This window comes from Macrotis lagotis, chromosome 4 (genome assembly GCF_037893015.1).
Source record: "Macrotis lagotis isolate mMagLag1 chromosome 4, bilby.v1.9.chrom.fasta, whole genome shotgun sequence".
NCBI classification, from domain to species: Eukaryota; Metazoa; Chordata; class Mammalia; order Peramelemorphia; family Peramelidae; genus Macrotis; species Macrotis lagotis.
In genome coordinates, this window is record NC_133661.1 from 207,773,900 (window position 1) to 207,845,988 (window position 72,089).

Consider the following 72,089-nt stretch of genomic DNA (forward strand, 5'->3'; position numbering starts at 1 on the left):
CTATTTCCAGTGCCAATTCTGGCTCTCTGAAATTACCTTGAAATTACTTTTTATAGATTTTGCATTTACTAATATGTGTAAAAATTCCCCTCAGAACTTTTACACAGGGGAACCTTTACCCATGTTAGGGGAAACAATACATACACACATACATACATACCTATATTTTAATGTGTATGGTTTCCCCAAGCCCATTGAAGGCAGGAGCTATTCTCTATCTGTAACTGAATTTCTAGCACAGTTTTCAGTACATGATAGAAGATAAATGTTTATTGATTGCTTTATTGACTTAGTAGATCTGAATTTTCATCCTCATTTTACCACTAGATGTTGATTGTAGGAAACTCCTTGGGGTTTCAGTTATCTAACTGGTAAAATAAATTAGCTGGACAGAATGTTATCCAAGGTCCCTTTCAATTCTGAAATTTTATTTTAAAGATGTGGACAAAACATCCAGTCATTATTCTTTTTGTTAGTTATTTACATTTTGGGAAAGGATTACATATTCAAAGGTGTGATCTTATCATGATTTTCTTACAGGGAGATATGTTTCAATTGTTATTAATTTGAGAAAGTAGGTCAGTAGACTCGGGTTCAAATTCCTGTGTGACACTGGACAATTCATTTAACTTTGAACCTCATTTATAAGAGAAGTCTCGTGGTATTCCTACTGTCTGCCTCTCATAGTTGTTGTGAAAGAAGTACTTTGTAACTTTAAAGATTCTAGAAATGTGAGTTGTCTTTATGATATGATTTTTATAATGGTTAAAATGAATGGACTAATGTCCTAAACAAATGCATTTTAAAAGTCAGTTATTAGCTCTCCATTGGTCTGATGGTTAGAACCACTTGGAAAAAATACCAGGCTCCAGCCTGTCTGTGCCTTGTCGTAAACAAACTCTGATTTTTTGCCAGCCATAGCATCCCTTGTCTCCTCTGCCAAATGAAGTACTGGCATCTCAGACTTGGTTTAGAATCATAGAATATCAGAACTGAAAGGTACCTCAGATTCAACATTAATAAACTTGCCCAAGTCTCTATTTTTGTCCTGTGAACTAAGGTGAATGGTATTGGAGGAATAATCTTAAATGACCGTAAATACCACTGGCAAATTATTTGGGTGGATGCATCTAACGCAATTTTCTGATATTAATGGCAGTTTTTGTTGTGTCCATATCTTTATAGCTGCCTCCAAAGCTCTTTACCTTGGAAAGTCATTTTGGCTTTGAAAAACTCACAAGCTCAGACCACAGAAGCACTCTGCTCCTACAGAGTGAGTGATTGGAGAGTAGGGGCTTGCCACAACTTCCAAGCCAGCCATCTCTTCAGTTCCCGTCAGACTTTATTCCTCTGAACTTTTCAATACCCTCTGCATTTAGGTATCTTTTATCCCTTTTCAGTTTCTTTTTTATGCACACGTTACATTAGAATGTAAGCTCCTAGGGGTAGGTAAGTGGTGCAGTGGATAAACCCTCCATGGACCTGAGACCTCAGACACATACTATTTACCTAGCTGTGTGATCTTGGGCAAGTCACTTAACCCCATTGCCTTGCAAAAACCAAAAAAAAAAAAAAAGAATGTAAGCTCCTTGAGAGCAGTGATTTCTGGAGAGCATGAGCATGGTCTGAAGATGGCCAGGAAAGGGTTACTTACTTAGTTTTCCACACATCCACATAGACAATTGGCAGTCTAAGCAAACAGTTCTCTTTAGTAACAGATTTCCTAGCCCTCATTAATTTTCTATGGTACTATTATACTTCCTCCCGTGAAGTTTGGAATCAAATGTGTGATATGGGAGTAGCTGGTAAAGTAACTCCCAGCATGGTGTACCCACATCAAAGAAGGCACTGTACTCTGTAAGCAAAGCAGAATTGCTGTAGCTCAAAAGAAACACGAGATGAGCAAATTTCAAAACATCACTACTCCAGATGGTCACGTGGACTATTTGTGCCCAACCTGTGATAGAGACTTCTATACCATGGTGGTATCATTTTGATCCTCTTCAAGAGCAAAGGATAATAACCAACCAGCTTTGATCTTATTTATATTCTTCATGAAGTTTTGTTTTCACTGATTCTATATTATAAATCAACTAACTTAAGGGTTCTTGACCTTTTCTGTTACCCATATCCCAGGGTATGTTAGAGCCAACAGACCACCATTATTAAATTTTCAGTGTGTATTTATAACTCAAAAAATCAACAAAGTCTAAAAGACAGGGCTTAATTTACCATTTTGTTGATCATCTAGAATTTAAAAAGTAATTTAAAAAGTAATAATGTAAACAAAATTCTCAGACATTTGTTGCTAAACATTTACCAGTACATCACCAAGTGGACTCCTTTGGCAGTCTAAGCCTGGGGACTCCATCTTAGAAAAATGTTTATAAATGCATAAAATAAAATACATGAGGCAAAGGAAACCAAGTACATTGAAATAGTTATTTATATCTATTTAAAGAAACACAAGTCTGTGGACTTGTTAAGTCCACTTGTTAAGTCCTTAACTAGGTTAAGAAGCCCAAGCTAGTCTAGTCCCTTTGTTTTATAGATAAGAAAATCTAGACTTGGAGAGCTAACATGTCCCACTTAAATCACAACATTAATTAACAATTAATTAGACTCACAAAGTCATAGAATATCATAGTTGAAGAAACACTCAAAAAATGTCTAACTCAACTCTTGTTGGAATAAGAACTATAATTACAATTACAATATAATTATGATGATCTCAATTGTATTTATTACTCTCTAGAGCAAGAGATGGAAAGCAGGGGAGATACCTATGAGCCCTAAAACCGTAAAACCCTCAAAAATATAGGGGTAAAACAAAACTAAGAGAAAGTAGATTAGACATGAAGATTTATTCTCTGGGATTTACCAAATAAACCTTAAGGTGGGGGTCATTCTGAAAAATGACTACACTTCAACTAGGAAAAAAAATGATTCTTTTATGCAAAAACAGAGAATAGGAAAAATTATTAACTTCCTTTGGGTGATCTGATAATAAAGGTTGCACAATATTGTTGCCCAAAACTGCTCATTAAAGACTATTATTCTTGTACAGTTCTATCTGATCTGTTGCTGTCTCTTCCTGACAGGACAAGTCTTCCAGCATCCTGACCATTATCCTCCTGAATTTGTATTTAACATAGAAGAACATATTTAGAACTCTTAATTTCTTACTAATATGAAGACTGAGTGCTCTCTAAAGAAATTTCCAAGAATATAGTTTTGAGAATTTTATATATATATTTTTAAGGTCTATCCAGTTCTTTTTTTTAAATATTTAATATTTATTTATTCTCATTTTGTACAAATAATGTTTTTTATACATTAATAAAATATTCTTGTTTAAGAGTAAACAAAATACCCCCTCCCTCAAAAAATATACTCACTTGAGCAATAAAGTAAAGGGGACAGAAAAAAATTAAAATTAAAAAAATAATAGTAATAATAGTAGGGGTGGCGCAATGGATGGAGCACCAGCCCTGGAGCCAGGAGCACCTGAGCCTATATCCGGCCCCATACACCCAACAATCACCCAGCCATGTGACATGCAAGCTACCCCAACCCCACTGCCCTGCAAAAACCAAAAAGAAAAAAAGAAAAAAAAGACCCAAAATAAAATAAAATAAAATAATAATAATAGTAGGGGTGACTGGGTAGCAGACAGAGCATTGGCCCTTGAGCCAGGAGCACCTGGGTCTAAATCTGGCCTCAGACACCCAATGATCACCCTGCTATGCGGCCCCAGGCAGGCCACCCAGCCCTGTTTGCCCTGCACCCCCCCCTAAATAATAATAAAAAAAATGTGCTTCAGTCTTTGTTCCAACACCAACAACTCTGTCACGGGTGGATCACATTCTTTATGATAAGTCCATCACAAAAATTACTTCCAACTCCCTCCTTCTGTACCACTGCCATGTACTATATTTTCTCTCTCCTTTCACTCTGACTCTACTGTAGGGTAGCTGAGTGGTGCAGCAGACAGATCCCTGGTCCTGAGGCCAAGAGGCCCCGAGCCCCCCTACCACCCCTTAGGCCCAGCATCCACCTGGCCCTATGGTCCCAGACAGGCCTTCTAATCCCAGCCCCTTGCAAGAAGTAAAAGAGAAAATGTGTTATATCTGACCACTCTCTCCCCATGGTCCATCCTCTCCTCCATCACTCACATCCCCCCCTTCCCCCTGTCCCCTCCCCTCCTTCTTACTCCAGATGTCTATACCCCATTAAGCATATATATGTATATATATATATATATATATATATATATATATATATATATATATATATACTGTTTCCTCTCCTAGCCACCTCTGATGAGAGCGAAGATTCCCCCCATTCCCCCTTGCCTTTTCCCCTTCCATATCATTGCAATAGCTCATTGTAATAAAGAAAAAACTTATTATATGAGATATCTTCGCCTATTCCCCCTCTCCTTTTTCTTTCTCCCATTACATTTCCCTTTTTTCTATTGACTCCATTTTTACACCATATTTTATCTTCAAATTCAGCTTTCTCCTATGCTTCAACTATAAAAGCTCCCTCTACCTGCTCTATTAACTGAGAAGGTTCATATGAGTATTATCTGTGTCATTTTTCTATGCAGGAATACATGCAGTTCATCATCATTAAGTCCCTCATATTTTCCCCCTCTCCTCCAATCTCCATGCTTCACCTGACTCTTGTATTTGAAGATCAACCCTTCTGTTCAGCTCTAGCCATTCCAACAGGAACATTTGAAATTCCCCTGGTTCATTGAAAGTCCATCTTTTTCCCTGGAAGAGGACATTCATTTTTGCTGGGTAGTTGATTCTCGGTTGCATTCCAGGCTCTTTTGCCTTCTGGTATATTATATTCCAAGCCCTATGAGCTTCCAATGTAGTTGCTGCTAAGTCCTGTGTGATCCTGACTGCAGCTCCACGATATTTGAATTGTGTCCTTTTGGCTGCTTGTAATATTTTCTCTTTGACTTGGGAGTTCTGGAACTTGGCTATAATATTCCTAGGGGTTGATTTTTTGGGATCTCTTTCTTGGGAGGATTGGTGGATTCTCTCCATTTCTGTTTTTCCCTCTGCTTCTAGGATATCAGATCAATTTTCCTGTAGTAATTCTTTGAAAATGATGTCAAGGCTCTTTTCCTGATCATGACTTCCAGGTATTCCAATAATTTTTAAATTATTTTTTTTATTTTTAAATTATCTTAAAATATCAGTTGTTTTTTCAATTAGATGTTTCACATTTTCTTCTAATTTTTCATTTTTTTGGTTTTGAAGTAATGAGTCCTGATTTCTTGTAAATTCATCAATCTCCCTGAATTCTATTCTTTGTCTGAAGGATTTGTTCTCCTCAGAGAGTTTTCTTATCTCTTTTTCCATCTGGCCAATTTTGCTTTTTAAAGCATTCTTCTCCTCAATAACTTTTTGAACTGTTTTATCCATTTGAGCTAAGCTGGTTTTTAGCATGCTATTTTCTTCAGCATTTTTTTTTTTTTGATTTCCTTGACTAGGCTGCTGACTTCATTTTCCTGCATCTCTCTCCTTTCTTTTCCCAGTTTTTCTTCCAACTCCCTCATTTGATTTTCAAAGTCTTTTTGAGCTCTGTCATAGCCTGAGCCCAATTTCTGTTTTTCTTGGAGTCTTTAGATGCAGGAGCTTGTGTTTCCTCATCTTCAGACTGAGTGTATTGATCCTTCTTCGGATCATAGATAATGTATTTCTCAATGGTGTTCCTCTTATTTCTCTGCTTGCTCATTTTCCCAACCTGAGCCTGGTTTTGGGGTGCTTCCTGAGCTTTTGGGGCGCTCCCACAAGGGTCTCAGTGTCTGAGGCTCTGTCCTCCTTCTTGGTTTGTGAATGACCATATGCGCCCCCCTCTGCCACAGGGCTGAGGTGGAGGAGGACCCTGCTGTTCTATGGGGGGGACTAGACTGCAATCAGGATCTGAATGTGGTCAGAGCCCCAGAGTCCTGTTCCAGGGGCAGAGGACAAACCTTGGAAGTCTCTCTCCATTCCCCTACCTAGGCTCAGCACTGACACCTGGGGGCTCCTGCTTACTGGCTCCACCTACTTATGTTTCCTGGATCTGGACTGCCTTGGCCAAGCTGCTTGCTGTGTACCCTGAGGGCTGGACTTCAGGTGCTCACTCTAGCAGAGGTCCCCCCCACTGTTCCCCCAAGTTGTGCTTGATGCTCCCCGGGGCGAAGCTCAGGAAACTCCCCCACTGTTGTGAGCTGAGGCTCCCAGCGGCTGCCTCCAGGAGGTTGAAGTTCTTTCACTCTGGCAGGCCACTCCTCTGGCAGGCTGCCCCTCCAACCCTGGGGGGAGCAGAGCCTTTCTGCTCTTTTCCAGGTTACCTTGAGTAGGAGAACTGCCTCACTGGGTCCCTCTGTGGGTTCTGTCTTGAAAATTTAGTTAAAGTCCTTAGTTTCAAAGATTTATGAGAGAGCGCCTAAGACAGGATCCACTCTTGTCGCCATCTTGGCTCCGCCCTCCGTCTATTCAGTTCTAAATTCTCCTGCTAATCTAACACTCTTCCTCAGGAAGAGCCAAATTTGCCCCCACTAGGGGAATGAGATAGAGGGGGTAGAGCAGGTAGAGCCTGGCTTCTAGTTGTATTCAGGACAAATTGGGGAAAAGAGAGGGGAGGGACTGGAATTGGAGCTAGGAAAGTGAGAATTTTATATTTTGATACCCCATTTACTTTCACTGAACTTGAGGAACTGCAGTATAGTGGACTGATAAAGAAATGATGAAGGCTTAGGGTGATTCAAGGGAGGTGACTCTGGAAGAGCAAGAGTATGATTTGAAGATGGTCAGGAGATGATTAGTTATGGAAGAAAACTTATGCAAAGATTGATAGAAATAAGGAATGCATAGGAAACTCAATAAATGCATTACAATTGTAATCATAATCTCATAGTCATAATCTCACAATCAGTCATAATCTGGCAGCAGAGAAGAGAGTCAACTATGAATTCAAGAGAGTATAATCATAAAATCATAACATCTCCCCCAACAGACACACACACACACACACACACACACACACACACACCCAATTAAGCAACCCTAGGTCCTTTCTTTCCATTGTAGAGGGCTAAAATAGGTGAGGAGTTGGTCTTTGAAGACTGATTAGCACTCCCATTCCCAACCCAGCTTATAAATCATAGAAGGGGAAAGGTAAAGAAATGAGCAAATGTTCTCCTATTTTATAAAATGTGAAGTTATCCTGATGGAATTGAAAGGTCATTTGAATATTGTCTAGCATAAGATTAGCTACATCCCTGGTAACCTTTAAAAAAACAAAACCTACCAGCCCTGGAAGGAGAAAAGGCACAGCTAAGGCTAGAAGAAGTATTGTGGAGTGGGCCTTTATCAGAGGACAGCAGTAGGGTGAGGGGAGTTTACCTCTTAAAAAGCCAGAAGAGTCATTTACCCAGAAAGACACACACACACACACACACACACACACACACACACACACACACAGATAAAGAGAGAGATGGATAGACAGAGGCAGATAAAGAGAGAGCACAGAAATAGCTTTATGGAGTGTGGCTTGTGGCAGCAAAGAAGAGAGTCAAATATAAATTTAAGTAGCCCCAGCAGTTGAGAGTTGAGCAATAGGAAATGGCCAACCCAATAGAGACACTTTCCCTAAGGTAAAGACATCAAGAGAAGAAAAAGGACTTGAGGCATTTTACTGGGAAGCATGAATTTCTTTGGTCACGTGTGTTCCCTTTGTATATACCCCACTATTAATAATCTCTAAATTGATATCCATTTTTTCTGCTATATATATATTTGTGGAAGTATACACCTCATGTTTATAGTGAGGGTGGTATTGTATAGCTAATGTTACTATTGCTATCTTAGTAAATGCCTCTACTTTGGGCTAATTGTATCTACTTACTAATTATTAAAGTAAACACATTGGTTGGAGTTTTTGAGTTACCCAGAATACCTTTAGAATTTATAAGAGTAATCCCCCTCAGGGGACAGAACCTGTAAACTTTTGATGTCTAGGAAGGAAGATAACCAAAAGAGGGCACTCTTCTTCTATTGGATATGGTCTTAGCCAATCAGAACCAGCTCCTAAAACTGATTGATGTCCTTTTGTAATCTTCAGAATTTATTATCTTAAGGAAGTGGAGTGAATAGGATCATGTATCATAGATTTTAGAGCAGGAATGCATCAAGTCTCATTTAACAGATGAGAAAATTGGGGCATTGAGAGGTGAAATAAATTTCCCAGGGTCATATAACTAACATATGTTGGAGGCAGAATTCAGACTTAGATCTTTTTTTATTCAAGTCTAGTGCCAAATAAGCTTTGGTTATTCATCTTGGACCTAAGAGGAATTAGGGAGAAGCCCAATTAGTGTAAATGCCTTCTCTTTGTACCCTAGATACAATATTTTGGAAATATTTTATCTAGCACTTTAATCATCTATGAAACTAATCTCATAAAGTAGTGCTGGGTAGAAATGGTTACGAAAACTACAAAAAACTTGTTAGTTAACAAGTATAGATCTCCCAAGCAAAGTAATACTTAGGCAACTTAAAACTTAAAGTTGCTCAGTCCCATTTTGGAAAGACTGGTTTGTACTTCTGATGAGAAAGAACTTTTGAGGTTAGTTCCCCTGTGGATTGAAGTTTTTAGCTTGTTTCTTTACCTAGAGCAATATAGTATACTCTCTTTGGAACATGCTTGAAGTTTGGAGCCCATGACTTGTGGAGAGATCATTGCTAGCTCTTCCAGTGAACTCATAGGTAGCATGAAACTCTCCCAATCTGTTAAAAACAGATTAAAATGTAATTAGGAAATATTTAAAAAATATTTAACAAAATAAATAAAAATACAACAAAACATAGATTATGTTACATTTTAAAACACAAAATGCAGCTTGCAAGGATCCTTATGTATGGGTTAATGGCCTTGTTTTTGTTTGATTTTGACAAAGAGGCCCAGAGCAGTAAGAATTTCAGCAACTTGCCCATATATAGGGCTTATATATGGCAGAAAGAGGACTTGTCCACCCAAGTTTTTTCTGGTTCCTGGATCAGTTCTTTATCTGCTAGACCTGCTGCCTCCTTTCCACAATTTATTTATAGATTGTATCAATGGTCATCCCCTCTCAAACCCGTTTCAAGTTTCTGTTTTATTTATTTTCTTTTTAGTTCTACCTCTCACCCCCACACCATCCCCCACTTCAGCTCCCTTTAAAGCAGGTACAGAGAATGTTTTTCCTGTTGATTTTCATATTTCCATGTTTGACTTCATTCCATTTCTGCCATTGTCTCTCAAAAAATGAAAAGAGAGCAAGGGTAAGGGAGAGAGTAATAATATTTTTTAAAATTTCATAAATGATATGTTAAAATATTTACATAACTGATATTTATATAATGCTTTAAACTTTACAAAGAACTATTAATATATATTATATCTCTTCATGCATATGGAATGCACATGTATGTATATACCCTAGATGTATATAAAATTTGATTCCTACAACAACTCTGCAAAAGAAGTATGATAACTGGGGCAGCCAGGGGGTCCAGTGAATAGCACACTGGTCCTGGAGCCAGGAGGATTTGAGTTCAAATACAGCCTCTCATATTTGATACTAGCATTGTGACCTTTGCTTAATCCCGTTGCTTCCCCCTCCTAAAAAAAAAGATAGAAAGAAATAATAGACCTTTTATCAACCTCAGGTTACAAATGAGGAAACCAAGGGTTGGAGATTAAATGACATACTCAAGGTTATATAGTTAGATAGTAAATAGATGTTCCAAGATGAAGTCAGGAGGATTTTTATGATTTGCAGAGAATTTTATTATTTTGTTTTTATTCTCACAACAACTGTGGTAGGTAAGTGCTATTGTCCTCTTTTTACAGATAAAGAACTGAGAAAGAGTAGAGGTTAAGTGACTTGTTCAGTGTCTTAGTCTGGATTTTAACTCCTGTTTTCCTGACTCCATATCCAGCCCTTTATCTTCTAACTGAACCTTTCAAGTTGTGGTAGTTTTGTGTGGTAGTTAAATTCAAATGTAAAAGAAGAAAACACTGATGCCTACTTTATACAGGAAAATAAATATGCAAGTTATGGTCTTTTTTTTTCCTTTTCAATTCTGGTCACTTATGTAGAGAAGAAAGGGGAATGTATAATTCATTAAACTGGACTGTTTAATCTATAAGATAACTGAAATTTTACTTGTTTGGTTAAGCCCATCCCTAGGGTATAGTTCACCTTGCTATTAAGATATAGTCATAAAAACAACAATGCAGAGGTTGGGACGTAATTACACTGACACATATAATGCCAAGGCAAACATTTTTCTAGCTCAAACCCTCCTGCCTCACAGCACGTCTTACCAATAATGGGCAGCCAATATGTATTTGCTAATTAATTCATTATTGAAGAAATGATGAATTTTCTTCTTTTCTTTCTCCTCCTTCCCTTTCTTGCTTTATTTTTAAATTTTTAAAAAGAAAAATTATGGAGCATTTATTGCCTCCTTTGCATTTCCCCCAGCCAATGAAAGAAAAAAAAAAAGTAAATCCCTTTAGCAAGTAAAATACAAGCTTGAACTGGATGCCCCAAAAGATATAGTCTCAATCTTCACCCTAAGTACAATGCCCTAGTCAGTAGCCTAGTAACTAGCCTGGGGAATCTTAGTTGGTCAAAGTTTTCTAATTAAAGGTAGGATTTAATAACTGCCCACATCTATACAGTGCTTTGCGGTTTACAAAGCCCTTTAGAGATATTAGTTCACTTGATCGTTGCGTAACTGGGGGGGGTAAATATTATTATTGTCCCCAATTTAAAGATGAGGAAAACCGAGGACAGTTTGAGTGACTTGCCCAGGGCTGATCTGAGATTTGAGATCTGAGATCAACCTCCTCGATTAGTTTGTAAAACCCCTCGTAGGTATTCTGTCCCCCAGCTGCAGAACTTGAGATAAGAGCAGTCTAGGTTAAACTGTCCTTTGATGAAAAATTTATGGGAAAACAACCAAACAACCAAAAAAGGAATCGGCAGCATCTTGCAACTTGATCCCCCCCCCCCCCCCCCCGTCAAATAGGACAGACGTGCTTCTAAACTTTAAAAAGAAAAGAAAAGAAAAGAAAAAGAAGAGGGAGAACGATAAGAAGCCCCCGGAGAGCCTGGGATCTGCCTGAAGGAGCGCATCGGCCCAGCTCTTCTCCAAGCGGGGCTGGGGGCGGTGTCTCCCACTCGCTGCCCCCCGGGCTCTCTCCAGCCGGGGCGGGGCCTCCTGACGTCCCGGAGAGGGAGTGTAGCCCGGGGAGGGGCGGGACCCGGTGACGTCCGGCCGAGTTGGGGTGGCCCGGTGAGGGGCGGGAGCAGATCCTCAGCCCCGGAGTCCCGGTCCAGCCCGCAACCTCTCAGGCTCGCGCTCCCAAAAGGGGGGTCCCACTGACTCTGCTCCCCCGGGCCAGGGCCCATGAGCCCCGCGCACACCCGGCCGGAGCGCGGGCCGTGCTCTCCCTAAGTGGACCCCCTCCCCAGGAGCGGACTCTCTCCCCCGGGCGCCCCCAGCCCTGCCTCCCGGGGGCCCGAGCCCCGGCACCCCGGGGGCCGCCTCCAGCCGCGCACGCTGGGGCCCCCGCGGCTCCTCTCGGCCCGGGAGTCGCGATGCCCCTGGGACACATCATGCACCTGGATCTGGAGAAGATCGCGCTGGAGTACATCGTGCCCTGCCTGCACGACATCGGCTTCTGCTACCTGGACAACTTCCTGGGCGAGGTGGTGGGCGACTGTGTCCTGGAGCGCGTGAAGCAGCTGCACTGTAACGGGGCGCTGCAGGACGGCCAGCTGGCCGGGCCCCGCTCCGGGGTCTCCAAGAGGCACTTGCGGGGAGACCAGATAACCTGGATCGGGGGCACCGAGGAAGGCTGCGAAGCCATCAACTTCCTCCTGTCCCTGATCGACCGCCTGGTTTTGTACTGTGGAAGCCGCCTGGGCAAATACTATGTCAAAGAGAGGTCCAAGGTAAGGGCGCTGGTACTTTCAATGGGGGACTGGGAAGAGCGGCGCCCTGACGGATCCCAAAGTTAAGCACCCCACTCACTGTTTGCAAGAAACTTTACCCCCCCCCCCATTATAATACAAAGAAGACTAGTTTGGGTGAAAACAAACAAAAAATATTACAAGAAATACTGGGCTGGGGTTAAAACAAACCTTGGACCAACGCTATTTTAGCTGGCATTTATTTTTAAATGAATTAAACCCGATGCAGTGGAATGAACTCTGGTCTTGGAAATCTAACCTTGGTTTAAGCTAACACATGTGTTACTTTGGGCAAGTCGTTTCCCTTCCAAGCTTCAGTTTCCTTATATATAAAATGAAGTTGTTTTCCAGAAAAAAACAGAAGACATATAGAATGTCCTCTGATGCCCTTTCCAGTTCTAAAGCTGTGGTCAGATGCCCTGCCTTTGAATGAACTTTGGTTGCTGGAAAAAGACAAATTAACTTTTACTTCAATGAATTTTGGTGATAATCCGATAATGGGAATACAGGGGTTGGGTAGGAAGGGATTAGCGATAGGAAGGTCTTAAAGATTTCAGAATAGCCACAACTTTTTTTTATTGTTGGTTAGTAGTCCCATAGCCCCCCAAACCTGTTGCTCAGGTTTCCCTCCAAATATACTGCCTTTGGAGACCGATCATTTTGATTTTTTTTAAGGGCAATTTGTTGGATTCAATTCCAGTGCAAGGTGTAAACTCTTTCCCTCCCTCAGTTTCAGTCTGTGCTTTTGGCCCTTTGACCCCAAGGCACAGTTGAGCTAATTTGGTGGTTGTCAAGATCCTTTCTTGCTTCTCTTAGCCAGACCCTTCTATGGCAGCAAATGGATGGTGAAAAACACCCAAACAACTAATTAATTGATCTTGAGAGGACTTCTGGAAGGAAAAGAAGTTTCCATTCACATATCCCTCAAGAGATTCCCTTGACAGTAATTTCTTAGAAATGTGTATACTGGCAATATCTTGGCAAAGGTGGGAAAGTTACTTTAACTGAAGAACTTAAACTATTCATCTACACACTGGAGGGACTTGCATGTAAACTGTCTTCAGGTGCTTATTGGCTTAGCCATTGTTGTTTCTGGCAGCAGTTTCAAGTGGCTCTTCATTTTCTTTTATCATAAGTGAGGTGGAAGAGTAGATATGCATAAGTAACATTTAAAAGCCCAAGGTCCATGAGGAAAGCACCAGGTACTAGGAGAACAGACACCTATGCACCTGTTGGGGGAAACAGAGTATTTAACCAAGATTGATCCTGTGATTAGACAAGCCACTGCTGTCCCATTTGGCCCATGAATTGAGATGAATGCTGTTAAAACAAAAAATAAAGGACAAGAAGCAAAGATGTGGAATTGAGTCTTTGGAGAAGTGAAAGGGGGGGAGAGAAAGGGATAAATATTAATTGCTAAGTGCTTTACAAATATTATCTTAATGTGGTGAGGGGGGGAATAGAGTATATACTTTCTGTATCCCTGAGGAAGTGAAAAGATTTATCTAAGAGGAAGTCAAATCCTTTAAAAGCAAAAATAGCCCCATAACATTTGATTTTAACTTGGAGAAGGGAGATTGCATTACATTCAAAGAATTCTTGAAGTCTGTCAATAGGCATTTATCATGCAGTTGGTAAGTTGGTTCTGTTTTGAAGGACCCTAAAGGTGTTTAAAGTTCCTTCAAACCAAGCTTGAGCAGTTTGAAACAAATGCTTCTTGTTGCCATCACCCCTTCCCCCCTCCAAAAAAAAATAACTTTCAGGTGGTGAAGAATAAGTAACCATGAAGGAGACATCACATAGAAATCATTCCAGGTTCCAGCTTCTTATGATTTGCAGTCTAGCCCACCTTTAAATTTGGAGTTAGAAGGGACTGTAGATCATCTCAGACAAGTTCTTCATGACTTGCTTAAATTTTCGTGGTTACTAATTAAGTCAACAAGCACTTATGTACTTATTATTATGTACTTATGTCTATTATGTACTAGCCACTATGCCAAGGATTGACATTCTATCGAGAGCTGACCTTAGATCCTCTCTCCAATCAAATGTCTTTTCCACTGGATCACTATTTTGCAGGGCCTCTCTTTCTACCGTTTAAGGGTAAAAGAGTTTGAAATCCAGAGCAAGAAAAAAGCATATGGTTTCAGCAGGAATTGATGACTTCATCCCATGTTGGTACGATATCCTCCCATGATTGAAATAACTTTATTAAGTATAACCCATCCAAATTAAGTATAACTTTATTAAGTATAACCCATTATAAAGACTGTAAAGTCTTTACAGTCACTCACTCAAATACTTGTCTTATCCCTCTTTTCACTCTCCCCTAGGTGACCCTCCCATCCTCCCCTTCCTCCATGCTTTTAAAGACTGAAGGACTATGTAGTAGTAAAAGTATATGCCTTGCTTAATGAATGCTTTTTGAAATTGGAGCAAGGAAATTTGATTTAGATGTCCATTTTAAGAAGTGAGATTTAGGAGGTCTCACAAGGATGCATACCTTTGTCTGGATTCTCATCTGCTATTCTAATTTATAGTTTTCCTATTCTTTAAACCAATTAAATCACATATATAATATATATATATATAATATATATATATATGCATATATTCATTCCTTAAGTCAGAAGAAGTCTGACTGAGATAGGGTTATATAAAGCAACCTCTTTAGCTATGGGGGGTAGAGGGTGTAAATTTTTTATAGTAAATTTTGGTAGAAAGGAATCCATTTTCTTTCTAGGAATTTTCATTAACCTTGCCTATTTATCTTTTCCTTATTTCCCTCCAGTATGGAGAGTATTCTACCCTAGACATGGAAACTTAATCAAAGATACTCTATTATAGGTTTCTTAGTCTTCCTAAGGCCAAGGCATATATTTATCTGTATGAACTCAGGAATATACTTTTCTTAGTTTTAATGTGTCTTGTGAGGGAGCAAATGCCATGAAGCTAAGTTTGTCTTAGAAAAAAGTAAGCAGAAATATTGGTCAGACTTCAGTTGCTGAAGAAATAAGGGACTTTGGAAATTTTAAGGGAACCTTTCATTAAGTTACCTGGGCCCAAACTGACCTTGGCAGTTGAATTTGTTGGAAATGTATCTTTAGGGGCTTAATTATGGAACCTCTGGAGAAACCTGGTTATACTTTCTTTGTAATGTACAGCAACATGGCGCCCCCTAACTCTAAATGTGATCCCTGCTCAGAGACCCTCCCTGTATTCATTTCCAGGACTGCCCCCTCCTTTTTCAGGAATGTCGGAAATCTCCAAGACAAATATTGGTCACCACTTTCTCCTTTTACTATACTACATAAATCTCAGGGAACAGGGATTGTAATTTATAGAACAGTTTTCTTCCTCAGCAATCATCAGCAAACCAAAAATGCTACAAAAATGTGTATAAACATGTCTGTATACATACCTATATGTTCATATGTATATGTGTGTTTATATTTGGCATATCTTTTTGACTGTATTCTAATTCTAATACACATTTCACTGATTGCCAAACTTTTTCTTTAAACAACCATAGAAGCTGATTCTGAGTTCTTGGAAAACTCAAAGGCAAAAGAGCCTTACTAGTGTTTCACATTACTATTTTTAGAAAATGTCTTTATTAACTGAGTTGATCACAAATAGCCTTAACTGGACCACCTCCAAAGGGACGTGTATTTGAGGACTGTGAGGAAGTAGCTTCCCTACCCGCAAAGGGATTGTGTGGCCCAGTCAAACAATACTTGGGCAAACTTCTCCTTTTCACCTTGAATTATTCTTAGAGAAAAATTAAATTAAAAAGAAGCTTATGTAAAGTTAAACAACAATAACTGCTGTTGGGGAGTAGACTTGTGGTTTTTGTTTCTGTGCTGAGTGACCTTTCCTATCTAGCCTTGACCACTTCTTCACTGGCCTTAGAGAAAGACTGAAGCAAATTGCTGTGTGTGGAGGGGGAAAACCTGTTGGCTTTTATTCTTGGAATTTGTGAATGTAGGCTGTCCGAGGTGTTGATAAGATGATCTTGTCACCCAAACATGTTTTTTAAACTGAACAATCCAATTTTCCTAGCCAGGAATAATGTCATTAATTTAGAAGCCTTAAAAAAATTTTGGTTAAAAACTTGTATTTTCTGAAACTAATATGTGTCACATCTTTATGCAAATACAGTTGTTTTTCTCAAATACATATTTTTCTCAGGAAAGTACTTTGATCTCTATGAACTCTGAAAAAGCCATTTTTGAAGGGTGACTTTTCTTTTCACTTCTACCAACTTGTTCTGTCTATCATCTGTGAATTGGGTTGAACTGCACTGGGTGAATAATCTTAGATTTCCTTAAATGTTTCCTTAAACTCATATCAATGGCAACCTCTTTTAATAAATATAAACCTTCTTCTGTCCTTCAGTAGTTAGCACCTTAGTAGTTTAAAACAATACAAAAAGAAATTCTTGGCTTTTGAGGGGAAGACGCTCAATTTGGAAGTTTCTGTCTAGGAAAGCAAAGCATTTCTAGAAACTGATTTCACAGCCCTCTTTGCTTTATCCAGTTGCAGGGTAGAATTACCTTTCTAGACCAGAAGTGTGTATATACTATTTATTTCACTCTCTTGCCTGGTTTATAGCCATTTCCCTACATTCTGTGTTCAGTGAAGCTAGGCCAGCTGGCAGCAATTTGATTATAGCTGCCAACCCTTCTCTTTTCCCTAGACTTAAAGAAACCTAATTTTATTAATTTCTCATAAATTCTTTAAACTCTTTCCCCTCTGGACCTGCTTAAATTTTAAGAAGAGAAAGCCTATAGGTTTAGAAAAAGAATCTTAAAAATTCTACATTCTACCTTTCTAGACTTAAGCTTCTTTTGTTTTGAGAAAAAAATAGTTTTGAGCTGCAGAAGTAATAAGAGGTCATTCCTTTTGGTAGTAAGCTGAATTGAGAAATCTTAAAAATGAGGAGAAACCCAAAATATTAGCTAAGGATGGAGTAGTCTGTTTGGGATATTTGAGTGCCATTTTAAAATTTTATTTTATTTTTATTCATTTATTTATTTTGAATGAATGAAGCTTTTCTTAAGTACTTTACTTTTTATTAAGCTCAACATTGAATATCACAGATAGAAAAATGAAATAGGTCTTATGGAAGAGACAATATAAATAGAAGATTTCATCCAGAGCTCCCTTGGAAAAGTTCCACTTTCCTTATGGGTACAATGTCAAGACATATGCTAATACCTCTTCTTGAATATAATTTTCATTTTCTAACAGACTGCCTGTGGGGGGTGGGGGGGGAGAAGCAAGATTAGGGGGGGAAATTGTAAAACTCAAAATAAATAAAATCTTTCTTAAAAAATATATAATTTTCATTTAGAATAATTGAGATAAAATTCTGACCTTCATTCATATGCATCTTTATGGGATCATAAGGGATCTTAAAGGCTATTTATTGAGTACAACTTCCTTATTTTTTGCAGGTGAGGAAACTGAGACAGTGAGGTTGTGACTTGCCCAGGGAACTGGAATCTAATGTTTTCTGACTCTAAGTCAGCTATTCCTTCGCTCTTAATTACCTGTACATTGAACTTCCCCCCCCCCCCTCCCCGTGTTCCTTATCTTATTTTTCACTCCTCCCATTTTCTTTACCTTCCTCTGGTGAGGCAAAGCTTTTCAACTCTGACCCCTTTTTTTGAATCTTGTTGCTGACCATTTCAGATCTACTCTGTGCCTGCCTATTATTTTTCCCATTTGAAAACCATATCTTACACTGATGGCATAGAATGGCATTTGTATAAATATGAATCTTTAAACATTTTTTATCTGTCAACAAGCCTTTATTTAGGTGCAATATGGCACCATTTAATCCTTTCACTTTTAAAAGCTTGCTCAAATCTCTGTCCTACAGAGGATTGTGGTGGATAGTGAGTGCTGTGCAAATAATTTTAAATTGTACCCTTTTAAATGGGGAGGGGGTAGGGTCTAATACTAGAAATGAAAATATGAAGTTGTTACTGGATTCATGGAGCATTTTAATAAAGGGAGGAGATTACATGTAGCATATGCCTTAAGACTTTTTGGGACATCCTAGACTTTGAGAACTGTATTTCAGTATATTTGGTTTCCTTTGTATTGTATATTTAAAAACATTCTGAGAAGTGGTGGTGACTGGGTGGTCAAAAAAATCCATGGCAAAAAAAAAAGGCAAAAATCTTGATGTTATTAGAAGGTGGAACTTGAGGTACCTGGGAAGAAATCTGGGATTCCAAGGGATACCAAACTCTGGGGGATTTAACCTTTTCCCTTCAGCAATGCCTGCTCTGAGGTCCCAGGGGTCTGATACTGGAATTGCCTCTTCCCTTTGACTGCTACACCTGGGCAAACACTATTCCTTGACCATCTACTCACCACTTATATCCTGCTTCAGTTCTGAAGCCATAATCAAACCCATACTGTCTTTATTCCTATAAAGCATTTGTCAGTCTCCTTTATGGGTCACCATCTCCATTACATTCCAAATTATCCTCCCTCTTTCCCACCAATCCCTCTTAAGTGACATTTGAGTTGTCTTCCCCTATTGGTACCTTAGCTCTTTGAGGAGAAAGGATTGATTTCTTTCCTTTTGTTTCTCCAGTACTTCACTCTTGCTTGGTTCACTTCTTGTTTAGTTTTGTTTGACTTTTCATGACCTCCTTGGACCAGACCCTTCCACTATATCTCTAAGTCTGTCCAAGCTCATGTTTGTTGTTTCCATGGCATTATCAATTTCATCCAGATGCTAAATAAATGGTTTTTCATTCATTCAAGGTAAGAGTGAGTGAAGAAATCACCTGCAGTTGGGCAGTTATTGGGTAGAAAGAGGTAGAGTATACCCTTAGAACCCACCTGTGAGTTGGGGGGGGGGCTATAAATAGATCTTAGAGCCAATGGAAGGGAATAATTTATAGGAAGGAGACAGATTGAAAAGAGATTTAAATGTCAGAGCATTTTGTATTTGATTCTAATGGTAATAGGAAGCTTATGGGGGAGGGGAAGGATATTATCAGAAGCTTAAAATGCAAAAAATCATGGCAGTATATTTTAGAAGTGATTTGGAGGTCACTTGCTGTACTGCTCAAAACAAGCCTGATGGCTGTAGGTAAATCAATCAACTTTCTGATCTCATCTGCTAAAGATGAAAAAGTCAGCTTGCATGGCAACAGTCTGCCAAAGGTGGCAAAGGTGGCAAAGGTGGTTTTTGTTTCAATAGGCTTATGAATTCTTCTATAGCAGCATATGTTGCAATTAGCCGACTGAGCTCTGTTACACATTTCTTCAGTAGTCATACAGTAGCTATGATTTTTTTCTCTAGCTCTAAATCACATGGTACATTCTGGCATAATAGTGGATTCAGATCTCTTCCCCTGGGGAACTGCCAGGGTGCCCAGTGTAGAGTTGAGTCTACAGCCTCTAGAATTGTAAATACTGAAGACAAGTCATTTTTATGATATCCAGCTAAGGAATTCGGTTTTGGCAGAGATCCAAAGAGCCAGTGATTTGGCGTAGATTCAGAGTTGATGTTTTATATCTGCGTTAGTCAAGCAAGATTAGTTAGCTTGGTTAATTATACATAGAATTTGTTGGATTTTTTTTTTTTACCTTGTCTTATCTTGTTATTTACATGGTTGAGAGTTTTTTGGCTGTTTTTTTTTCACTGTAAATGTGTGATCTCATATTAATGTGTACTCACACCCTTCTCCCTTCCCCTCCCAACTTTTTTTTTGCAAGGTATCGGCTAGAATAAACTACAACTTTTTTGAATAAATATTCAGCAAACATTTATTGAGCACACTTTAAGTGTGAAGCAATGTGAATACAACTTTTATATCTTGTCTTAAAATGGAATCATTTTAAAAGCTGTGATGCTTTATTATTATTTTGGTCATGACTTATGATTTTATCTGTGTGGAGACTTTCCAGTGTCAAACTTATAGTCTTAGTGATTTTCTTGGGTCTTTGAAAAATTAAGTGTCTTGATCACAGTTGGTATGTGTCAGAGACCAAACATGAACAGTCTTCTATCTTAGGTGCTTTTTGGAATATTCTATATTACATAAAATTTGAACTTATTGATTAATATTTTTTAAGATGTAGATAGGTAATTTCATTTGCAAAACCTTCCACACTTAATCAGAATGAGACTAAATAGGATATTGAACATGACTGTAATACAATAAATATTTCCATTTGCTATGAATAAATTTATGTATAAAATTTACCATAAGCAAATTTAAGTTCCCTAGAATTAAAGAGCTTCATTTCTTATCTTCCATGTGTCATTTAAAGCTCTCTCTCTCTCTCTCTCTCTGTCTGTCATTCTGTATGTCTCTCATCTCTCTCTGTATATGTATGTATTATTAGAATGTAAGCTCCTTGAAGGAAAGAACTGTTTTTACTGCTTTCAAATGAGATAATATTTGTAAAATGTTTAGCACTGTCTGGCAAATAGTAGGTGTTAGTAAATGCTTATTCCCTTCCTTTTTTTGTATACTTATGTGAAAAATCCATTCTAGTAGTGACCCTGTTTGCCTCAGTTTTGTCATCCGTAAAATGAGCTGGAAAAGGAAATGGCAACCAGTTCAGTATCTTTTGCCAAAAAAAACCCCAGATGGGTTCAAAAAGAGTCAGATGAGTATACCAGACACACATTTTTGGAGATATAAATACAAATAGAAACTTTTCCTCCAAGAGTTTACATTCTAAAGGGGGGTGGGGGTGGAGGTGAGACTTCTGAATTGGAAAAGGGGGAAGAAGCATGCTTGTGGAAAAGAAAGTGCAGGGGAGATGCTAAGGGAAGAGATGAAGAAATCTGGAGTGGAGAATTCTGAATAATACATTGATATTAGGGGTTATTTTGAATGAATCTTTTTCTGAATTTCCATGCAGTTGCTATGTAGGGAATTTTACCTGTCTACAATAGAATCTGGTGTTTTAATTGAATAAACCAAGATTATGCTGTTGGAACTCTCAATTTCCTTTTCCCATGACAAATATGATATTCCTAATCATACCTAGTATGATCAATGTCCAGAAAACTGAATATCCATGTGATTAAATTCCAGTTCATCTGCATTTTAATGACTCCCTTTCCATTTCTTTTTTAAAATGACTGTACTAAACCTCTTCTCTCCAAATTCTTTAAGAAATAGGGATTTGTTGTTGGACTAGGTGTAGGGAAAGACTAAATTTTGTCTATTCATCAAATTATCAATCAATGAAGAGAATTTGAGTAATAACAACTGTGTTTATATAATAAGGTTTGCAAAGTTTACAAATATAATCTCATTTTGTCCTCACAATAACCCTGAGAGGAAGGTGCTGTTATTATCTCCATTTTACCCATAAGGAAACTGAAGCAAACAATGTTAAATTCTTCCCCAGTGTCATACTGCTAGTAATTGTCTAAGACAGAATTTGAGCTCATTTTCCTGATTCCAGATCAAGTCTCTCTATCTTCTTTACCACCTAGTTCAGGGAAACATTTAATTCTATATGGGGAACTTTTGGAGGAGGTGTACAGAAAATTAGCTTAAGGCTTGAGACATTCAAGTGGTTTAGAATTTTAACAATATTTGACCACATACCAGATAAAACTAGCACTTAGTGATAGTCAACTTAGTGATGGTCAAGCAGTTAACATGGTCCAGAAAATCAAATTAGCAATGTTTTGTTAGCAGTTTGCTTTTAATCATAAAATGACCTTTGGGATGTGTTGAACGAAAGAGACCTTTTCATAAGCCTCTTCTATAGCAAATAATCCCAAATAAATTTTTTTCTGTGTAAGTATCAAAAAACCCCACTAAGATCTTATTAGTCTCCCAGTAATCTCAATGGGGCTAAGTGTTATACATAATATCCCAATTTTATAGAAAAGGAAATGGAAACAAAGTAACCAAAGTGACTTGCTTATGATCTTACATCTATTGTCGGGATGTGAATTCTTTTCTCTTGTCTCCAGATCCAGAGGTCTTTCTGTTCCCTGTATCCAAACAGAAGACTAGTAGAGAACTGTGGTATTAGAGATCTTTAGAGACCTTGGAGAGTCAGCAAGTGTAGTATAGTAGAAATAGGATTGTATAATTAATACATTTTAGATTTTCCTCAGAATCTAGTAGAGCTGGGTTCAAATCCTGCCTGTGAAACATACTGGCACAACACTTAATCACTCTGAGCTCAGGGACACAAAATTATAGAGTACTTACCATCTGTATTGATGGATAAGAGTTTCCTCAAAGGAAGTTCTTCATATACAGAAAAATGCAGATCTGGCTTTAAGAACAAAGCAAAAGAAAACTCACTTTGAATTTTTATCTTTAAAAATACGCAAATTAAGTGACTAAAATGTCTGTGCCCTTTGAACTAGAGACTTAATTACTAGGTTTATACCCCAAACCATTGATAAGAAGAAAGTCCCCATATTCTCCATAATTTTGTAAGCAGCCCTTTTTTTGTGACAGCAAAGAATTGGAAACAAAATAGATGCCCATCCCTTGGGGAATGGCTGAACAAAAGATGGTATATAAAAGTAATGGAATATCACTGTGCTATAAGAAATAATGTGTGATGAATACAGAGAAACAGGGAATGATCTATATGAACTGAAGTAGAGTGAAGTAAGCTGAGTCAAGAAAGCAGTATACACAGTAACTGCAATAATGTAAATGACAAACAATCACACACCAAAATATCAAAGTGCATAATGAATGAAATGATAAAGATCTAATAGGATTTGAATGAAGACATATTCTTCCTGAAACCACCCTTTCATGAAGGTGGGAGGTCCATAGGTGTTATACATTGTATATGTTTTCAGACTTTTTCAATGTAGCCATTAGTTATGCTGACTTTTTTTCTTCTCAACCCCCCCCCCCATATATGGGATGGGTCTTTGGGAGGGGGGCAAAGGAGGGAAACTTGAGATACTTTGATATAAGAAAGAGAAAATCAATAGAATCTTATTTTTAAAAAACTGAAGCAAAAATTTAGAATAATCTTTATTTTTTCAAGTTGTAAATTTTAAATGCATTCCTTCATCTGCCAAATGAGATGAGTTAGACTAGATTATCTTCAAAATAAAAAATTATAGAATTCTCTCCTGCTTTTTAAGTGTGAGTCCAGTTCATTCAGGTCTGCTAAGGATAAGTCAATAGGACTGGAGAACAGACTTTAGTTAGATTCCTAAAACAAACATACATGCCAATCTTTTGGAGTTTCAGACTATATTAGCCTTGATGTATGTGACAGTAATCCTCAGTAACCCAAGTAACCCAAGACTTAAAACAAAATACTAGAAAATACTAGAATACTAGAAAAGTTACACTACCAGATTTCTATTCTAGAGATATGAGGATAGCCAAAAAATCTTTATTATAGCATATATCTAACTTCTTGGTCTCAGAACCCCTTTACACTTTTAAAAGTAATTGAGGACTCCATAGAGCTTTTGTTTATGTGTTCTATCAATATTTAGCATATCCTGTATTAAAAGTTTTAGTATTTGACTTCACAGTCCAATTTGAGAACCTGCTGTTCTAAACCATTTAGAACCCTCTTTAAACTACCCCTCAAATTTAACTAATTCAGTTAGAAAAATTATCTTTTCTCCTTACTCTTGTTAGATGAAATATTTAGACAAATTAATGCTTTAATTAAAATGGATGCATTTGTTTAATAGTGAAAAAGATACTGAGAAATAGGAGACCGAAGAACATTTTGCAGTCAGTTCTAAGAATCCACTAACTAGTAAGACAAGCATTTCAAATCTCTTTAACCTTCTTGATCATATTCTGTTGAAAAAATCTATCATAGTTAATTAAAGTACTAATATTTTTTGGGTAGAAATTGTCAGCACTAAAAATACAACTAGTCCTTGAACTTCGTATTATCTATACTGATAAAACTGAATTAATCAGAGTAATGTGCTACCAAGGCCAAAAGTCTAGGATTGATTTCTCCTTGTGTTATTGCATAGAAAAAACCAACACTGTAGAGCTTTAGCTAATCCTGACCAACAACCTTGAACATAGCCCCAGTTCTGGCTATTTTTGTTGTTGCTTTTCAGTGATTTCAGTCATGTCCCACCCTTTGTGATTGCATTTGGGGTTTTCTTGGCAAAGATATTTTGTGGTTTACCATTTCTTTCTCTAGGTCATTTTTACAGCTGGGGAAACCAAGTTAAATAGAATCAAACTGTTTAATTCAGACAACTAGTATTTGAGACCAGATTTGAATTTAGGAAGAAGAGTCTATAGCCCAGTCTATAACCCGGAATGCTATCCACTGTGGCACCTAATTGCCCTATAATCCTGGCTAACAACCTTGCAAATAAATGTTGATAGTCACCCGGGAGAATGATTGAAAGTGGAGGCTTATCTCAGTTCAAGTCAGTAAACATTTATTTTGTGCCTTTGTGGGCAGAGCATTGCCCTATACAATGGGGATATAAATGTGAGGGGGAAAAAAATTAAAATCCAAAACAAAATTGTCCCTGTTATGGTCTACTAAGATGGTACAGTGGTCTATGTAATTCCAGGCTAGACTAAAATCAGATTAAAGAGAAATCCTGACATAAATTTTCTTGGAAAAATTTCATGGCATGAGAGAAAGGTGAAAAAGAGATCAAGTAAGGCAGGAGCAGGTGGCACTTGAACTGATGCTACAAGGAAACCAAGTAGATTATTAGGAGAATAAAAAAAAAAAAACCCATGCATTCCAAGCAGGGGGGGTTTTGATCAAAAATAAACCTGAAACCTAAAAAAAAAAGTTTTCAGAAAACACTTCATTAAGTTGGTTGGCAAAAGTACAGCTGGCTTCCCCACTCCTCCTACTCCTAGTTTCTGGAAGTATTAGAATGTAAAACTGTACTTTATACTTCAAGTGTAAAACCAAGGGTACAAAAGTGACCTCTCTGTGGGCAGTTTTTGAAAGAAATAATAAATTGCTACACAAATAAGACAATTTCCAGAGAAGGCACTATTTGAGATGTATCCCAACAGATAAGTATTAACTAATATTCAATAAAACTTGACCCACCTCAAAGCACAAGCTTTGGGTGGGGATCCTAATCATTCCTTGAAGTAATCCCTGGCTTTCCTCTGGGGTCAGCATGACCTTCATATCTTGGGTTAAATAATATATAATGATATGATATATATTACTATATAACAAATATAATACTGTTTTCTAAGCTATATTATTATTATATTATTTGGTTGTGATCTAAGGAGATAGGAAGGATAATTATACACACACGCACACAGACATATATATATATAGGTTTTAAAATATTATGAAGTCTTTATTATAAAGTTTTCCCCACAGGATAGTTGTTATTTGTCTTTAATTCTTGAAGAAGACCATGACATCAGGGAGGAATTACAATGACATGCATGTGAATTAGATTTGAGTGAGAGGTTGCTAGGCTCTACTTTTTTCCTTTGGAGTTATCTGGGTCCAGTGGCCAGATATGAAGTAGGGCAACTGGAGCCCATCCTTGCATGTGAGGAAATCAGGGTTAAGTGACTTACCCAAGGTCACATGGCTACTAGGGTATGAAGTATCTAAGGACTGATTACTCCTGAGCTAGTGTTCTATTCACTACACCATCTAGCTGCCCCTCCCCACAGGGTACAATCTGTGCAAATGTGGAGAGGCATTTTGAGTTCAAGAAACAGACTACAGACTGTAATTCCAAGTAGAGAAAGGAAGTGATGTAAAATGCAGCTAACAAGCAGGTTGAGGATACTGAATACCAGGGTAAGGAGTTTGAATCTTTTTAGGCTTTAGGATGAGTTTGGATCTTTTTAGACTTTAGGATAAAATACACTGCAAATTCTTAAGCAGAGGAGTATCCTCTAGATTTTTGTAGTAGGAAATTATTCTTTGTGAAAGCTAGACTGGAGACAGAAGGAATTGAAAGCTGAGACATTCTTTAGAGGCTCTTAAAATACTTAACAATACTATTCTTACAATGACTTTTGTCCTTTTAAAATATCTTACTTTTTTACTTTTTTTAGGTTTTTGCAAGGCAAACGGGGTTAAGTGGCTTGCCCAAGGCCACACAGCTAGGTAATCATTAAGTGTCTAAGGCTGGATTTGAACCCAGGTACTCCTGTCTCCAGGGCTGGTGCTTTATCCACTGAGCTACCTATCAGCCCCTAAAATATCTTTATTTTAACTTAGATTTCTATAACACAAGTGGTTGGAAATTGACCTTTCATTTAAAGCTTTCTGGTAATTGGATCAAATTAGCATTTGTAAAGGATAGAATCTTGTCTTTTAGAGAGCTAGTCTTCCTATCTCCCTAGATCCCACTCAAATAAAACCCCCTGGTTTTGTGAATAAAGAGGACCTTTTCTGAAGATAATGAAATTATTGATAAAGGTCCTTCTTCCCTTGATGGTCCTGACTGGAAACACTTCAGGAAATTCCTTTGAAGGATAAGTACCAAAAACCTTATCTACTGAATCCCCTCCCTTCCGCCTGCCAATGTTTAAATATGTTCCCCCAAAAGTCTCTGTGAGTTTGGTTTCACTGACTCCTTTTCATGGATGATTTCCGGCATGCCTATTTAACTAAGGAATAAATATGTGTTGTCATCTTAATTCTGTTTGTCTTTTATTAGAACAAAACTCTAGGAATTTTTCTTACCTGCAATTATACTTAGAAGATTCTAGGCAAAATAAAAAAGTTTGCAGGCCTGAACAGGGGTGTTAGCATGTTAGTATTATAAAAATACTAATATGCTGAAAGTGTATGGATGTGGAATGCATAGAACTTCTCCTTAGGACATATGTGTGCAAAATGGAGAGAGGGACTAGGAGGAAAGGTAAGAGAGAAGTTAATTTCTCTCTCTAGGTAGATAATTCATTTAACAAACATTTGAGTAACTAATATTACATATGTACTAAGACTCTGGAAGAATCTATCTGGTAAAGAGGAAAGTGCTTTTGATTTTATTTGCTAGCTGGGTGACTTTAGGAACCTTTCTAAACCTCAGTTTCCTTAATCTTTTAAATGGGGACACTATATTATCTACTATTTCCTTTGTCATCCACTCAGATCTGAATACCTGTGTTGATACCTTTTTTTTAAACACCCTCATTGTTCTTTAGGTTTTTTTAAAGTCTTTCACTCTTGATACAAAATTTGTACCTCTGGAAGGAAGCCTTAAGTTCAGATTCTACCTTAAATACTTAATTGATATGAGACCCTAGGCAAGCTACCTAACATGTTTATACCTTAGTTTCCTCATGTCTTGATAAGGTCTTTTTCAGCTCTATATCTCTGTGATGCCATGATCTCCTATTTCTCCCATCTCTACACCCATATTGGTGACTACACTTTAGCTCTCATCATTGTCACCATCAATGGAAATGGACCTACTTTAGAGGCCCTAAGCTCTTGGCCTAACTTTCCTAATCCTTTAGTTCTCCCACATGCCTATCTTTCACCATAGGCAGTTTGTCAACTCTCCTTTGACCTTATTTCCTTCTCAACTGTAAACAAAGTCAGTGATTTTTTTATAATCTCTATCCTTGAAAACTTGGATACCCTCTTCTTTCCTCTACCCTGTCTGATCCTGCTTTTGAGCAGCAGGACACTACTAAAGGCAATTTAGATACCAGATGTCTAATCTCAAGTGGACTCAAAAAAAAGACTTTTTAATTCATCTCCTTTGAACTCATCGCATTCTTTGTTCCAATTTTTTCCCTCTAATCCCCAATTCTTTCTTCCTCTGCCTTCTGATATGTATCCTTGCACTCTGATATAAAACCTCTCCTTCATTATTATTGCTTCGGGGAAGCTAGATGATGTCAGCTTGAAATAAGGAAGACTCAGCTTTATGAGTTCAAATCCAATCTCAGATACTAGCTGTATGATCCTGGGTAAATCACTTCACCCTATTTGTTTCAGTTTCCTCATCTGTAAAGTGAGCTGGAGAAGGAAATGGCAAATCACTCCAAGTATCTTTGCCAAGAAAACTCCAAATGGAATCATGGAGAGTCAGACACAATTGAAAAACAATAAACATTACTGAGGTCATCTGATATGAACTTCTTCAACTCTGCTCTTTCACTCCTTTAAAGAAGTGGTTATTAAGTCAATAAGCTTTGCCTATTAAGTCTTCAAGCTGTCATTATACTGATCTCCCATTTCACTGCCAAAATGCTAGAAAAAGCAATCTGTCGTTGCCTTCAGTTCTAAAGCACCCATTTCTAACTTTACCAAAATACTTTCTTTAAGGTTTCTTCTAAGGATCTTATCAATAAAAGGTAAGTGCCTTTGGGGTGGGGGGAGAGGGGATAATCATCATCCATGATGTTTGTGTTTTGGTTGTTGTCTACCTTTCTTCTTGATACCCTCTCCTTTCTTTGATTTCCTTTAGATAGATCTTTTACCTTTCTGACCAGTCTTTGGAACATAGATTTTAAGAGTTGGACGAGGCCTTGGACAGATAGGTTGATACAGTAGATAGATTGGCTAGGCCTGCAGTCAGGAGGACTTGAGTTCAAATTTGATCTCAAACACTTACTGTCTGACCCTGGGCAAGTCACTTAACCCTGATTGCCTCTATTTCCTCAGCTGTAAAAGGAGCTGGAGGAGGAAATGGCAAACCCCTCATGCATCTTTGCCAAGAAAACCCCAAATGAGATCACGAAGAGTCAGAAATGACTGAAAAACAAAACAACTGAACAACAAAAGAGGTCCAGGTGTTTTCCAGATAAGAAAAACTGAGGCCAATGAAGGAGTAACTTGTCCTTGAATTTGAACCCATTTTTCTCTAAATCTAATGCTTCCCCCCCCCCCATACCCATGCTGTTTCCTCTTTTCCTCCTACTTAAACAGTTCCAGTCCCTGAACAGTTCAGTCCTTGAACCTCTTCTCTCTTTTTAGTGGGGGGGGAGGGGGTTGATCCTGAATTCTCTCTATGTGAATGGATGTCTTTCAAATCAATAGTTCTATCTGAATCTTTTCCCAGAACTTCCAATGTTTTATTTCCTAATGCCTTCTTTTCTACATTTGCAAACCAAAGCCATTATCTCCTCAAATGTACTCAGCCTTCTATTATCTGTATCCATGTTGATGGTCTCACTTTCCCAGTTCCTTCTCCCCTAAGCAAAGGCATTCCATGAAATAGAATTTTGAGGAAAACAAATCATTGACTTTAAAGGCTGGATCCAAATTCCTCCTTTGATACTTATTACTACTGTCTCTGGGCCTCAGTTTCCTTATTTTTAAAATTATAGGTTTGGACTTGATGGCTTCTGATGACCCTCATTCTTATTCTTTATGATGCATAAATGGAGGCAGGCAGGACTCAAATATAGAAAAGCAGCTCATAATACCAAATGCAGTGGTGTTGCCTGTCTCTTCTGGTTATGTTTTGACTTTCTTTCTGATACAGTTTTCTCTCTCTTCTTTCTCAAATTCAATGAATTGATAAGATCTACCTAATTCTAAAGTGGCAATATTCATCTACTTCAAATAGCTTCTTTTGGTTTTTCCTGTTTGGTTTCGCTTAGGTTTTCACTTTTACTATTTTAATAAATAGCTACCTAATCTTCCTGTTTCATTCTCTTACTATTCCCTAGGCCTAGAATGTCTCCTTCCTGCCTCTTCTCCCTCTTTGACATCTTTATCTGTTGAAATCCCTTATTTCAAATGCCATTTCTTCCATGAATCCTCTGACATCAGTGATTCAGTTGAAATTGTCCTTTAATTTGAGTAATTCAGGTGCACATCCTTCCCCCTTGCCTCTCAACATAACACTTTTTTTTGATACATATCCACCAGGTAGAGCTTGAATTCTCTGTAAAATCACAAGTGACTTTTCTTGATCCGATCAGGAAAAACTTGAGATTTTTTTAAAGTTGTTTTTGAGGAAAAATTAAGGTTTCATTCTTAGAATGGCTTAAATGTTACTCTGTCAAATTAGACTTGTATTATGCTATGTGTCCATTTTCTCATTTAATTCTCTAAGGGAAAGAAAACTAACTCTTCTTTGAATTCATGAACAAAACTAGTTTATTAGACATTTCTATCAATAGTCTCTTATTTCAAATTCCCAGAGTAATTTGTCCCTCATCCAAGATTTTACTGACCTTGCACCCAAGTCAGAATAAGTTTTTCACCCAGGTCAACAGGAAGAGTCACTGAGTAGTTGAAAGTTTTACTGACTTCCTTTTCACAGGAGTAGGAATAAGAAAGAGCTGAATAATGCAACCAGTTCTACCAAGGATAGTCACCAGAACCAGAAAACAATAGCCCTGGGTTTGGAGACAAGAGACCTGGGTTTGTTTCTCTCTCTCTCTCTCTCTCTCTCTCTCTCTCTCTCTCTCTCTCTCTCTCTCTCTCAGCCTTAACACCTGTATGACCTTAGGCAAATCCCTTAACTGCTCTAGCTTCGGTTTCCTCACTTATTGTTTATTGTTCCTTCTTTACTCTTGAAGAGAACCTTTGACATCTGTAAAAGAGGATATGGACTAATTGACCTCTAAACCAAATCATTAGGCATATTTAAAGTATCTTCAGGACTTGGGATCATACTTTGTATCGATAGATACAAAATCAATTTGAAGAAAATTGCATACTAGATAGGCCAGGAAGTTGGTGATAATAATAATAATAATTCATACTTGAAGCTTTGCAAAGGTCTTAATTTACCATAGATAGATAATAGATAATATAACTATTTTACATTTACAAGGCTGCTAGAGTCACAAATCAATACTCACAGGTACTTAGAGAAAGCTACTTTACCCACATATTTTGCCAATCTACATATTTTGAGAATTTTGCTGTATTATTTAGACACAGGGTCAAGTCCTTTGTAACCAAAATTAAGCTGTTTAATGTTAAGTCCAGTAAGGTAAATATATTGTTGAGAAATTTGGATACTGGACTTGATAAAAACTAATTTAACTACTCCTTCATGGGATTAAAATTAGAGTTGCAATTCTTTCTCTGTTCTAGATTTGGCAGATGCCATCAAGATAATGCCCTTTTAAATCCCTGGTGTTTTAATATGTGCAGTAAAAAGAGACACTTCTGAAAAAGAAAACAGATAGTTGAGTGAGGGGGTGATAGGCATTTTATATTGAGGATACAGTGTGAACATAGCATTAAAAATATTCAAAGTCCCACTCTGAATTCATAAAGTTATCTATGGTGATTAATTTTGATAATATTCATGTGAGTCACCAATTAATAAACATTACTTATAAGTATTTAACATCTGGCCTCAGCTCCTCCCTTTGTAAAATAAGGTACATCATGGATTGGATGATATTCTTGAAATCTTGAAATCTGAAAAGCTTTGAAACTGATAAGAAGCTGTGTTTAATTAGCAGGATTTGGGAATCACCAATTAATGGAGCTATATATTCATTAATTGGTGATCCCCAAGTCCTCTTTAATTACATTGCTGTCGCTGTGCTTAGAGGATTAATTTCAGAAGGAAATTCACTAATACTACTTTTTAAGCCTTTAGGTTTTTTTAAAGTGATTTTTTAAAATTTCATTCCTTGTTTGGGTAACTCAGATTAACAATAATGTACATTAGTTTTTTAAATTTTATAAATGCAGATTTCTCAGTAACAAGTTTGGTATTGGTTTAAATTTCACTTACGAACTTGTTTTTAATATGCCGACATGAAGAAAGGCAGAATGGCATAAAGAAAGCCATCCTCAGACATCCAAAGGCTTTGTCCTGACACAATTCTCTGGAATTGCAAGTTTCTGAACCGACTCATACTTAATCTCTAAGGGAGAGAAAACTAGCTTTTCTTTGTGAATACATGAACGGAATTAGTTTATTAGTCATTTCTGTCAGTAGCCAGAGTAATTTGCCCTTTCATCCAAGTTGTGGGTCTGCATTGGCAGCGGGAATTTCCCTCACTGGGAGCTAAGTCCAGACCAAAAAAGAAAAAGAAAAAGTTAGCTAGAAGGACCCTTAAGTTCGCCCGAGGGGGGGACATCAGAAAAAGAGGCTGGGCCAATTTCTCTGTAACTAGGGGAGGAATCCAGAAGGCTGCGGTGAAATCCTTCATTTCTGTGTAACTTAAAAGCTGGGGAAACCCCAGAGTTGACAGGCTTTCCAGGATATAAGGAAAGCTAGACGAAGTGAATGACAGCATTAATGGGCTGTTGACTGGGCGAGGGGGCAGGTGAAAGCCAAACCGAGGACTCTGCGGAGAGGGCTCAGCCCTCCCCACCCCCAGCAGGCTCTCGGCTGTGTTCTCTGGAACGAAGTTGGGTGTTTGATTGCTGATACCCTCACGCACTGCACGTAGCCCTGTCATTAAGCCATCATCCCGCTGGCGGGGAGCCAGGCCTCCGTGGCGGAGGGGCCGACTTCCTAAACCAAAACAGCTTTTATTGATAAATCGATATTGCAGCGACTGTTTACAGTTGCTAATTGGAGGGCTGTAGCCGAAACTCCTCCTAGGAAAGTCATTAACTCGGACCCGAAAGTAATGACAATGGCCTCTTAAATGCCTGGTCTCCCGTGGTTTCTTTGGGGGGGGGGGGGAGGAAGGGTTAAGGAGGGGGAAGGGCTTTGAGGGGGCCAAATGGGAAAGGAGCCTCCTCTTCCACTTGGAAAAACTGAAAGCAGAGTCCTGTAGCCCTGAGGCTTGGGATGCTACTGAACCGAGGAAAGAAAGTTCACTGGGGAGTCAAGGTCCTGAAAAATGTCAACCCCGAGAGACACAAGTGTGAGAATAAATTGGGAGGAGGTTACGGGACCAGTGGGGTGGGTTAGCCAAAACATTCCTCTGTCTTCCCAACGCATTCAGCTCTAGAGCCAAGAAGAGGCGCAGGCTCTTCCAAGACCTACAAAGCTTTGGGGACTTCCAATTGTTTAGCCCCTTGCTGATTTTCATTTAAATTTCTCCCTTGCCTTTATTTTCTACTGAAATTCAGTTGTTGTTTTTAAGGGGGATATCGGTGATCCGGTTTCTGGAGGGAAGATGGGGAGACCCCCTCCCTCATTTTGCCCTCCGGATATATACTGGAAGAAAATGAATGAACTTTTTTTGGGGGGGAGGGGATGTCTGGATTAGGATAAAAGAGGAAGGTAGACACAGCTGGGTTTGGAGTCTTTTTTTTATCCGAAATTTTTACTGGAATCATTCCCAGAAAGTTTATCCTGGAGATTTGAAAGAAAAACAAATTGAAGATTGTTTTAATGCTCTACTGAGGAGTGGAGAAAAGAAGGGTGATGTCGGGTGTATCACTGGGGGATTACAGTGAACATGACTCACCTGGAAGATACTTGGACCAAATGGAGATGGACTGGAATGCTAATATTAGTGTTTACAAAAAAAATTACTTTAAAAAACTCCCAAAATTAAAAGGGGAGTGATGAGGGCCCGAATTTTATATTCCCAATCCAGAAAGATGTTCTGTTTTGGGGAGAGATATTTTATGCCCCCCCCATTTTGTTTGTCGTGTCATTTCAGCAGAAGCAATAATTAATTTAAGCAACCAATTCTTCATAGCTTATATATTGTCTAGGAAACACTATCATAGACCTTTTGATTTTCCTAACCTAGATGGGATCAGGGGTGTAGTGGAAAGAAAAATAGTGGATTTCTGAAAGGTTTAGATGGAGTTAATATTTACCATCCTCTTAGCTGAGAAATACTTAAACACCCCTAGGGTAATAACAAAAATCACATATCTAATAGTATTTTAAAGATTTACAAAGTATTTTTTTTAAACTACCATTTGGAGTGTTAGAAATTCTTCTGTCTCCCCTGCTTATCTGTCAGGTAAAGAGATTGTTTCCCAGTGGGGTGATATAATACCGAGGTGACACTGCTGTCGTTGTTCAATGACTTCAGTCATGTCTGACACTTTGTAATCCCATTTGGGGTTTTCTTGGTAAAGATACTAAAGTGATCTGATCCATTTCCTTCTCCAGCTCATTTTATAGACGAGGAAATTGAGGCAAGCAGGGTGAAGTGACTTGCCCAGGGTTACACAGCTAGTTTCTAAGGTCAGATTTCAACTCAGGAAGATGAGTATTTCAGACTCCAAGCTTGACACTCAATTCCTTCTACCACCAAGCTGCCTTGAGGTTGCTAGCTAATGGTGACCTTTTATATTTGTCTTGTGAATACTTGTTATTATTTAAATAACCAGAATTTACTGAGAATTTTTTTAAGCCCATACTCAGTGATTTTCACTTTTCCTCCTTAGCCTCTGTCTAACATGGAATAACAAAATAATAGTTACAGAATCACCACCTAATTCAACTCAATAAACATTTATTAAGTCTTTTACCCAGTGCTTAGACGCTAATGATACAAAGGCTTTAACAGCCTCCGATCTTTAGGATTGGCCAGGAATTTTGTTCTTGGGAAGGGTTGGGAGAGATGAAGAAAGTTAGAGACTTAAGGGGAAGGGTAGATGAAATTGGTATTTGAATAAATTAAATAATTAGTGAATACCGAGAGAGAGAAGACTAAAAAAGTTGGTGCTGGGAGAGGAAGAGAGGAAAGGAAAAGAATGAGAATCAGAGACAAGAGACAGTCAGAAGAAACACAGAAAGAAAGAGAAGAAAAAATAGAGAAGAAACAGAAGGAAAACAGAGAAATCTTATTGAAAGACTTCAAGTTCCCCAGTCAAAGTCATAGAGGAAAATTTGGAGAGGCAGAGATGAGGAAGGAGATCTACTCTTAGTTAAGTCTCATTCTTTTAAAAAGTGAGCATTAAAATGTTTGATCTAAAGCAGCTGTTAAGAATGATGAGCAATCTTCATTATCATGTTTTTCAGTTGGTTTTCCATTTCACTATGTATTGATTATGTATGGGAAGGAATTATCTGATGCTAGTCAATTTTTGTGTCAGTTGCCTGCTATGTGAAAGCTAAGAAAAATCAATACCTTCCCCCACTATCTCCCTCCCCCCAAAATAATTATTCATTACTAGTTTCTCTTAGTAGAACCAAGTATCTTTTATGAAGGTACTTAAAAGAAAACTTTGGATTCATAAAGAGATTCTTGAAGATAAAGATAAATTCCCCCCCTGAAAAGGGGAGAATTAAAGAATAGAAAAAGAGGGAAAGAAGAAACATACATCTTATTTCCTTTCTAGGTCTAAATTACTTGCCCTTACAAAAGGTTTCCAAAGGTTATTTTTCATTATTTTCCTCCCCCTCCTGACATTAGTCAAGTGGAAAATAATTGAAGTTACTATTTCGGTTTTATTTACCATTAAACAACCTCGACTCTTTCAGGTCTTCTCATATTACACGAGGCAGTTTGGTTACTTAATTAATAATAGTAAATTGTCTTTCAATCACAAAGAAGACCATAACATCAAGGAACTGAAGTCATGATAAGTAAGTAATTTTGATTAAAGTAAGGGTTGTTTTGCAAAGACATCATTCTCATTATCTCTTCCAGAACCATCCAACCCAGTGGCCTGATATAATTGGAACAGGAGCACTGGTTTTGGCCTGAATACAATACAATACAGACCTGTAGTAAGTCTTTCCAAAGGGATGCAGCTACCATTTGTGGAACTTTTGCCTGAATATTGCTAAGTCAAAATTCCCTAAGCTCCAGGAACCTCCTTAAATAAAACTTCATTTTAAAAGATCTTAAAAAAAAAGACTTATAAAACAATAAAAAAAATATTTTAAAAGATCCTCAGTACCTATGCTAGCTAAAAACCAAACTATATGTGAAAACAATTGCTACTGTAAACATTGTGGGCTTGGAGATGAAAAGTAGCTTCATTTGTTTTTCTTCCAAAATTGCCATGCCGAGAGAATCCTTTTTTATTCCAGAGTCATTCCTTTTGTTCCCAAACTTCTTTGAAACAGTACATTTCAAACACAAAAGTTTTGTATCATTTTGCAACATCTTGCTATGCCTTTGATAGACCTGAAATGTTCCTGCTCCCTCTCCTCTCTTGATTTTGGGAAATCTCTGGGTTTCCTTCAAAATTTAGCCTCGTGTCACCTTCTGAATCCTTAGCTAATACCCTTTCCCCCCAAGGTTATCTTGTATCTGTTTTATAAGATCTATTGAGTTGGGGATGGGGAAAGGAACTCCTAGTTGTTCCACAAACTACATGTTTCATCTCTTGACTACAGGCATTCTTTCTGATTGTCCCACATGCCTAGAATACTTTTCCTCCTTTTCTCCTATTGACCATAACTGACCTCCTTGGATTCCTTAAAATTCCAATTAAAATCCCCCCTTCTACAGGAAACCTTTCTCAATACCTCTTACTTCCAGTGCCTTCCCTCTGTTAATTACTTTCTATATATCCTGCTTTGTCTATGTTTGTATGTTGTCTTCTCTTTTCAGTTGTAAGCTCCCTTTCCTGCCTTGTGATTCCCCATCTCCTATCATAGTGCCTGGCTCTTAGTGAATGAATGTTTATTGATTATTGAATCGATTGATTAGAGGTGATGCCACTGATAATGTTCCAAGGGATCTGAGATCCTCTTGTAAAAGGTTAAAACTAGGAAGAAGAAATGTTGGCTGACAAGTTTGAGGGGAATCTGACCAAAAAGCAGTGGTTCTCTCTAAATTGGCTGTGTTGGGTAATTTGCTCTTAATTTGGGGCTAGTTGGGTAATTTGCTCTGAACTTGGGGGCCAGAAAATAATATGGGCTTAGAGTTTATACCTATAGCTTTGAGACTTGATGACTAGAATTTGGGATCCAGAACATTAAGAAGTAGATTGGTTTAGTTCCTCCAATGGAGAGTTTAACAAAAATGGATATATTTGTGTTTTAGTAGTGTGCTCCTCCTTGAATTTCTTCTTTTCAATGATCCTTTATTCTTTGACTGAAGTTTATGTTGGTTTATGGATTGGGATTGCAGAGGATGACCTCTAGTACATTTCTTCCTTAACCATATAAGAAAATATTATCTCTATTCTGTAATGTCAGTTTACTTTGACTGTTTCTTTATCTGGACCAAATGGTTTCTAAAACCTGGTCCTAACCCTGTTTAGGATTCCTGGAGCTTGTTATTGGTGTCTGGTTAGGCCTCAGAGAAAAGGAGCTGTGGAGTTGCATTCCAAAATTCTTGATCAGAGGTCCTTAGCAGTTATAGATTGGGAGTAAGGAAGTAGAAACTCCTGCTTATACCAGGTTACCGTCTCCTAATTAAGTTCTTTATTTGAAAAACCATATGGCATAGTTTTAGAAAGTTAGTTCTAGGTTCAAGTCTTATCTCTGACACAAAGATGAATAGATAAATGCCTGCTGTATATTTGTTAGACAATGTACTAAAACATTGGAGATAGAAATAAAAGCAAACATGACAAGTTTACTTTCTAATGGGGGAAGAAAATATATAAAGATGAGCTAGGGAAAAGTGGGGTGGGGGATTTGCATTATGGTGCAGAGATGTCTAGGCTGAGACTTAGCTGGACAAGATAAGGCAGAACCTTACCCATCAGAATTAACTTTCTCTTAGATGTATTTGGGGTCTCCAGTAGAGAGATGAGGACAATAAGCATAGTGTGGACAATATGATATAGAGATGGCTAGGAAGTGTGGGGGAGGTCTATTTGGAACAAGATGGAAGTGAAAACTCATCTATCATTCTCCAGTTTCCCAAAAGGTGAATCCAAGCTTCCCTGAGGGGCAGATAATGATGCTTCAGAGTTGGGGAAGTATGGTAGGGAGATAATTAAGAGATTCATTAATTGAACTCTGGGCAAGTCATCTACCTCCTAGTACCCCAGGAGACTTGCTAAAACCAAAAGTTACAGAGAAGAGTTTTCTTATTGAGAGTCCCCTTTGCCAACAAAGATATGGTTTAAATCAATTGTGAAAATATTATAACTTGTCCATTTCTAGAGGTATAACCTGGAATTTGGGGAAATTAAAAACTCAAGAGCATCCTTACAAGTAATGCTTTGTGTGTTTGTCTTGGTATAATCCAGATACTTTGGCAAGACTCTTATTGTCTTGAATTTGTCTTCTCCCCTCCTTCCTATGCTCCTGCATCCCAACTCCCAGCTCAAGGGAGGTGGGAGATAGCAACTCAGTTGACTGGCTCAGCTTCTGGTGTTTGTGGTGGCCCTGTGCAACAAATTGGCACTCTCCATGGCCAGTTACAAAAATAATGTTCAGGCTGCTTGTTTGGGCTTCTTAGGTTACTTTAGAACATGTTGGGAATTCCAGGCAAATAACTGGGAATCCAGACCTATATCTCCTATGGCACTGATCCAGGTAAGACTGATAAAATTGGATATAGTTTCAACAGGCTCTAGGAGGCTCACAATGATTTCCTTTCATTGTTTCAAGCTTTAGTCAAGTCATATCAGGTGCAAGCCAGAAAGGATGAATATTTTACCTTTGCAATTACTGTTCCTAGGAACTTCCTTTCTCTTCCCATAAGATCCATGGAAATTTAGCAAAAGTTTTAATTTCTGTAGCATGCCAGTTCTTTGTAGTCTGAAAAAGCCAATACTTAGGTAAAGACCTTCCCATTTTTGGATTGAACTTGTATATATACAAATGTCAGATTGCTTGCTGTCCTGGGGAGAGGGAGGGAGAAAAATCTAGAATTCAAAATTTTATGGAAAAAAAAAGAATGTTGAAAACTATCTTTGCATGTAATTAGAAATTAAAATACTATTTAATGACTTTGGGCAATGTGTGGTGGTGGTGGGAATATTCTAACTTCAGATTTCTCAACAAGATTTATAAGCAAGACAAAACTCTAAAACTAGAGTGTTCAGCTCAATTCTAATTTGTCATAGCAAATAAAACATTTAAAAGGAAAAAAAGAGCTTCCCATTGATGGTAGGGTTCCTAGAAGATTTTTTTTCCTGTTTTTCAGAGTTAATTAAGACAGGAGTTTTAAACTTTTTTTGTGATATGATTTATTTGGCAGAAGCCTACAGGGACTGTTTCTCAGAAAAAATGTCTTTAATGGCATAAAATAAAATGCATAGGATTACATGGGAAACTAATTATCCAATCATATTAAAATATAGTTATTAAAAAAATCATAGACTCCACCTTAAGAATCACTACAATTAACGGGTAAAGAAGTTGAAGAGGTAGTGCCTACATCAGTGAAATGTAAGAGTTCTTACATATTGAAATCTACTGCCAACACTGTCAACAATTCTTAAAATAATATATCTTACTTATCTCATCCCCCCTATTCCCAACACACAGAAAAGCTGGCCTTTGAGGCACCCTTTTTAAAAAATGAGAACAGAAAGAGGCACAGACCTCAAGCCTTCTTTTATTGAAAGAGGTTCTAAATTTCCATAATTCCTACCTCTCCACAGGTAATTCTACATGTTCCTTTGCTTCTTTGTGTTCAAAGATACTGACAGAAGCTCCAAGAAAACAGACTTCTCTTAATTGGTCATAGCTAATCCTAAGATTTAGAACTGGTCTACAGCCCTTAGGAATCATCTGGTCCAATTATTTCATTTTACAGGTGAGCTCACTGAAGCCCAGAGGTGACATGGCTAGTAATTAAAGCCCAGGATCTCTCCCTCAGCAGAGCTGGATAAGTGACTATTGAACACCTGGATTGTGATTGCTAGCTGTGTGTATGTGACTCCAAACATGTGTGTTCTATTTGGTAGAGTGAATGTAAGATCAAAGGGTTCTCTAGGAAGTGAGCCATTTCTGTGATTTATAGGGAATTGCTTTTGGATAGTGATTCTTCTTCTTCTAGCACTACTTACTGGTTGGGAGCCTTCATGGGACATACTGACTTTATTCGTCATTGAGGCAAGGAAAAGGGCTCTCACTTTGAAACCTACCCAAAGATTTTCTGAAAGGGTGGCAGTTTAAATGTCTTCTATTCCTGGAGATTTTGGTTTTTGATTTTCAAAGTTCAGCCTCACCATCTTCATGGAGCTCTGGATTTGGAGGCAGAGGGCCTGGGTTCAAATTCTGACTGTTCTGTTACTTCTTGATGTTGAATTGTTTTCTAGACATGTCTGACTCTTTGTGGCCCATTTGGAGTTTTCTCACCAAAGATAGTAGAGTGGTTTACTATTTCCTCCGAGGAACTGAAGTGAATACAGTTAAATGACTTGTCCAAGGTCACACAGCTAAGACATATCTGAGGTTAGATTTGAACTTGAGAGTTTACCTGTCCCAGGCCCTCACTTTGTGCACTATGGTGCCACCTAGCGGCCTATGTTAGTCTAAAAGTATACAAATTACCTTACAGGGAAGTGAGATCAGATGGTCCCTGAGGTCCCATGCCAACCCAAAATCTGTGATTACAGAGCTTTTGTTTTGTTTTGTTTTTTTGTTTTTGCAAGGCAGTGGGGTTAAGTAGCTTGCCCAAAGCCACACAGCTAGGTAATTGTTAAGTGTCTGAGGTCGGATTTGAACTCTGGTACTCCTGACTGCCTGGTCTGGAATCAGGAAGACCTGAGTTTAAATCTAACCTTAGACACTTGCTAGCTTTGTGAACCTGGGCAAGTCACACAACCTATGTTTGCCTCAGTTTCCCAAATCTGTAAAATGGTAATAATAATAATGAAAACTTCCTAGGGTTATTATGAGGACCATAAGAAATAATTGCAAAGAACTTGCAAGAACTATGTGAATATTAGTCATTGTTAGATCCCCTTATTCTTTCTTAAATGATGTGATACTGTGAAATAATACATTCAATTTCTTGGTCATTATATACTTTTACTCTAGTAGAAACAGAGGGGAAGAAGTTGGGAGCATTCTAATAAATGATTAAGCTGACTGTCCTAGCATCCCTTCTTTGTCTTGAGCATCACCTTGGCCATTACCCCAATGAGGGTGAGATTTCATTTGTCAGGAAATATGACCTGAAGATCTTGCTAGATGTGTATGCTCAAAGTTTCAAAATGATTGAAGGAACTACTGATCTAACTGGATAGGAACTGAATTAGGAGGAAATGGACTCCAGCCTGGGTTGCTAATCTATTTTCCTGACTCAGGATGTACAACTTCTTAATGAGATATGCTTCAAGAAAAAAAAAAGTACCTTGAACATTTTCAGAAACAGCTCATGTGGGAAAGTTTTGCTTGACTATGCCAATTTGTGACAAGGGTTTTCTTTTCTTTTTCAATGGAGGAGAAGGGCAGTATTGATAGATTTATGGTAGGAAGGAAGGGAGGGAAGAAGGGGGGAGGGAGGGAAAGAGAAGAGAAAGAAAAAGAAAGAAGGAAAGTAGAAGGAAGGAACAAATAAAGAAAAGAGGAAGGGGGAGGGAGAGAGGCATAAATGAAAAGAGTCACGGAAATGACCTACATAAAAAAAAGGAAAAAATGGTCAAGAATAAGACTTTGAAAGTTACAGGTTGAATTTATACTGTAATATATATTTAAAAGGAAATTTATTAAGCTGTGCATTTTTTTCCATTCTGGAAATGTTCCTTTTAGTTGATGTTTGTTATGTTCAGAATAAACAATTAATTTAAAAGTATTGATTATAAAGTATAGGTTTGATTCTTAGCTGAATCTTCTTACCTTCTCCCTCTACACAAATGACATCATCAAGTTTTGTGTGGTCTAGTAATTCACATTAGGGTTGGTGCTTGGCTTCTGGTTCTTTTTCCAGCTCTTGACTATCTAAATGATTTGGAAGAAAAAAATAACAAGGTTTCAGAAATGTTTGATTACTCATCTGGCTTGTCCTTTGGCTTGTGTACAGCTAGTAGCAAGTGGAGTACTTGGGAGGTATTTTTCAAAGGATGAGGTATGAGTAATGAATATAGAATCACAGAATCTTGAGTTGAGTCCCCTGTTTTATCTTCTGGGTCTCAGTTTCCCTTTAAACTGAAGGGGAGGGGGTGTTGACTAGATGACCTCTGAGACTCCTTCCAGGTCTGGATCTGTGAGTCAACGATATATTAGTGTCTTTGCTGCCAATTTGATGCATTGCCCCTAACTGGTTTTCTTACCCACATTCTCCTATCTTGAGCCCTGTTTAACAGTTTTGTTTTTCAGTTGTGTCTGACTCTTCATGACTCCATTTGGTTTCTTCTTTGCAAAGATGCTGGAATGGTTTGCCATATCCTTCTTCAGTTCATTATACAGATGAGGAAACTGAGGCAATAAGAGTTAAGTGATTTGCCCAGGGTCACAACTATTAAGTGTCTAAGATCAAATTTGAACTCAAAAATATGAGTTTTCCTGATTCCAGGCTCATTACTCCATCCTTTCTAGCTGTCCTAAAGGTCTTGCCCATTTGTACTTTGCTTAAAAAACAAAATTAACAAGGATTTACTTACTCTTCTCTCTCTTCTATCTTTTCTCTATCCCCCCCCCCCTCCAAGAATATTTTTCTTAGTTGATCTTCAATCCTGGGAGCCAGTAAATAGTAAATAGTTCTACTATTATCTTCCATCTTACAGATAAGGAAACTGAAGTTCAACCCTTGTCCAAGGGTATAGCTACTAAATATTGGGTAGTTAGGAGGAGGTGCAATGAATAGTTGGATTCAAATTTGGCCCCTGAAATGAACTAGCTATGTGACCTTGGGCAAGTCACTTATCCCAGATTGCCTTGTATTCAGGATCATCTCCAGTTGTCCTGATCCATATCTGGTCACTGGACCCAGGTGGCTCTGGAGGAGAAAGTGAGACCAGTGACCTAGCACAGCCCCACCTCACTCAAATCCAGTTCATGTGCTTGTTGTCATGGCATCACTTCCCTGATGATGTCATGTTGACAAACCACAGTTACTAACCCAGGTCTTCTGATTTTAAAGCCTTATTTCTTCAACTAAATAAAACAATTCTTCATCAGTTTCTGTGCTGTGACCCTATTTCAGAAGTTAGTTACCCTTTCTATTAGGAAATCCCACCAAAACACCTCAATGATTTCAGAGTTGCATAAAGCACCCTTGCTGATGCACAACCTAGTCCCCATGACTTCAGGATGATGTTTCTCCTTGTTTGTCATGCCTGTGATCTCAAACATAATATTTTTATCCCCTGAACTTCTTAAAGTGACAAAGACCTTGACTTCACCTGGATACTTCAGTTTCTGACTTACTTCCAAGACTGCCAAATGAAAAAAGACACTGCTGTTGGTTTTGAGTTTAGGAAATAGTGTTCAGCAAAGTGAGTGCAAGAATAAGTTGGATTGTTTTTTAAGGCTGAAAATTCTGGATCAAAGGAGAATTTATTTCAAAAACAGTAAGCTACTTGTGAAAAATTATGTAGAATTTGGTTTTGAAAGACAGGTTAATGGCTCATACTTATTTGTTTTCTAGACCTGCATGAAAAGGGAGCTCAAAAATCTTAGCTCACAGAAGCTTTTGCAGGGAGTGGGGTGGGTGGGGGACTGGAGAGTATATTTTTACATTGGCACAGTCAGGAGGTGGGGTCTTCAGTACTTGTTCATCAGAGGAGTTCCCTGATGTGTCACTTCTATGGAGAGTGGAAGGATCATTATGGATAATTCCATTAACTTCAGGAAAGACCCCTCCTTCCTCCTGACCTTGGAATTTATCAGTTAAGCTAAAAGATCTTCACAAAACTTAGGGGTAGGTCATATCTTGCTAGGATTTAGGGAGATAGGGAAGTTGGCTTTCTTAAAGACAAGGTTTGCCTTTTCAATTGCTAAATTTATCTATATACCAAGAGGCCTTCTTTATGTAAAAGATGACCTCCCAACCACCTTGCTCTTAGAGGCACAGAAATAAGTCCAATAAATATTTATATTTTATTTTATTTTATTTTTTATTTTTTGCTAGGCAATGGGGTTAAGTAGCTTGCCCAAAGCCACATAGCTAGGTAATTGTTAAGTGTCTGAGGTCGGATTTGAACTCAGGTACTCCTGACTCTAGAGCTGGTGCTCTATCCACTGTGCCACCTAGCCTCCCCTAATATTTATATTTTAAAAGGGCAAGACTCATTGTTCACACATAACACTTGCCAAAGACTGCATATAAACAAAAGTTTAAATAGTAATATGAAGTCCAAATTGAGACACCCTATATTAATAGAATTCTGTCTGGACAACATTAGGTTGTTGATCTCCAGGTTTCCCGATATCACTGTACATATTCTTTTCTCCATCCCTCAACTCCCCATCTCCCTTTTATATATTATCTTTTCCCTTTTGAACATAAGCTCCTTGAGGGCAGGGACTGTCTTGCTCAATTTTTATTTATATCCTTTAGTGATTAGATCAATACAAACCCTTAATAATGCTCTATCTGTCTCATCTATCTATTAGGCAATGGTGGCTTGCTATCCTGGGAATGGGACTGGTTATGTTCGACATGTAGACAACCCTAATGGAGATGGGCGCTGTATCACCTGCATCTACTATCTGAACAAGAACTGGGATTCCAAGGTACTTTGGGGCCTTTTTGGACTATGTATAAATGTACACTGAGATCTGGGCAGAGGGAAAGGATTATGCTCAGAATTAACTTTTGAGGGTAGAACAAATATAATTTAGAAAAGGAGAAAACTCTGAAAATATTAAGATGTTCATTATCTTCCACCATTATCTCCCCCTAGAAAAACTAGACTAAAGGACCAAGGTTGAAAATAATGATTGTAAAGTTGAATGAGTATTCCCCCACCCCCTCAACCCCCCTCCACCAAAAAATTCTCACTCCTGATTACTTGTCTTTAAGAGCATGGAGATCAAACCTTGGACCCAGCCAGAGCTGACGTGACTTAGACTGTCAAAATCTAATTAGTAGCAACAAAATACACTTTTCCTCCCAACAGTAATATTGAAAGAATTTCACAAAACTGAGGCTCTAGGATATAAAAGCATCCCCAAGAGAAAATTTCCCACACAGCCTCTCTCACAGAGAATGAAATATCTCATCGGTGGCCACTTGCCATGGTTTACTATGGGTATGAACTCCAGGGGAGTCTTGGCTCATTTTATATATTCTCCAATGTGTGTGTAACTTGTGTGTGTGCTTATCCAGATTTAAAAACTAATACATATGGATTGAGGTATTTTTGAAAATTCAAGAATGATTTAGTAGTTTGGGAAGTGAGGGAATTATTCCAGCTTACTTGGCTTCCGAATCTGTAGCATCTCTGTTTCCTGTCAGTTGGGGTCAGACACAGGCTGCCTCAGAGAAGTTCTAAGGTTTTTGTTTGGGGGCCAGAGAAGCTATTAAACCAGCAAGAAAAACAGTGAGTGGATGAAAACTCTAGGGGAAAGTTCATCTTTTTCATCTCTGCTTTCCTTCCCCCAACATGATGTAGCTAAAATGTATCCCTTAACACATGTTAGATTTTGGAAAAGTGATGATTTTTTTTAAAATTTTAATTGTCCAAAATTTTGCAATGGTACCATGGCATTGTGTTTAGAGAACTGATCATAAATACATCAATTGCCTTTTTTTTTCCTTAATGAATCACTGAGAGTAAACTCACAGTTTTCTAGTTCACTTACAAAGACTTTTTGAACTGAAGAGAAAGTACCATCCCGAGGAGTTTCTTTATTCTAATGATTGTTACCCTATTCTGATAAAAGCACAAATATTTTCCCTCTCCCTATCAAATATTTGTACCTGAGTTTGTCCTAGAGGTTTTCAAATGGCATTCACTACCTTTTAGCAGAAGAGCCTCAAAATATTGTACTTCTGTTTATTCACATATAATGTTGCTCCTCATCCTTAGTAGGATGAAAAGATTTAACTAAGTCACAAAATAGATAAATGATATGGTATTCCAAAGGAGAATATGAGTGTATACACATCCATACACATGATTGGGGGCTCCTGTTAGAAAAGAGAGTAGGGGAATCGGGCTCCCTTTTCCTCATCAGTATTAACTAATATGATCATCCCAGCTGGGGAATTATATCTGTGATCAGGAAATAACCTTTATTATGTTTTTCAGCTACATGGTGGGATCCTTCGGATATTCCCAGAAGGAAAGTCCTTTATAGCAGATGTGGAACCTATTTTTGACAGACTACTCTTCTTCTGGTCAGATCGCAGAAACCCACATGAAGTACAGCCTTCTTATGCTACAAGGTAAAATGTTGAGAATGACCCCCAAGAACAGATTTTCTTCTGGAATAACCAAATCAAATCATCATTTCCAAACAAGATTGCATTTTTTTTAATGCAGGAAAGGACCTTAATTAAGTAGTCCAACTTTCTTCCCAACCCCTAATTCTCATTTTGCAGATGAAGAAACTTGAGGTCCTGACTTGGCTTCCTGTGTGACTTTGAATCATACTGTGGTTATTTTCTTCTTTTTTGGGGGGGGGGGGGTGCGGTGGCAAGGCAATGAGAGTAAATGACTTGTCCAAAGTCACACATGTACTAAATATCAAATGTCTGAGATCAAATTTGAACTCAGGTTTTCCCAACTCCAAGGCTGGTGCCCTATCCACTCCTTCACCTAGCTTCCCCTACTTATTTTCTTAGATGGAAACCAGAGCTTTCAATTTCAAATATTCATTAACTGTACTACTTTTAAGTTGGCTGGGCTTAGTTTCCCTATAATTCCCTTCACTTTTGGGGGGGGGGAGCAGAGAAAAATCAGTCCAAAAAGAATATCAAATATAAAATTTTTTAAATCTTTCATTTCATTTAACTTTATTTTTATTTTATATATTTTAGTACATTTTTATTTATTTAAACAATGCAACTCCCCCATTCCTGATTTGTACTAAAGTTAAACAAAAGCAGTTATATTAGTTCCATTCTCATCTGATTAACCTAATCCTCTTTTTTTTTATATATGAAGAAACAAAGGACCAAGAAAGTTAAATGATGATGGTATATATATATATATATGTTAGTTTGAAATAGAGAGTAGAAAAATCAGACTCCCTGTTCTTTATAGGTTGATATGTTCATGGTTTTACACAATATGTTTTGGCAAAGCCAGGGTAAAAATTCAGTTCTTTTGGCTTTCTACAAATAGCTAATAAATACCTTGGACCACAACTAACCTGATAATAAGCCAATAAAAATAATATGTAAGTCCTTTTGGAATAATGATGATGTAGAAATGATAAGAAAATGGTTCTTAAACTATCCTATCAGAAATTAGAAGGCTATTCCATGGTAGCCTATTGACTATTTTATTATGGGTTGAGAGAAATGACAGCAAACTTGTCTAAGAAAGAAAAGCAGAATTGAGAATTTTACATGATAGTAATAAATATAAGTAAACCTAATAAATCTTTCTTAAGTAAAATTAGAACAATTCTTGTATACTGGAGGGAAATATTTTAGTGTTTGGTTTTCAGATCATGAGAATCTTATTACCTTCTCTTCCTCTTCTTTTCATCTAAATCCATTTCCCTGGTCTTTCACAGGTATGCTATGACTGTTTGGTACTTTGATGCAGAGGAAAGAGCAGAAGCCAAAAAGAAATTCAGAAATTTAATTGGTGAGTCTTCTTAACAGATTTCTCCAAAGTTGTCTTGGATCTTTTAATTTAAAAAAAATCATTATTTTTGTTTACATGATCTAAGAAGCAATCATAGCTTCCTCTTACTCAACATAGTTTATCTTGACATTTTTATAATGATGTTATATTTCTTATTGTGTTTTATTAATTATAAAGCATCTACTCATTAGATCCTTAGAATAGTAGAAAATAACTCAAATAAGACTCAGTGGCAACTCTTGTCTGAGTCTTTAAAAAGGTTAAAACCATAAGTCAAGGTGGAGCTAAGCTTGTGATTTTTTCCCCTAGAAATCTAACATTTCCAACTAAAAAAATAGAAGTTTTTCCCACTCCTCTTCTTCATATATGGGAGAAAAATCTAAGTTAGATAATAAAAGGGAACAGAAAGTTTTCCAGAGAAGAATAAAAAGAAAGGCCACAGTGGTATAGGAAATGGAGGCATAGGATGAGGGAAAGTGTCCTCATATAGTCACAAATATGGGCTCACAATTAAAGCTGGGGGTGAATCTATGAACTCTATAAAATGAACAACAGAAGTTCAACTAAGGTAGCAAGGTCTGACAAATGATGTTTGTAGGAATGAAAGGGGAGATGATGATAACTCACATTTATTATGTAGTCCTCAGAGCTTGATCTTACCCTATAAGTTTCTTCAGGATAGGACTAGTTTTTAATTTCTGTATTTATTTTTCCAGCACCTAACATAGTATCAGACATATATAATAGGTACTTAATAAGTGCTTATTGCTTTAGATATTATTTCTGAAAAAAATGTCAAAGTACCCTCATGGTTAAAAAAGTGACTGGAAAATATTTAAATTTCTATTTGCTTTAGTGGTCAGCTAGTCCTACAAAGAACTAGTAAGAATGACCCTATCGCAATGATGTTTTTTTTTAGGGTTTTTTTTAAAGCTTAGATGAGGTAGTTTGTAACACAGGTACATAAATTAATCTATACACCCCTTCCTCCCTTATAACTGTGAAAGAATCCAGTTTCTAATCCACAATTCTTGTTTCTGTTGCCAACACAGGGAAGACGGAAACCTCCCGAAGTGAGGACTGACCTGGAGATCAGTCGGCACTGTTCTTTCAAAAATTCTGCTCCTGAATTCTCTGCAAGAGACAAGATCCAAAGATGACCTCTTCATTGACTTGGGGAAAGATATTCTTTCCCTCATGCTAGAAATGCACCATTTGTGTCTCTTATCTTGCCTGTGGTACTCAGCAATCTTCTGCCAGGACTCTATTCATCTTCAGACACTCTCTGTGACTTCGGAAGAACTTGAAGACTTGCCTACTCCAGAAATACCATTGAGCAATGACCCATTTAGCAAGTTTAGCAGATGACTCTTTGGCTACACCAGTTGTAAAAATAATGAACATGGAAGCAAAGGGGAGGGAACAATCTTATTTGCACTTTATGTAAACTTTTCAAATTGAAAGGAAGCTTTACCAAGAAATGCTGCCTCTGGAAGCAACTTGAGGGGTTGGCCTAAGGAAAGAGTTTAGTGTTCCTAATGCACCTCTCAGCTACACATTATGGGACAGCTTTTTGTGGCATTAACTCATGTATGTGTTCATTCTTTCTACAAAGGCTGTCCTTGTCATTGTAACACCTTCATAATTGGCCTTGTTGGCTGGATGCTTCTCATTTTGTTTCTTCTTCTTCCTGGTCTTGGAAATAAGACTTCTTGCCTCTGCACAAGTGAAAATATTAACTTTGCATGAGATAGGAGTACTATTTACTTCCTTTTTTTATTTTCTTCCTTCAAGAGACTGGTTCCCTAGAAGTCTAGCCAAGCCTGGAAGTTCAACATTGATAGTGTTGTAAATCTAAGAGTAAAAAAATCTGTTTGGACCTTAGAACCAATCTATAATTATGTTAAACAAAACAAAACTAGATCTCTGGTTAACAGTATTTTTTTAATGAACAAAAATTTTCTCTCCCCATTTTCCTCCATTTAAAAAAAAAGAAAAAAATTGTATAACATGGTTTGTCAAAACGAAGAACTGCATTGACAATGTCCAAAATTATATTTCTCAGCCTTGAGCCATCCTTTCTCTGTCAAGAGGTAGATAGTAGCATGGTTTCATTGGGTTTCAGACTTTATATGTCTCCACTGGTACTGGTCAGAAAGAAAGCTCAAGAAAATTAGTAATGTCTTCCCCTTTAAAAAAAATGAGGCCACCCTCCTTTGAGAAAATAGGGTAAAAAATAAAGTCTACATTTTTAAAAGAAACTAGAAATAAAGAATTCCTGGGAAAATAAACCTATGTTGAGTCACTTGACTCTGTCTATCCCTACCAACTTTCATTCCCACTGTCAGCATTTTGATTAGACCTTGCTACTTCAGTCTCATTTCTGTTGTCAGTGTTACAGAGATCATGTATTTACTGAGGTGTAATTGTGAAATTGGAAGAAGGAAAAAATTGTATTCTTTGTAACTCTATGAGCAAACATTTCCCTCATCCTAAGCATCCATTTCCCACACCATTGTGCTCTTTCTTATCTTTCTTGGGTATACCTCCTTGTGTTCCCTTTTGTATATTGGAATAGTCTCATTTCTTTATCCATATAGTGAAGTGCAAAAATGAGAAACTTTCACCTTTGGTAGAAATGCTGGTTTCTGGCGGGAAAATTACAAATTTAGCTTTGCCACTTGGCCCCACATCAAACTCTTCTCTATGTATGTCTTTGGACATATGCAAAATGTGTCCCTTTCTTCCCCATTTTGACACCATGAAAAAAGACCCTGAACTTTGTGTGTGTGTGTGTGTATGTGTGTGTGTGTGTGTGTGTGTGTGTGTGTAGACAACCATCATACGTGATCCCAGGAGATAAAGTCTGGTGTCATAATTGGTTTGGTGAATGATACTGAGCTGATTATTCACCAAATGGCAGAGTGTTATAGAACATGCTGTAAACCATTATTAGTTGGAAGACTGAGCAAATAAGATTTCTCTTCTTCTCTACTTGGATCATTAAGAATATATAAACTTAGTCCTGATGAATGTAGCTTCAATTGCACTAAAATAGGATCCCTGACAATAAATTAAAAAATCACAGTGGGAGAAAAGAGAGTTTACTAACTTTCTGATGATGAGTAGTAACTATATATTTTGAAGTTGACTACTTTGCTTTGGGTTTATTTTTCTTCCTTTTCTTTTTTTGGGGGGATGATCTATGATTTCATAAGAATAGGGAACTTCTGGTGAGAGATTTCCTTTACCCATGCATCAGCATTATCTCTTGCAACTTATAACCTTGGTTGCCTGAGGCACCAATAGGTTAAGCAAGTTTCCAATGGTGATACAACACTCCATTACCTATTCTAAAGGTAAGAGAGGTCTTCCTCATATGTACTAATGGGGAATTTGATTGCTGAGAGAAAATACAGATTGATTAACAGGCTATTAAAACAGTATAGCCTTGGTACTATGAGTTGATTTTCATTTTTTTCCAAGTTTTTTCCTTTAATTTGTCCAAAGTCTGACTTTTCTTATATCTTACCTAAACTCTTAGGAGAAAGGTACTATACAATAAATGTTTAAAATAATCTATTTTATCCTAGGCTGATTTGTGTGATTGAAGTATCCCCCTAAAAATCAAGCCCAGAACAGAATGAGATGAAACCATATATCCAGGGCCTATTTTTTTTTGATATTCTTTTAGACCCCCTTGTTTGGGAAGGACTGAAAACTGCCAAGGGAAAGTCATTTAGTGAATAATGAAATCAATTTCATTTGTATTCCTGGCAATGGAAATGTTAAGAGCCTTCCTAACCATTACATCATCTAAATAGTGCAGTGCCCTTAGCAGTAGATTGAATTTTGATCCAAAGATCCAATTTCATGGGAGTAAAAAGTCTTACCTCAGTTCGGTAAATAGATATACAGTAGAGTAGTTAATATCAATTGAATGCAGAACTGTCTAAATTATGGATCATGTTTGAAACTAATATCTTTTCCTTTTTTCTAATTGCTCTGACTTCTTGGTGGCAGAATTGTCCTTATTATGTCTGATCATTTAATCCTACTATTTTCTTTAAGAGAAGTAGTGATGAGAAATGCTCACATAGATTCAGCAATCCTTGTAAAATAGCTCACATAATATAGAGGTGTAAGGTGTTTTCTTTTTAAAGATTTGCTTGGTTATTGAAATGATCAACTGGTGAGGGAACCCCAAAAATGGCCTTGGGTTTTTTAATGTTGAACTCCTGAAATGATAGAATGAATAGCTGTATGACTAGAGAATCTCAGAGTTAAAGAATAACGAGTCTTAGGTAATTATTTAAAGACAGGAATTGTCTAGTGTTCTCCCCTATTCCTCATTCCCATCAGTCTAAAAAGTAGCTGATACATTTAAAACATTCATAAAAGAATCTTTTAAATTTGTTCTATCATCTCCAAATATGTTATTCCTCAAATGTGAAAGTCTGCAGTCAGTGTGAGCAGAACAAATGATTCATTTTTCCAGTTGGTGGGAACAGGTTTAGGGTTACCCATCCATCAATTCTTACCTGTTAAATGGCCCGGATTAGGTAAGAGAGTACGATATTTTGCCATAGGGCCAGCTCTAGTGGAGAGAAAATGAAAATGTCATTTGAGTCCTCAATTTTTAAAGCTGAACGGGGATACCCTTGAGATAATATAGTTCAACACACTCATCTTCAAGATGAGAAAGTGAATACCTAGAGGAAGGGTCCTTCTGACCTTTTGCCCTGACTCTGGACAATTTTAAAACAGTTTTTAGTCATTATAAAGAGCAATAAACATGGTTGTATTTTAAAAAAAAAACATTTGAGCTGCCTTTTCCTTTAAATTATCTTTTTAAGGTTGATTTTGGAGCCAGAGGGCCACAAATTTTTTAAAAAGTATTTTGATAAAGATTTCAAGTAGAATTGTTTTCCTTGGTAATCTTACTCATTTATTTTTGAAAGGCAATAGGGTTAAGTGACTTGCCCAAGGTCGCATGGCTAGGCAATTATTTAAAGTGTCTGAGGCCACATTTGAATTCAGGGCTTCCTGACTCCAGGGCCAGTGCTCTATCCACTGTACAATCCAGATGCCTCTATTTTTATTTAATGCAGATAAACACCTTCTGAGATGAGTCTTTAGGTATTAACTAGCCTGTCAAAGGAGTCCATAAGACCATTACATGAGATCAAGTGTATCTGTATTAATTATTTCTACATTTAATATGAACACCAACAGAAAAAAATGCAAAAGGTTTTTTTTGTTCATTTGTTTCCTCAGAATCCCCAGTGCTTCTGTAGAGTCAGAAAACCTTGTCTGAAAAAAATCATAGTTTTAGAATTGAAAAGAAACCTTAGAAGTTATCTAGGTCACCCATACCATTTTCCTTATAAGAAAACAGCCTCAGAGAGGTTAAGTGACTTCTCTGCAGTCACAAAGCAGAGCTTGGAGTTCAAATCCAGCAGGCTTTTTTTTTATTTGGAATTTCAGAGTGCTTTCCTCATAATAGTCTTGGGAGGAAAGTGGATGTAGTTTCATTCTTCATTGCTATAAGTTTTAGAAGAGTTGTGATTTTGCCCAAGCTTATCCAGCAAGTAATCAAACCCACAGCATCTGGCAAATACTAGTTATTTAATAGATATTGATTGATTGATGCCAATACAACAAGCTTTTAACTATACTCAGGGCCATCCTGTTTCTTAAGTTAATTTTAAATCGATAAGAGACAGTGGAGAGAGTGCTGGTCCTAAAGTCGTCTTCCCATTCCTGAGTTCAAAGTTGGCCTCCAAAACTTAATTGTATCAACCTGGTCAAGTTGCTTCTCTTTATCTTAGTTTTCTCATCTTTTAAATGAGTAGGCAAGGAAATAGCAAACCACTCAGTATCCTTGCCAAGAAAATCCCAAATGGAGTCCCGTCAAGTCAAGCCACACATGACTGAAACACAACTATCAAACTACCAATAAGGGGTTAATGAGATGCAGCATCTCTTGGCTGGTACTAAACATTATTAGCCCTACTCTTGGATTCTGGGTATTAGCTATAAGGGGTGAATGAACACACATCACAGCTAAGTAGCACTTGCCATCTGGAGTGAAAACATTTGTGATTTCCCTACTGTATTGAATTTAGAACCCTCCCTTAGGCACTGCAATGAGTTTAAACATTGGTTCTGATATATTGCTATTTGTAAGAGTGAGCCTGATATGAGAAGAGAATATATCTCCCTTCCCCCTTTTTTAAACACATGCCTTTTAAACACAAGCCAGGATTTACCTACATATAAGTTAGGAAGAGAGATCTGTAGAGCTTAGTTGCCCTGAGGCATTATTTCCCCTTCAGATGGATCCTACAAGTAGGCAGAGCCTCAATTCTTCTGACCCTTTGTTTCCCTCCACTCCAGGGACCATTTTGGAATGACTGCGTTCAAGTGAGGATGGAGAGTTGCAAACATTTGTTTTTCAAAGGCTGTCTTTACCTTGCAATTTTGTAGCAAATTCCTTGCAATTTTAGAGCAAAGACTGTTAACTGGGTTCACCTAGCCCCAAAGGGTCTCCTGGACAGATTTCATTAGGTCTATGAATTCATATGGGAAAAATTTACATCTTTATTTTCATTAACCCTTAAAATTTAGCATTTACTTCAATTATGAATTTTAAAAGCAATTCTGAGAATGGATTCATAGTCTTCTTCACCAGATTATCCATGACACCACAAAGGTTAAGAACCTTTGAATTAGAAGAATATTTAAAGGTTCCAGATAGTTACTGGAGCTTTTTGGGAGACCATCAGTACATTCTGAAAGTTGAAAAATGGCCTCCAGTTGCAACGCGCCCCCCCCCCCCCCCCCAGCAATTTTGCTGACCTTGCTGTAGTAGACTGCTTTGGAAACTAGCTGGTTTTGTTTTTTTTTTGTATCACTCACAGGTAAATAATCTTCCATTCATTTCAGTGCTTCAGTATTTTCAGAAAAATCTATAAAGACCACTTTGTGATTTCAAAAGGGACAAAGCCTGCCTGAGGCTGTGTGGGTGCTGGTCACCACCACCTTTGGATTGTGGCTGATTAAATGTGTGTATGCTGTCCTTGCCAAGTCTACAGGTCGACTTAAATTGTGAAATGAAATCACTTCAGTACTGCAAAAATCAATAAACACTAGGCTATGTTGAAATCTGTGTTTCAGCCCTTTATTTTTAATGCTTATTGAGGAGAAATTGGAACTCTCCTTTTTAAAATTTTTATTTTCAGTTCTAAATTCTTTCCCTCACTTCATCCCCTCCCCCACCCACTGAGAAGGTCAGAAATATGATACTATTATAAATATGAAATCATGCAAAACATTTTCACGTTTACAAAAGGAAGAAAGAAAAAATTATGTTTCAATTTACACTTAGAATTCATCAGTTCTCTCTGGAAATGAATAGCTTTTTCATCATGAAACCTTTGGAATTATTTTAGATCAATCTTGATTAGAATAGCTAAGATTTTAAGTTGATCATTGTTACAATATTGCTGTTACTATGTAGAATGTTTTCCTGGTTCTGCTCACTTCATTTTTGATCAGTTCATATAAGACTTCCCAAGGTTTTATCTGAAATATTCTGTCATTTCTTATAGCATAATAGTATAGGATCACCATCACATACAAAACTTGTTCATCCATTCCCCAAGGGATGGGTGCTTTTCAGTATCCAATTCTTTGCCACCACTAAAGAGCTGCTATAAATATATATACATATACATGTATTTGTGTGTGTGTGTATGTGTGTGTGTGTGTGTGTGACTTTTTTCTTTTTCCTTGATCTTTTTTGAGATATAGACTTTGTATGGGTACTGCTGGGTCAAAGATCTTAATGACCTTTTATATCTGAATCATTTACCCATTTAGAGCTTTTCTTCCTTGGGCTTACATTTTAAAGGTGGATACTAGGTGGTGGAGCCCGGGAGTGGGAAGACCAGATGTTAATAGAACTGATGGGATGTCAACTAGCCTATAGTAAGTGCCAACCACTATGTTAAGCAATGGGAATATAAGTAGACAGACAGTCTGTACCCTCAAGGAACTCCTCATTAGAGTGGGGGAATACAACACAAAAAAGAAAGCTGAAAAGTAATGGTGAGGAGTAGTGTCAGTTTGAGAGCATGATCAAGTCCAGAGTGCAGTCTGAAGATCTATTAGACCAGAAAAGTCTGTAGAACTCTGTAGAACTTTAAAATGGAAATTCTGGGAGGACCATCCAATCGGAGGGAGAGGCTGCAGGGACAGAGGTACTTCCAATGCGTGAATTCTTGGGCTGAAGTGAAACATCATGACCTATGAACTGAGTCATGGTGAGGCTTCAGGATGGTAGAGGAAATCTAAAGTGCAGCCTGGAGAAGATGAACTACCTCCTTAAAATAGAAAGGAAAAAAATGATTAAATTGTGGAGATCAAAGATAAAAAGCAGGATCTTAGAAGTCATCTAGTCTGGATATATCACACCTGGACCCCTACACTCCAGTCTACTGCATAAGCCATATTAAATGTAATTTGAAAATGTTTAACAAAGTAAAAAAATACAATTTAAAAACATTATTTTGGAGTTTTCTAAGACTATGAATTCCAGGGATACAATTCTATTTGAGTTTGACACCATTCATCCAGTTCATCCTCCCCACTTCATTTTATAGTTGAGGAAACTGAGGTCTAAAGAAGTTGTTTTTAGTGACTTGCTTTCAAAGTCATACAGGGAGAAGTGGCAAAATTAGGATTTGAACCCAAGTTATCTGACTCTGGGTCTTATAAATATTTCTCTTTGAATTTTCCTTAGAAATGTGGATATTTGTTAACATACACTATAAAAAGTATTTTTGGTGAAAGAGGTCAATAGTACCATAGGGATGAATAGACCTGGGGTCTAGGCACAGTTCTGCCAATAAAAACTATGTGACCACACATAAGACCCTTCTAACTGAAGTATCATCTTCTACAAATAGATCATGCTTGTTCTAAACTAGATGATTTCTTAACCTCCTTCCTACTGCAGCTGTCTGGATTTGAGAAGTTCTTGCCATACCTAAGACACTGAGCTGGGAAATTCAGAGGGATCTTTCACACAATTCACATTTCAATCTCACTATATAAGTTGTTTATTGAATATACAAAATCAAAGGATTGGAGATTTGAACTGGAAGTAAACTTAGACCATCCTTTCTCTCCCCCCAATCCCTCCCAACCCCACCCCCCCCCACTCCCCTGACCCCTATCAATTTTTCAGCTGAGGAAAGAAGACCAGAGGGGTTATTCTATTTGCTTAAGAGTCACCCAGGCAAAAGTGGTAATTGTTCAGTCATTTTTCACTTGTATTTGACTATTTGTGACCCCAACTGGGTTTTCTTGGCAAAGATACTGGAAGGTTTGCTGTTTCCTTCTCCAGCTAATTGTATAATTGAGGAAAATGAGGCAAACAGGGTTAAATGACTTATGAAGATGAGTCTACCAGACTCCAGGACTAGCCCTCTATCCATTGTGACACTTAGAAATGATAAAATTAGAATTTGAACTCAGATCTTCTGACTCCCCTAGCCATTGAGAATCCTGGCTGGAGCAATCCTAGAAAGGCAGCACCTTGAGAAAAGCAGTCATGATTACATTTTGCAGGTTTGGCATCTACTTTTGGGCATTTCCGCCTATTTTTATGGTTTTTTCATCCTGTGGACCAAGCTCTCCTTGAAGTGCCTATTTTTTTTTCCACTCTCCTGTTGGGCAAGATAACATTTTCAGAATTTAATCCTCATCTGATAAGTTTATTTTTAACCAACCCTACATCCTTTCCTCCTTGCTTTTTATTTTCTTTAACCCCCATCTTGTCCTTTACTGACTTTCTCAGGAGGTGCAAGTGCTAAGAGACTTCTCTATGGTTACAATAACATGGAACAAATTGAATGGGAGCCAAGGTTTTCCCATACAGTAGTTGCTCACTAAGAATGCTGGGAAAATCCGAGAAAGGTTCACAGGTTCACAACAGCTTTCTCCTCTGCACGTGTTCCTGTTTTCAACTGAGCAGCTATGGCCATCCTCTGCCCCTCCTCTGGGCGTGTATGTGGAGTCCATAGTTTGGCCATTAGAGAGTTTGTGTCATCCCTAGAGAGGAAGCTTGCATTAAAAAAAAAAAAACACACAACCCTGTGAAACAAAGGTTTATTACCTCGAACAAAGTCACGCAGCTGGTTAATGACTTTACAAGCCAAATGCACTTTAGCTAGGACTTCGTGATTGAGAGATAACGCATTTATTTAGTTATTATAATGTGCTGGACACTATGCATAAAAACTGGGCTGCCTCCTTAGGCTATAAATGTTTCTTGGTTTCAGGCTAATGAAACCCTTTCCATCTAAATGCAGGGAAGGTTTGTGTTTTTTGTGTGACCTCTGACTGAAATTTTTCCCAGATAAGCCTGTCAGAAGTAAATGATTATCTTGCAGCTTTGGGGTATACATTTTTTCTCCCATTTTTTTACCCTTTCCCTTACTTCCCTCTTCCCCAAAGGAATAGAGATAAATAGGGTTATGAGAATTCCAGTGATTGAGGAAACTTTTCCAGTTATTACTAGACTGCAGTCAAAATTTAAAACCTGCAGAAAGAAATGATCTTTGAGGGAATAGATCAATTCCCCAGAGTTTGTTGTACATGGGAATAATTCTTTGAGATTTGTTCCCAACTGCATTTTAAACTATGTATACATTTTAACATTTCTTCACATGTGTCACCAAATTCTGCCTTATTGTTATATGGGATCATAGATTTGGAACTAGAAAAGGTTTTAGAACTCATCTAGCCCAGCCTTTTTATTTTATAGCTGAGGTAACAAGACTAAAGAGATTGTGACCACCCCATGGTTGCAGAAAAAGTAGATGCTAAAGTTGGACTTTGAACCTAATTCCTCTCTTCTTTTCATCCATTATTCTTTTCAGAAACCATCAGCATTTATGATGGGCACTTTACAAATATTGTCTCATTTGAACCTTCCACAGCAACCCTGGGAATATTGCACTAAAATAGTCCCTGCTCTCAAGGAGCTTACTGCCTGTATTATTAACAAATAACTAGGTACACATGAGTTATAAACAGAATAAATTGAGGTGGTCTCAGGGAGAAGGCACTAAGATGAAAGATAATTGGGAAAGGTGATTTTGCAGAAGGTAAGACTTTCACTAAGACTTGATGGCCATCAGGGAAGCGAGGAAAAAGAGATAAGGAGGGAGAGAATTCTAGGTTTGGATTTCAGTGAATGAAAATAAAATGCTCAGAGTTGAAAGATGGAGCATCTTATTGGAAGAAATGTAATGGTCTTTTGCACTTGATCACAAAGTATTTAGGAGGGTTGTTCAGTTGTTCAATCATGTCAGACTCTTCATGGCCCCTTTTGGGATTTTCTTGGAAAAGATCCCAGAGTGGTTTGCCATTTTTTCTCCAACTCATTTTACAGAGGAGGAAACTGAGGTAAACAGGGTTAAAGTGACTTGTCCAGGATCATAGTTTGTAAGTATCTGAGACTGGATTTGAACCTCCTGACTCTAGACCCAGAACTCTATCCATTGTGCCACCTAGCTGCCCATGTAAATAGACAATGACCCTCATAGAAACCTTTTCTGGGACACAGCCTTGCAATGACTAGACCTATTATTTCATGATTCTTTTACTGATCAAGACCTTCACCTCCCAGTCACATAACCTCCTTATTCCTATATTTCTTCTCCTTATAGCTTCCCTTGTCCACCTATAAGAAGTCAAGTAAAATGTTCTGATTGTAAAATTCCATCACCTTTTGTGCAATTTTTCACAACTCCTATAACTATTTCCAGATACTCCTTGGGAATTTAAAATCATAAAATCATGCTGTCTTCATCTTCTGTAAATTTATAGTGTATAACCTCAGTTGGACCCTGCTAGACAATCTTTCTATTCTGCTGTGACTAACTTACTGCATCATTCCCCACAGTAACTGTTCCAAATTATTTTCTTTGTCCTTTAGACCCTAGTCTTTTTCTGAAACCTAACATATATATATATATCTTCTTTATGCAGCTTTACTCTTCACTAGCTCCTTCTCCATTTGCTTTGAACTCCTCAGATGTAAAAAAAAGCTTTCTTTGACCTACCCACCCTATTCAGATGCCATTCCAACTCTCTCTTCTACTTTACTTCTAAATTTCTATTGAAATTATTCATTTATAACATTCCTTTCTTTTTATATTTTGACCTCCAGATTGCTTCCCTCATTGCTAGCCCTCCCCAACCACTGATAAAGCAAAAATTATATCAATTATACAAGTAAAATTATTCAAAACATATTTTCACATTAACCATATCACAAAAAAAGCAAAAGAAAATAAAGCAAGAAAAGTATGCTTCAATTTGTATCATCTAAATGTATTTTTTCATTATCAGTCCTTTGGAATCACTTATCTTGATCAGAGCAACCAAGTCTTTCACAGTAATCTTTATATTATTGCTTTTACTGTGTGAAATGCATTTCATATAGATCTTGCCATAGTTTTTTCTGAAACCACCCTCTCTGCCATTTTGTATAGCACAATAGTCTTCCATCTCAATTATATACCACAACTTGTTCACCTGTTTCCCACTTAATGGAAATTCCTTTTTTATTTTTTAAAAATTTCCTTGAATTTCCAATTCTTTGCCACTACAAAAGAGTTGTAAATAAATATTTTTGTACAAATATATTTTGTATGAAATATTTTTGTCCTTTTCCTTTTTCTTCCATTTCTATGGAGTACAGATCTGATAGTAATATTGCTAGGTGAAAGGGTAAGGAAGTTTTATAGGCCTTAGGACATAGTTTCAGTTTGCTCTCTAGAATGATTGGACCAGTTCACTACTCTACCAGGATTTCATTCATATTAATTAATTTTCCTTTATCACTTCCAGCATGTTATTTCTTATAGGTGTGAGGTGGTACCACACAGCTGTTTGAATTTTTCTTTCTCTAATCAATAATGATTTAGAGTATTTTTTTCATATTATTAGTAGCTTTTATTTCTTCTTCTGAAAACTATTCATATTCTTTGACCATGTATCAAATGGGGAATGGCTCTTATTTTTATAAATTTGACTCAGTCTTTATATTTGAGAAATGAGACCTTTAGAAACTTGCTCTTAAAAAATGTTTTATATTGCTTAATTGTACCTTACTTCATTTTTATATTACTTCACTGCCTTTTGTTAAAATATAACTTCCCTGATTAGTTCCTGCAATTAGGTCAATTTTTTTTTTACTTTAGCTGAGGTCTTGATTGCCACTCCTGCCATTACTTCTACTGAAGAATAAGTTTCTTCTCTAGTCCTTCATTTCAACTCTGTGTGTATCTTTTGTCCCAAGTGTTTATTTTGTACACAATATATTTTCTTTTCATGATTTTCTTGTATCACTCTCATTTCTTTTCTCAATTTTTACTCTTCCTCTCATCTCTAACTTTTCAATAACTTCTTTCTGGTCTTAGCTGACTTAGCATTTTTCTCTCAGTTACCTGTAGATGATTTCCACATAGTCGTCTTCTAAGTTTATGTTTGGACTTGTATGTAGGTCCTTTGAATCTAAATCCAGTGTTGGATTTTTTCCCCCGCTGGACCTGGAGTGAGGAAAATGGGTTCAAATCCAGTCTTGGACACTTACTATGAGACTGTGTCAAGTTACTTAACTTCTCTGTGCCTCAGTTTCCTCATCTATGAAGAGAAGATAATAAAAGCACCTAACTCCTAGGGCTATTGTGAAGATTAAAATACGATTAAATGTATAAACATTTTACAAACCTTAGATTTCTATTATTATTCTATTATTCTTATCTCAAAGACCATTGAATTCAAAATCTAGAAAAATATTCCTGTATATCTTATGACAAACTTGTATAACATATAATATTTATATAACACATAAATAAGTGGTAATGCAATCCTTGCTTGAAGATGTACATTGAGGGAGAAGTCTCTGCTTCCCAAGACTACTCATTCACCTTTTGTATAACTAATTCTTAGGAAGTTTTTCTTTAACTCAAACAAAATTTCTTCTTTTCAATTTTTGCCCTCTGGGGTCAGCAACAGACTTTACATTTATCACTAGCAAATTTTATCTTATTAGATTCAATCAAATGCTTTAGCTTGTCAGGATCTTTTTGACTTCTGACTCTGTCTTCCAGTGTGTTAGCTATCTTTCACAGTTTGGTACCACCGACTAATATGATTGGATTCAAGTTCCAAATTGTGCTCATTTTCCCCACATTATTCCATATTATCAAGATTAGCACAAGAGACTAGATCAATTGTTGTTTTTCAGTCATTTCAATTGTGTCTACCTTCTTGTGACCTTATTTGGGGTTTTCTTGGCAAAGTTGAGGTTTGCCATTTTCCTTTCTAGCTCATTTTATATAGATGAAGAAATTGAGTCAAACAGGTTTAAGTGACTTTCCCAAAGTCAAATAACTTTTAAGGGTTTGAAGCTGGATTTGAACTCAAGTAGATGAGTCTTCCTGACTCCAGCCCCTGTACTCAAACACTAGGTAACCTAACTGTCCTAATCAAATGCTTTGTTAAACTCCAGGCAAATCATATAAATAGAATTCCCCTGACCTATCAGTTTACTAACCCAGTAAGAAAAGGAAAAAAAAAGTCTGGCATGATTTATTAATTAATGAATGACAGATGAGAGAGTTGCTTAATTTTTCTTCTTTTTCTTTTTTGCTCTTTTTTTTTCCTCTGCCAAAAAGAATGACCTTGGGACAAAAAAGACGGGCCAAAAATGACTGAAGCTACAAAGGGCTCAACATAAAAACTCATCACTTGGCTGTGATGAGTTTGTGTCTCCAAACAAATTCATCTCAGAGCACTGAAACAACTGTTGGATAGAATGGCTGGATAGTAATCTTTGAAAGATAATATAGAACAGAAGTGCTAATGGAGCAGAGAAGGGCAAGTGTCCCAATCTTCTAAACAGGAAAGAGTCTGGATTCTGAAACCCAGAGGCATTTGAGCTTGACTTTGATTCTTGGTTCCAAATTCCAAAGTGATTTCCACAGAGATAAGGTTTATGTATTAGAGCAAGATGGCTTCACTTTATCCATTAAAAGAATATCTGACCTTTTAGGTATTGGACAAAAGTGGGAGCCAAGAAGGGAAATATTGATAGGCTTCTGGAAAGTTTGGGGTTGGGAAAGAAGCAAAGACAAAAGGAAAAAAGTGCTGACTGCTTCCACTCATTTCCAATTTAGTTTAATTTAATTTAATTCTATAAGTATTTATTAAATCCCTTAATAACAATAAAACAAGGCACCAGACAGTACACTGTCTAGGACACTGAAATGAATTCAATAAACAATTATTTCTTGAATGTATTGTAAGCTCTTTATGGGTAGAGAGAATATTTTATAATTATTTTGGACTCTTCAAGTGTTTAGTTCACAATCTTTAATATTGAATGAATCAGTGAAAGGATGGATGGATGATTGGCTAGATAAAAAGTTTGGGGAGACCCTCAAATCACATTTGATTTTTTAATACCTTCTGCTTAGTTTTGATTTAAAGACTGATGCCCCTAATTGGTTTTATGAGCTTGATCAAATCATTGAGCTTCTTTGTAGAGCCTGCCATACAGAAAAATTATGTGTGTGACTTCTCTCTTTTTTCTAAATTCAATGAGTAAGTTTATACAAATGATTCCCAAATCTATATATAAAATTCTAGTCTTTCTTGTTTGCTTGTATTTGTAAATCAGAACAGTACTTACTCATAGTAAACTAGAAAGAGTGACACAATGAATAGATTGTCAGACTTAGAGTAAGGAAAAACTTAGTTCAAATCCAGCTTCATACTCTTACTAACTATGTGACCCTGGACAAGTCACTTAAATTGCTGTTTGCTTCAGTTTCCTCATCTGTAAAATGAGGATAATAACAATACCTACCTGTCAGATTGTTGTGAATATTTAAATGTGATCATATTTATAAAGGACTTAGCATGGTGCTTTACAATATATAGTAGGTGTTATATAATAAATATTAATAAATCTTTAGCTCTCTACTATTTAATGGTGGTGACAATGAAGACTTTCTTTGGTATTTCACCATTTGCAAAATACTTTAATATGAATTGCTTTATTTTGTCCCTCAAACAACCCTTTAGAGGTAAACAGAGTTAGATGCTGTTGCTTCCTCTTAGGTGAAAAAAAACTGGGGTTTGAGAGTACTTGGATGACTTGCTTAGGATGCTACAGCAAATAGCAGAGCTGGGTCTTGAAACATGTCTTCAGGGTCTAATTTAAGAATTCTTTATCAGGGATTCTTAACCCACAGTCTTTGAATTAAAAAAAGCAAAACCTACTTTCTATTATAATTGGGTATTTGGTTTCTTTTGCAATCCTTTTATTTTATTTTATTTTATTTAACTTAAAAACTTATCCTGAGAAGGGATCACTAGGTTTCAACATGACATAGTAAAGGATAAGAACACTAGCTTTGTACCATTACAGGTTTTTCACTTATGTTTCCAAATATATAATTTACTTAATACAATTAATCTCAGATCATTACAAAGAGTTTTGGAATAAAGTATGCTTTATATTTAATTGATCAATTTTCAGGACATACAAAACTTAATAAGACTTTATAAAATATGTCAGTATTATAAAAATGCATCACCTTTAATACATATTTTTATTATTTTATTTTTTATGAAAAAGTTGCTGGAACTGGGTCTTTTGTATGTTCTCTTAAAATAGGTTTGAACAAAGAATGACTAAAGGAAAGAAAATCAATTTCATAAAATTAAAGAAGAATATACTTAAGTAGAAAAAAAGGAAATTGAAATTTGGGAAAACACAACTATCTAAATAGTGATCTCTATCCTTGTACACAGAATTATAGAATCATAGCATCTCAGAGTAGGAAGGGACCCCAGTGGTGTCAATGAAAAATTTCTTCTTATCAATGAATTTCTTGAGTTATAAAGACTAATATTGGAATTTCTAGGTCCAAGGACATAGACATTTTAGTTACTTAATTTGCATAATTCCAAATTGCTTAACAAAATAATTGTATTGATTCTTAGCCTCACTGACAATTCACTGATGTGCCTATCTACCAACATGACTTCCAATACTGGTGATTACCAACTTTTGCCATCTTTTGACAATTTGTAGGTTGTGAGGTCAAATCTCAGGGTTGTTGACTTGCATTTCTTTTATTATTAATTATTTGGAACATTTTATCATATGGCAGTTAGCAATTCTGAGAACTTTGTTATTATCATTTAACCAAAGAAATTATTTCTTATATTAAACTAAAGTCTCTTTACAACTTTGGAACTTCCATCCTTTGCCACTAGTTCTGATAGGATCAAGCAGAAAACAAACAAACCTATCTAATCATTGATCCCAATAGTTGAAGACAAGTATCATTTGCTCTAAGTCTTTTCCTCTCCACACTAAGCATTCCTAGGTACCTCACAAAGTCTTTACATGGTAGGTTCTTCCCATCTTGATTACCCTCCTTTGGAAGCAAATCACTCAATTTTGTGTCTCAGTTTTCTCATTTTAGGGGTCCAGTGGATAGACGAGAATGGGAGTTCGAATCCAACTCTTACTCTTACTCTTACTAGCTGTATGGCCTTGGACAAGTCACTTGTCCTGATTCATATCTGGTCACTTGGATCTAGATGACTCTGGAGGAGAAATTGAGGTTGGTGACTTAGCACACACCCCCTCACTCAAATCCAATTCATCTCTCCTGATGTCATGGTCTTCAAGGATGAAGAGATCACTGGATGTTCTTTAAGGTCTTTTTCATCTTTGGGTCCATGACTTATAACATTAATCCTCCAGTTTATCTACACAACATTGCAAATTTTTTTGGGGGGGGGACTATAATCTACCTCATTCTTTTCTGAGTCCTTGAGATCATCACTTTTTGGGGGGGGGGATGGGAGAGTGGTGGTTTGGCTGGTAATTCAGATCAAACTTCAATGCCCAGATTGTTTTTAGATGAGCTGCTATCTAGCCAAGTCTTTCCAGTCTTTTTCTTAGGAAACTGATTTTTTTTAAAAAGCCCAATTGTAGGATTTTATATTTATCCCCATTTGTGGTTCATCTTATATAATTCACTCCAATAGTCCAGCTTGTCATTATGTTCCTGGATCATGGCTTTTTGAATCCAATGTGTTGCCTCTTTCCCCACCAACAAACTATAAGCATTGGCATTTGGGTTGCTCAATGATGGTAAGTTAAAGTTTTGCCTACTTTTAAATTTTCCCTATAATGGACTAATTATTAAGTGTCTGAGGTCGGATTTGGACCCAGGTACTCCTGACTCCAAGGCTGGTGCTCTATCTACTGCACCACCTAGCCGCCTCCTTGACTCTCCCTTTCTTAGTTTACTAATCTATAAGATACAAAGAGACAACTAGGTGACATTAATAAATAGAATCCTAGACTGGGAATCAGGTTAAATCTGTCCTCAGACACTTAACTAGCTGTGTGACCTTGGGAAAGGTTTGCCTCAGTTTCCTCATCTATAAAATGAACTAGAGAAGGAAATGGCAAGCCACTCCAGTATCTTTGCCAAGAAAATGCCAAATGAGATCACAAAGAGTCAGACATGACTGAAATGATTGAACAACAACAAGGTGAAAAGAGCAGAGGAATAATATCTGACTTTGTCTGACATCCTAGAGCTTTGTGCATTAGGTTAATATCTCTTAAAATCTTTACTCCCACTCCCCTAGGATCCTGGTTTGGGTAGTGATCTATATAAATGAAAGGTAATATTATTATGAAGTTATGTCTTCAAGTAAAGTAATTAAATCATGGCTATTTCTTCCCATATTAGATTATGGTTGGCTGCCTCTTTATAGTCTTTATAAAAAATTACTCTGCATTTACTGTAGTTCCTAGTTAATGCTGCTATAAAATTACAACTACTTCCCCCTCCTTCATTACTGTATCATGGAGGTCATCATAAACCAAAGACCTTTGAAGGCTATACTATCACTTTTTTGAAGAATGGACAACTAAAGTACTAATAATCTATATCACTCAAGTTACCTTGGTGGTGACTGCTCCTTTTCCATTATGAAGCCTGCATAGGTCCATCTGAACATTTCCACAAGTACTGACATAATCATCATTAGTTTAGAGTTTACTATTTTAACAAATCAGAATTTCCTTGGAACCAAGTTATATGTTTTGAAATTAAATTAAATTTAATTTTACTATTAATGTTGAATTCTATCCCTCCTATATCTATATTAAAAAAATAAAAGAAACAAAACCCATTATAAACATGTTTAGTGAAGCAAAATAAATTCACTTGTTAGCCATGTCCAAAAAAAGAAAAAAAATGCCTCAGTCAGAAGTTTGAGTATATCACCTCTCTATTTGGAGGTGGATAACATGTTTCATCATGAGTCCTTGGGAAGTATGGACCCAGATAAATATACATACATACATACATATATGTAAATAGATAGGTAGAAAGACAGACAGATAGTCTAGAACCAAATTTACTATTTATTAAATGAATCTAGAAAAGTAGGAGTTGCAATCAAGTTTTTAAATAAGATAAAAATAATAATTTATTATATCAAAAAAGATAAAAAATTCCTTATGCATAAAGGAACCATAGACAATTAATATCCATATTAAACACATATGCACCAAATGATATATCCTCTAAATTTATAAAGGAAAAAATTAACCGAATCACCAAAAAAGAAAAAGTAGTAATATAATATTAGTAAGAGTCTTTAATGTTTCTTTTTTTAGAGGTAGCAAATCTAACAGAAAGATAAATAAAGGGAAAATATAGACCTGAATAAACTCTTGGAGAATTAAGAGTTACAAGATTTATAGCATCTTCTGAATGGAACTACTAAATAATATAATATTTTTTGCACTATGTAGCACTTATAGTAGAGTTCAATTAGTTACAAATAAATATAAAAAGTTAGAAATCTTAAACCCATATTTTTCAGTCTCTAACAAATAATCATCAAATAAGAGAACAAAAATATATAGAACTAAAGAAATAATGATATCCTTTAGAATGTATAGGTCAAAGATTAAATAATAACCCACAAAAGAAAACAAAAGTTATATGAAATTCTATGAAAGACAATTGACAATATAATCTAAAATTTTTGAAATAGAACAAAGTAATTCTCAGAGGACAAGTTTTTCCCTATATACACATAAATATATGTATATACAAATATGTATGTATATATGGACATTTATCTTTATAATATATATATGTATATATACATATATATATTAACAACACAGAAAAAGAAAGGACTACCAAATTGAAAATGTCACTTAAAATTAGAAAGCCACCACTAAACAAACTTCAAATAAACTCAATGGGGAAATCTTGGGAATTAGAGAAAGAAGAAGAATAATAGTAGCCACTAGTTTTATATTATCTTCTATGTTCCAGTCAGGCCAAACTTTGCAAATATCTCCTTGGATTTTCACAACTATACCCCAGAGGTAATGCTATCATTGTCCTCATTTTACAGATTAAAAAACTGTACAAACAGAGGTTAGGTGACTTATCCTGGATCACATAAATAGCATGTCTGAGAAAGGATTTGAACTCAGGGCTTTCTGATCATAATTCCAGGACTTTACTTACTGAGCTGGATTTCAGGAGGATTATTTCTAGCTGTTAAAGAATAGTTATGCCTCTACTACATAAATTATTCTGAAGTATTTGAACAGAGAATAATATGCTAACCCTATTTTATGAGATAAATATTGTTCTATTATAAGGGAGAAGAATAAAACAAAAAGAATATTACTAGGGAATGATATGACCAATATCATTAGTGAATGTCAATTAAAATAATAAAATAAAATCCTGACCAAAAAAACTCTAGTCATTTATCCAAGAAATCATTCATTATGATTAAGTTGGATTTATACCAGGAATCAATGAGTGGTTCAACATTAGAAAAATAATTAATATCTATAAAGGAAGCTCAATTGATGTGCATATACATGATATGGTTTTAATATGTAAATAATTTGCATCTTTTAGTAGCTAGAAGAATTTGAGTAGTTTACCAAATCAAATGTGAGAGCCAAAAGTGGAAGAAGAATCAACCTCTTGAGAAGAAAATATTCTTCGAGATGAAGAGGTGATCTCTTTTCCCCTCCCCATAATCCTTTTGACCAGATTATTGGAGCAATTGAACTGATAAGGAAAAATAAATCTGATCAGGAGCAGAAATACATGAGCCAGAGAGATAGTAACCTGAGAGAGGAGGAAACTTCAGGAACCCTTTGCAGCAGAAGATTTCTTCAGTTAAGTCACTGTATCTAAGGAGATCTCTGTAAAGACTCTACAAAGAGAGAATAAATTTCCAGTTGCTATCATACCAGGACTTGAGAGTTATCCTTTATCTAAATAAACACATATCCTACATGTATCCAACTACTCATATACTCTATTGAATCCCCCCCTCTTTCCGTTAACACTATATGAATTTGTAGCAAAGCTAACCCTAGTCTTTTTGGGAAATGTTTTGTACAAACTCTTCTTATCTACCATCTTAGATTATGCTTTTGCTAAGTTAATTAAGTCTATGCTTGATTGCTAATGGAAGGATACACTGTGAACTTATGAGTGGGGCTAATCATTCACATATTATTCTAGAACCCAATGTACTAACAATCTTCTGAGGATACTCTAAGTGTAAGTACAAAGTAGAGGGAGTCTTCTACATAATTAATCATAATATAAACAAAAATCATCCCAAACTACATGGTTATATCAAAGAGATGCAGAAAAGATCTTTGCCAAAATACAAAACTCATTTTTTAAAAGCTAAAAGGTATAAGTACAGAAAGAAATTTTAATATATAAAGAACTACATATAAGTAAGCCCCAAACTAACATTACATGCAATGGGGAAACACTAAAAACTTTTCCAATAAATATAAGAACATAACAGGCATTGTTCTTGAAATGTTAGCAATAGTAAAATGTCAAAAAAACATTTAGATGTCAAAAGAAAAGACAAAGAAGAAACTTATTTGGTGATGATGTGGTGCTTTTAAAAATCTAGGGCAGGGGTGGGTAACATCTGGCTTTTGGATTATTTTAAGACTTGCAAAATCATTTGGTCTGGTGTTGTCAAGGCAACCACAGGTGGGACTGGAAATTCAATAAATTTAGGAACTTTTTAGGGGTGAATTAATTAAAAGTTTGACCAAATATTGCAGGTTAATTTTTAAGTTGATAATTTTATATGACTAGTGAATGATGCTATAAATATCCAGATGGCTCTTGGCAGAAAATGGTTTTTCACACCTGTCCTAAGGAAACAAAAACTAAGAAAATTAATAGCTTCAGTGAAGTTTCAGGCTACAAAATAAACCCCCAAAAGTGAACAGGATTTCTATATAACAATAGTAAAATAAAATTGAAAGTCCCATTCAAAATGACTATAAAATATATAAAATATCTGATAATCAATCTATCAAAGTATACTTAATTCTTGTATAGATAAAATTATAAAATGCTCCCTAAAGAAATAAAGTACAACTTAAATGATTGGAAGGATATTCAGTTCTTACAGTTGGATGATAAAATAATGATATATTAATATAATAATAGTAATAGTCAACATTTACATAGAACTTATTATGTACCAGATACTATAGTAAGCATTTTACAATTATCATCTCATTTTATCCTTACAACAATCCTGAGAGAGAGGTGCTATTATGATTTTCATCTCACAGATGAGGAGACTGAGGTAAATAGATGTTAAATGACTTGCTTAGGGTCACACAGCTAGTAAATAGTGTCTGAGATCAAATTTGAACTCAGTTCTTCCAGACTCCCCACCTAGTGTTCTATCCACTGTGAAATCTAGATATTATAAAAATTGCTACCATTCAGAAATGGTCCATACTTTCTTCACATCTTTTTCATGTATCTTAATGTAAAAGAGATTGACCATCCTAATAGAACCTTATTACGGTCAATACTGACCACAACTGACCACCTGCCTTTAATTTGCTTCCCTAACACTTATATCCTCTTCTCTTCTCTCTCTTGAATCACATGCAGTGTTTTCTCCCAATCCTAGGTGTCTGTGCAAATCTCCGTAAGTCTCTTACTATCCCAGAATGGGAACTGTTCAACCAAGACTTACTCTTTAAGACAATATTTCCCAGAAATTCATACAGTTAAACTCTGAGAACATTTTTTTTTGCTTGAAAGGGGATTGATTTTTTCCATAAAAATCTTGTTATAGAAAGAACAAGACAATTGATACTAAATGTAATAATTTTAATGACCATCAGAAAATATTTTCCCCTGCAAAAGTAGAAAATCATGGATGTGGAACATTGTATGATGTCAACATTTTTCAATATCTTTGATAGATTTACTGAATTTTTGTGTTTTTTTATTATAAAGAATGGTTCTTTGCATGTTGTGGAAAATGTAGGTGATATAAGAATAACAATAACATTCATATAGAAATAATTAAATTATAGCTATTTTTGTCGATATCAGATTATTAAAAAAATTCTGCACTTACTCTAGTTCCTGCTAATGTTACTTTGGAATTTCATATACTTTTCACTCCCTTCCATGGTTCATATCATCTTAAAACTTATTTTATGGGAACAATAGCAATCAGCACAGTCAGAGATGTGCATTAGAATTTATGAAAATAGATTTTCCAAAATTCCAAAAAAAAGGTTATTATAATTTTAGGGTAGAGACAATGGAGGAATGGAAAACTTTAAAAAAATAAAATCTTTAGAGACAGCTAGGTGGTGTATTGGATAGAGCACCATCTCTAGAGTCTAAAGGACTTCAATTCAAATGAGGCCTCAGATACTTAATAATTGTGCGTCCTTGGGCAAGTCACTTAACATCCCACCCCCATCCCCATTGCCTTGCAAAAACTAAAAAAAAACTTACCACATTAATAAATAATCCTTATGAAGAAGAAAAGAACATCGAAAGAAACTTATAATGAAGCAGTTCTCTAATTAGCTCTAATTCAGAAATGGTTGAGCTCTGTGAAAAATTAAAAAGAAAAAAAGACATTTTTGTTTTATTTTGTTTTGAAGCTGTAGTTGAATAGAGAAGGAACAAGGAAGAGAGAGATTCATTTGGGGATGGGGAGGGAAAGAGAATGTCATTTATATAGCACTTTTAAGATTTATAAAATACTTTTTGTATTTCATTGATCCTCATTATCATTTGTCCTTCATTTTCAAAGAAGTGCAATGACATTATGGTGATGTCTTGACTTGCACTTATGTTGGATTTTAAGTGAGGCAGGGTTGTATAGTCATGAGCCTCACTTTCTCTTCCAGCATCATAGAAGTTCAGTGGAAAGACAAAAGTCAAGAAAATTGGTGATGACCCAGGATGACCTTGGCATCTTCTATGTCTAACATGGAACTCTATAGTCAGTCACCTTCTTGACCATAGGAACAAACTGTTCCCATTCACCTATTCCACTGGGGGAAATCTTCACATGGTTAGGGTAAATATCCCACTATCTCACCGATGAGTTTGAAGCTTATCAGTTACCCTAATCCTGGTTTAGCCCATTTGCTAGGATGTTACTGCTTTACATGCCATAGTTTATGAAGCCATAGGTGATACACCAAATGTGGAAGAGCAGC

General features: G+C 36.7%; 1 protein-coding gene across 1 annotated transcript; it reads left to right on the forward strand.

The window, feature by feature from the left end:
- Window positions 1-11,381: 11,381 nt before the first annotated feature.
- On the forward strand, window positions 11,382-54,556 carry EGLN3 (egl-9 family hypoxia inducible factor 3). The gene is made up of 5 exons (XM_074235344.1): window positions 11,382-12,019; window positions 44,241-44,360; window positions 45,881-46,017; window positions 47,316-47,389; window positions 48,442-54,556. Exons 1-5 carry the CDS (start codon window positions 11,663-11,665, stop codon window positions 48,471-48,473), a joined length of 720 nt encoding a protein of 239 aa, XP_074091445.1. The 5' UTR covers window positions 11,382-11,662; the 3' UTR covers window positions 48,474-54,556.
- The last annotated feature ends 17,533 nt before the right edge of the window (window positions 54,557-72,089 follow it).

Coding starts and splice junctions, on each gene's coding strand:
- EGLN3 (XM_074235344.1), top strand. CDS start 11,663: ATGCCCCTGGGACACATCATGCACCTGGATCTGGAGAAGATCGCGCTG. Junction 12,020..44,240: donor ATGTCAAAGAGAGGTCCAAG/GTAAGGGCGCTG, acceptor TCTATCTATTAG/GCAATGGTGGCTTGCTATCC. Junction 46,018..47,315: donor CAGCCTTCTTATGCTACAAG/GTAAAATGTTGA, acceptor GGTCTTTCACAG/GTATGCTATGACTGTTTGGT.